Below are 72089 nucleotides of genomic sequence, written 5' to 3'. Positions count from 1 at the left end.
TGGACATATTTGGACTGACACAAGGGTGCACGCCGAACGCGGCCTGCCATGCACAACCTTTTGCACTCGCATACAAGGATACAAGGATACAAGGAAGTTTATTGTCACATGCATATAGTTACTGGAAGTAAGAAATGCAGTGAAATTATGTCTGGTGTCAGCCTATTTGTGCAAAGTGGGGGGGGGGGTAAAAAGTGCAGTAGAAGAGGGGTTTAGTAGATTAAGTGGCAAGGGCTGCATAAGAAAGGTGGGGGAGGATTGGAATTGGGGGGCACCAACAAGGAGCACCCAAGAGCATACACTTACACTGAAACAATGCAGACCCATTCACGACTGATTTGCCCTACATGATGAGGACCCTTCTTCAACGGAAGAGAAACGCAAGAAGGGGTGTATGCTGAACGCTGCAAGGATAGCGTGACATTTTTTTGTCACGCTATCCTTGCTCACGCACACACTTACATTGATTATGGACTGATTATGGACTGAGTATGGACTTTATAAAAAAAATGTAAAATTGTTCAAGAATGCTCATGTTTATGGAATCTTATGTTCCATAAACATGTTGGACTGAGTATGGACTTTATAAAAACAAATGTAAAATTGTTCAAGAATGCTCATGTTTATGGAATCTTATGTTAAAATTAAAGTCATTCAGACTTGAAAAGGGGGAATTGATAACAATAATTTTACGGTTAAAATGATTAATAATTTAATTTCTAGACTAGTTTCAGTTGGCCATGTGGCCCTTCTTGGTTTGGAACAAAGACACCCTCCCCTACCCCAGTGAAATGCTAATGTATGGTTCTAAGGGCTATCAGGTCCACAAGACAAAGGATGTTACCTTGATATAATGTATCCATGTGTCATGAAATGTAAATATATTCATGTTTGGTATCATTGTAATAGTCTCAGTACAAGGATTGTAATGATTTGATTGTGAGAATGTTTGGAACATTTTATAAGTGACATTTCTGATATATAAGATATCTCTCCTCATGCTATTCAGATAGGTGTGAAGTGGGTGTGAGTAGGTGTGTTTGATGCCAAGTGGAGAACCAACCAAGTGGGCTTGTTTTGGCGCCAAAATTCTTCCTTTGTTTAACCCATACAAAAGTAACTAAACTGCAATGTTTGTCAGACTAAGACTAAGATTAGAAGGATGGAGAACTGAGGAGAGGGAGAGGTTGGCTACAGGCCAACCTAGGCCCTACAGGCCTAGGCTACATAGACCATAGACCATTTTTTTGTACCCTCTCTGCTTGTAACAGAATAAACCTGATTCCTGAGTTTTCCTGAAGTTTGCCAGTCTAAGATTAATATTAAGTAATTATTCACCACAATTACTTTCAATTGCAAGATATGTTTTTTTTTGTGTGTACAGTATATCCAGAGAATATGTGGTCATTTTACTAAATTATGGTCTCATTTTACTAGACTGTGCGGCTCAATTTAGTTAATCCTGTGCACATTTTACTAAATAGTACACTCACTTGTACTAAATTGTGGGCTTGTTTTCTGAATTGTGCGCGCATATTACTAAATTGTGCCCTCATTTTACTAGATTGTGTGCTGAATTTAGTAAAAGGAACGCACTATTTACTGAAATGAGTGCACTGTTTACTAAAACCAGAGCACAATTCAGTAAAATGAGTGCACAATAGGCTCCTTCAATGTTGGTAAACATCCAGAGCCAAGGTTGGGTGCGCGCAGCATGGGCTCAGAAAAATGGAGCAGCTAATAGACCAGCATGTTGATCTATTAAGGTATGCGCTGTCATTATCAACCCAGGACCGCAAACTGTACCTTAACTAGATGTACCGCATAGCGGTACAAAATATGACCGCCGCTCAGTCCTGTACATCCATTCCGCGAAAATAAATCACACTTCAATTTGTCTCCATATTTTACTCCATCCCCCACTCTTGAAACTTTTGTGTATGCTTGTTTGGCATGCCTGAGTGTGTGTGTGCGGCTGCACAGAAAGTAGCCTACTGGTGCTGAAAAGGTGAATAGATTGTAGAATAGCCAAAGAAAATGTAGCATTGTTATAAAACCTTTAAAATCTCTAAACAATCACAAGTAGGGCAGTTCATCACAGTTCATCCATTGCAACTGGATTGATGAAAGGTCACTTACACCTGTAGGCTACATTGTATTTGGGAAAAGCAAAAGGTATCAGCATAATGTTATTTATTTATTTATTTATTTATTTTTATGTATAAACAAAAACATCTCTGTCAGTTCCATGCCGTTTTCAACAGCTATCAAAAACAAAGGTCATTTTTGGATGGATGGATTTTTTGTGAATGTTTCTTCTTCTACATAAGATTTTAGTCATCTTTAGTTCATGTAATACTTTATTGTCAATGCACAAATTAAGTAACAGTAGTCTGAAACGTTATTGTTAATGCACAAATTAAGTAACAGTAGTCTGAAACGAAATGCTGTTTTACATCTAACCAGTGGTGCAAATAACTGACATGTCCAAATGGGCCTTGATGAAATGCGTCGCTAGACTGTTCATACACATTTTAACGGGCCAAAGTTGAAGAGCTTCTGTCCGTTATTGTTCGTGCAAATATAGGCTGATTCATGTTCCCTTGCATTGTGTAACTGAGGTCCATGGCTAGTCTGGCTTTCATCAGACCAAGTTCAATCTTTTAAGAAATCAAAAAATAAATAGCGGGCAGATCAGGCTGGGTTCACCCAGCCTAGTCCATAGGCACCCGATATTGTTTAATTTTCAGATTGAGATACACACGCTCTGGCTATTCTAAATGCAAAAATGCATCAGGGAGTTATGACAAAACGGTAACTAACAAACTAGATCCTAATAGAAAGCTGTTAGCTTCCCTAAGCTACAGGTAGGATTATAAGGTAGGCCTATTTACAACATAAATTGTCAATAGGCTATGCTGGCGACACAAATAAAATCTCCTTTGGAAACCAATGGCTTACGCCTTACAGTATCAAGCGGACTTAAACTGTCATATCGTGGCGAAAAGTTGTAATAACATTCACGCAGCTCCATGAGTCAAGGAAAGCGCGAATGAAGTAGCCACTTCTAATTGGGACCCACTACACAGTAGCTTAAGGTGTTTTGCTAAAGCAGCCATAATGAAATGAAGGTGTCATTGTTTGGATACTTCACACACACGTGCTTTTTAAGTTCACAGACTACAACTACCAAGCTGTAATCAAAGCACATCGATTCCCCTCTCACACCCTGCACGCACTTAAAACAAAATAAACAGGCTTCTCAGTCTCACGCATGTATAGGCAAAACTGTATCAGACCGGTGTAACGTTGGTAAATCTTCCATTGCACAGAATGATTTTGTTGCACGTGCAATAAATGACAGTCGAAAGATACAAACAGTGCTGCTATACATTTGCTTGGTATAACCGCATTTATAGTTTTCTACAAATGCAATCAATCAAATGCCTCCATCACTCAACCAACGCTAACGGTAACATTACTTAGTTCCTTATTGATATTACAAGATTAACGTACCTGCAGTAAAAACCAAGCATGTCCGATAAACATCCTCAGATTTATTTCGGCTTCAAGAAGAAATGGGAATTACACTTCATGTGAACATCGTCCTATCCTTATTAGATGTTCGCTGCGTTAAATTACAGTCCTTGTATGAAGCGTCCATTGTTTTTTCCAACCCACTTTTAACTTCCAACAAAATTACGTCTCACTGCAACGATGCGCCATCTAGTGGACAAACGACTACTTCTCGCCAATACTGAAAATGCAGCCATGATGATGATGATGAATATTTATTTTGGCTTTCTTTTTAATCCTACTGATTTTCATTTTTTTTACCGGGGAATCACAAATGAGTGATTATGAGCCAGGTTGATGTGGGCCCTTGAGACCAACATACCATAAAAGATTCACAGAGAACTGTGTCTGCCCTACCCTCCTTTCGGGGGTCCAGTCCAGCGGGGGGGGCTGCAGATGAAAACTGAAAAAAATGACGGTTCCATGCTATCCATGTGGGGGTACATGCCCACCAAGTTTTGTGTACCCGGTCTTTCAGTGTCCGGGAATCCTTGTTGGTGTACGTCACTAAATGTACACATAAATTATTTTATTGTAAGGCCCCCCATGAACGAAAGTACACAAAACGTGGCATGCATTCAGAGGGTGTCATAATGATCCTACACTTTTAATTTCGTGCAGTTTTGACCTTGTCAGCCAGAGATATTGAGATGAAAACACCTAATTTTTTTGCTTTTTTAATTTTTAACTAGGTGGCGCTATACATGAAATAAGTGGTAATGGGATGGGTTGACATGCCCCTTAAGACCAACATAAAAAAAAGGTGGACCTCCTAGACCCTACGGTTCTCGAGATATTCACAGAAAACTGTCTCCGGCCACCTACAGGCCAGTTGGTGTATAGTAACATAAATTAATTTATTGTGTGGCCCCCATCAACGGAATTCCACGAAACTTGGCGTGCATTCAGCAGGGTTGTCATAATGATCCTACACATTTTTCTTTTTTGTGTTTAACTTTCGCTATACATGCAGTTTTGGAACTATGTTAGGTCACAAAAAAAAGATACGGTTTTCGAGATATTACAGAAAACACCTCATGGTTTTTACATTTTTGTGTTTAACTAGGTGTCATAATATACATGAAATGAGTGGTTATGGAATGGGGTTGACATGGCCCCTTGAGATCAACATACAAAAAAAATGGTCCTCCTGAAACCTTACGGTTCTCAAGATATTCACAATTAGAAAACTGTTCTCTCAATATACAAACAATCTTGTCTGCCCGGGTCATGCCACCCCCGGATTTTTTTTTTAGAAAAATAACCCCTTAAATGGTGACTTCTGGCGAGTTTTGTGGAAATGGATTTAAGGTATCTTGATGTGAAAAGATGCCAATTACAAAGCATGATTATCACGCATAGTGTGACACGTGTTATTTGACTGAGGGGCCCCATTCAGATATCAGGAGTGAATAACATCCCCTATAGTATATGATTCAGACAGACATATCACATAACATAACCTGTGTTATTTGAGTGAGGGGTCTTATTCAGATATCAGGGGTGGAGAACATAGTAGTGACTTCATGCAGAGGCTTGAGCTTCAGGGCCCCCTGAGCCCTTGGGCCCCTGGGCCTGGGCCCAGTAGGCCCGTTCAGTAATCCATCCCTGACTGGAAATAGACCCATTTTATTTTTTTAAAATATAAGCCCTTTATGTACTTATTTTTTATGGCCATTCCCTGATTTACACCACCAATAGGGAATACAACTTGAACATAAAACCAACAAAGGCTTGAGCTGGTCCAGTTCACGTAAGGAACACGCCGCAGGTATGTTGACTGCTCTCTGAGGCTCCTGCCATGCTGACACACACTCATACATTCACACATAGTTAGGACCTACCCCCAAGTTACAGTGCCTATAAAAAGCCTACAATTCACCATGAAGACAAAGGAAAACTCTAAACAACTGTCAGTGTCAATAAAACGTTATTGAAAAGCATAAGAGAGGGGATGGATACAGAAAAAATTTTAAAAGTCACTGAACATCCCCTGGACTTCAGTGAAATATGTCATTATAGGAGAATTCCGGTGTGAAATTGACCTAAAGTGTATTGAAACATGATACCGAGTGTGAACGTATGTCTCATAGCCCATCTCGGCTTGTCCCCTGCACTCCAAAATCTCTGCTTAGTTAGCCGATGCTACCAACAGCTTTTTCAATAGTGGTGCTTCGCATCGGGCTAGCCATGCAAATAAATCACTGTTTAGTTTCACTTTTAAGGAATGTAAGGAATATGGCAATGTGTAAAACTGCCTAGAGCAGACCGTCGAGAAGAATACTGTTGAGAGAGGCCACCAAGGCACCAATGACGACTCTAAATTGCCTTGGTTTCATCAGGTCCCGTTCCGAAGGTGTATAAACTCAAGCACCTGAATGCAGACTGCATGGTGCTTGATTAATACACCAGTGGAAATGGACCTGATGAAACCCATGAATTCCCAGGTACAATTTTACTCCCCCTTAGACTTGATCATTATGTTAATTTCATGCTATAATTTCAGTATAGTGCTTCTTGCGCCAATGATCTCATGTTTGCACTAAATATCAAGGGCTAAATATCAACTAGGCTATATCATGCATATCCATTAACCTCATTTACATTATGCTGTTCTATGCATCAATGGCCTATACATACATTTATTCATTTGGCATTTATTCAAGTGACTAATAAAATGAGAATTAACATTCAAAATATTTTGCAAACAAGACCTTAATGCAGTCTCTTTGGAACAATATAATATCAACAGTTTATTAACTGTTGATTCGAACAATTCAAAGATCAAAGCAGAGCAACCTACCCTTAATAGACATTTACACACAATTTCATACAGTGATTATTCTATACTAAATATGATCAAAAATACATGTTGGTTGAGCTGAAATATATCTTTATTCAGAGTGTCATTTAAGAGATCAGCAAAAAGCGGCACTCCATTATACGGTACTTCCTGTAGATGGTAACATCTTTTTTCAGAGCAGCTTTTTAGTAGCATTGAGGAAGGAACCATAACTCTATTAATATTAGTGATATGGAGGCTAGAATGAAAATGAAAATTAACCATGAAAACCATCTTTCATAGCTTTGCCGGTGGAATCAATGTGTAACAGCTACCTTTGAACGCCTCTCAAGACCTCAGAAGCTTGATTGGAGTACCTTTCAAGGGAGAATGCCTGAGCTCTTATGCAGGATCACATTACATTTGAATACTTGCAACACACCTACATTTGGAACAGCACAACCCCAGTGCTTAGCTGCAGACAACCACAGAGGTAAAGATAGACATCTATAAATGAATGTTCAGCATTACATTATCTCAAGCTTTAGATCGAAGTATAATAGTCTCAAGAAAACATAGAAACCAAGAGAACTCTCTGACAGCCTTTACCAGGCTGGTTATGGCTGTCATATGTAATTGAGTGAAGGTCATGCCATCTGTGTAGCTGATTTGAAGGACCAGACAAAGAAGTTTAAAGGCAATGATTAATTTCACAAAGTTCACACTGAAACAGAATACCATTAGATTTCAATAAGGTAGCAGTCATAACCCCTTATGACTTAAAACTTATACCAAATGGCCCATGCATTGTGTAAGACATCAGAAGCTAATGACATCTAATTTTTGACAGCAATGTGTAGAACATTAGGAGGTTTCACATGCGTTCTCTCACAGTCAAGTGGTGATGAAAAATATCCACTCTCTCTGTCTTCTGGAAGACTTCTTTCTTCCAGATGGAAAGTGACCCCTCTCTTGGGGTATTTGACAAACTGAAATATGTCATTAAAGGAGAATTCCGGTGTGAAATTGACCTAAAGTGTATTGAAACATGATACCGAGTGTGAACGTATGTCTCATAGCCCATCTCGGCTTGTCCCCTGCACTCCAAAATCTGGCGCTAGTTAGCCGATGCTACCAACAGCTTTTTCAATAGTGGTGCTTCGGCATCGGGCTAGCCATGCAAATAAATCACTGTTTAGTTTCACTTTAAGGAATGTAAGGAATATGGCAAATGTGGAAAACTGCCTAGAGCAGACCGTCGAGAAGAATACTGTTGAGAGAGGCCACCAAGGCACCAATGACGACTCTAAATTGCCTTGGTTTCATCAGGTCCCGTTCCGCAGGTGTATAAACTCAAGCACCTGAATGCAGACTGCATGGTGCTTGATTAATACACCAGTGGAAATGGACCTGATGAAACCCATGAATTCCCAGGTACAATTTTACTCCCCTTAGACTTGATCATTATGTTAATTTCATGCTATAATTTCAGTATAGTGCTTCTTGCGCCAATGATCTCATGTTTGCACTAAATATCAAGGGCTAAATATCAACTAGGCTATATCATGCATATCCATTAACCTCATTTACATTATGCTGTTCTATGCATCAATGGCCTATACATACATTTATTCATTTGGCATTTATTCAAGTGACTAATAAAATGAGAATTAACATTCAAAATATTTTGCAAACAAGACCTTAATGCAGTCTCTTTGGAACAATATAATATCAACAGTTTATTAACTGTTGATTCGAACAATTCAAAGATCAAAGCAGAGCAACCTACCCTTAATAGACATTTACACACAATTTCATACAGTGATTATTCTATACTAAATATGATCAAAAATACATGTTGGTTGAGCTGAAATATATCTTTATTCAGAGTGTCATTTAAGAGATCAGCAAAAAAAGGCACTCCATTATACGGTACTTCCTGTAGATGGTAACATCTTTTTTTTTCAGAGCAGCTTTTTAGTAGCATTGAGGAAGGAACCATAACTCTATTAATATTAGTGATATGGAGGCTAGAATGAAAATGAAAATTAACCATGAAAACCATCTTTCATAGCTTTGCCGGTGGAATCAATGTGTAACAGCTACCTTTGAACGCCTCTCAAGACCTCAGAAGCTTGATTGGAGTACCTTTCAAGGGAGAATGCCTGAGCTCTTATGCAGGATCACATTACATTTGAATACTTGCAACACACCTACATTTGGAACAGCACAACCCCAGTGCTTAGCTGCAGACAACCACAGAGGTAAAGATAGACATCTATAAATGAATGTTCAGCATTACATTATCTCAAGCTTTTAGATCGAAGTATAATAGTCTCAAGAAAACATAGAAACCAAGAGAACTCTCTGACAGCCTTTACCAGGCTGGTTATGGCTGTCATATGTAATTGAGTGAAGGTCATGCCATCTGTGTAGCTGATTTGAAGGACCAGACAAAGAAGTTTAAAGGCAATGATTAATTTCACAAAGTTCACACTGAAACAGAATACCATTAGATTTCAATAAGGTAGCAGTCATAACCCCTTATGACTTAAAACTTATACCAAATGGCCCATGCATTGTGTAAGACATCAGAAGCTAATGACATCTAATTTTTGACAGCAATGTGTAGAACATTAGGAGGTTTCACATGCGTTCTCTCACAGTCAAGTGGTGATGAAAAATATCCACTCTCTCTGTCTTCTGGAAGACTTCTTTCTTCCAGATGGAAAGTGACCCCTCTCTTGGGGTATTTGACAAACTGACACCCATTTATATCGAGTGTCCAACACAGCCTGTCAAATACACTAAGAGGAGGGCCTTCAGGGGAGCCTGCACGTGAGGTTAAACTAATAGAAAGGGGAAACCAGGAAGGAAGAAATAAAGAAAAATAAATAAATAAAATGAGACAGAGAAACATTCCCATGTTAAAGCATTTGTGAATTCCTGTAAATGCAACATCTGCCTTCACAATGTAATTATGTCAGATTTGTTATTAACTAATAATGGACACCAACCAAGTATAACAGAAGCACACTTGAATACAACCGTCCACCACATCACAGAGATAGATTTAGCTTATGACCTGCACCTAACATTTCTATCCATTTAAGATAATTATGAAAGTAATTATAGAAACACTAGGCCTACTATTAAAAGTATAGTATAGTATAATAATATAGTATAGCATACTATCACTCCAAACACTATATTTTACTATACTACACTGTACTGTAGTATGCTATAGTATTTAGAATAAAATATGTAGATTCAGGAAAAATATGAATATTTGAAACAATGCTGATCCTGTTCTTGTGAAAAGGTTCAGTTATCATCCATGCTGAGTCTTCATTTCCATTTCTGCTTATAAGTGTGACATTTCAACAGGAAGTTAAATTCAGCACTCAGGCAAAAAAATCTATTTTTTCTTACAGTGTGCTAATAATACAGGTTGAGTATTATTGATTCAACTTCAGTATAACCTGGTAGTTTGAATATGCATATCAAAGAATACAAGCCTGAGGTTCACACTATTTCTAACATTGTTGTCAGTTCTTCGAAAAACACTATCCTAAAAACTTGCTGAATTATAACTCTTGAGTCAGAGGCACGGAACATACAATACCTGAAGACGATCCCGAGGCAAACTTGTAGACAGTCTTTTTTTTTGTTGCACGGCTGTGCTCCCCCAAGCTGTCGGAGTCCCCCCACCCGAGCAAAGCCTCACTCTCACAGAGAAAGGCAGGAGACACTATGCCTCTGACTCGTCATCTGATGATTATTAAGAGACGAACGTCTGTAAAGAGGAAGCCAAAATGGGGAAGATAAGTGTTAGGCCAGCTAGCAGGAAATATCTGGAACCAAAGTGACAACATGTCATGGTTGTGAAATGCTGCAGAAGGCAGTTTGAATTCAGAGTTTCTGGGCACTGGCTGTTCCATTAGCTACAGTATTTTTTATGAGACGTGTAATAAAGTTGTCTGTCAGTAGCAAAAGTGTGCAACAGCTAAAAGAGAAAAGGATGAATTGAAAACATTTCTCACAAACCATTAAACATTTCTGGCATGTGTTAAAGTGATGCATGCTTTAATATAGATACCAGCTCTGTGCAATTGAGTACAGAGTACTCCTTTTTTCTACTTGTTTCAAATTCATTGCAGATACTTTCGCAAGAGGTTAGTGGAAAACCTTACAATAACTATGTCCCGTGAATACTGATAGAACAGATCAAACCATGTTAACTGTAACTGTGTTGAATGACATATCTAGTGTCTATACTAATGCAATGATGAATTATGTCCTAGAAGACTTTAGTAGAAACACACTTTGAATTGGGCTGCAGATGAAGATATACCTCAAACATTACTAGGGCCTCTTACTCATCGAGCCTATGCAGAGAAGCTGCAAGTGTTCTCTGGATTTAGAATGGTGTCAAAGCCTCAAAGAACGCCTCTGACCATAACCAACTGTCAAATAAGCAGGTTTCTACTTTCAGTTAATCTAATGTGTTCAATTACAATTAGTTCTTGCCGTACACAAGCGCAATCCCCTGCCACCCTTCTTTACAACTAAACAATTCTGTAAATTACCAGGGATTTTGAAGAACAGAAGTCTTGAATGTTAAAAAGTTAATTATGCACAATGAAAGGTCATCATTTCAACTTGTGTGTTTTTCCTTGCATCTTATCATATACATACAATGTTTGACTGACTCTGAATGCTAGGTTGATAATCCAGTAAACCATGCTAATTCAGTTTACTCTGAAAGAAGTGCTTAGGAACAGGTTCAAATGTTTGACATGTCCTGGAGATTGAACTCGTGTTTTGTTTACCTCTCTATGACCAACGTTTTTTGATTGTGTTTTATGTTAATTTAATGGATTTGTTTAGATCAGGGGTGTAGTGGTAAAATAAGAGGTGGGTAAACTATGAATTCTGTGATCACAGTAAGGTGGACTGCAATGTTTTAAAAAACATGTTTGATGATGGTGGAGGTTATAAGTCCAATGTTTAAACATTTAAACATGGTTTAAACACAAAAATGGTTCCTAGATTGTTGATGAGTGTACATACTGTGAATGTGGGTAATATATTGTGATATTTGAATGTTAAAAGTTGCAATTGGTGAATAAACTCTTTTGAGAGGTGGATAAACTCTATTAAGAGGTGCATAAATTCTATTTCTGAAATTTCAAAGGTGGATAAACTGCATTTACTTGCATTTAGCCTCCACTACAGCCCTGTTTAGAATGAAAGACACTAAAAAAGAGACACAAAGCTTCTATTAGAAACAACAATATGGATTACGCTATCGCTAGATATTACAAGGACAGAAATCATGGTTCAGCCACTACATTGAGATTCATTGGCATTGAGAGGGTTGAACCTAATGTAAGAGGTGGTGATTTGATAAAACAATTGCTTAAAAGGGAGGCTTACTGGATTCACAAATTGAATACAGTCGAACCATATGGCCTTTATGAAAAACAAGACTTGAGTGTTTTTTTGTGAACAGAATAACTGGCTTGTAAAAATGATTTTGTATATTCAAACTAATAAGGTACTGTCTTATGCACATCTTGATGTTGTGGAATTATTTAAATGTTAGAGGTGTTGATAAACTGATGAACTGTTGATGATGATGAACTGTTGAATTTATGAACAAAATTATTAGGTGGATTTTTTAAATTGATGAATTACTGATCACTGAATTATGTCTGGTGTCAGCCTATTTGTGCAAAGTTGGGGGGGTTTAAAAAGTGCAGTAGATTAAGTGACAAGGGCTGCATAAGAAAGGTGGGGGAGGATTGGAATTGGGGGCACCAACAAGGAGCACCCAAGAGCAACAGGGGGCAAGGAAAAACTCCCTTACCAAGGAAGAAACCTTGGGCAGATCCACGGCTCAAAGGGGCTAACCCAACTGCCAGGGGTCTTGGTGTGTGAGTTGGGGGGGGATGACAGGGAGATGGGATAGTGTGCTGTGTATGTGGGGAGAGGGCAGTGTGCAATATGTGTGTTGGAGAAGCTTCCTCATGAGACAATGTGCTGTGTATTGGGGGGGGTGGGGGGGGGGGGGGTGGGACAGTGTGCTGTAAGTAGGTTGGGGATATGTGTTGGAGAAGCTTAGGTATCTGGTTTGTTGGAATTAACGCATGCCGCAGTCCGGCCTGAAGCAGTTCAAAAGGGAGCAGCCACAAGTGAACTAAAAAGATAACATTGGCCACAAACTAGTAACACACATATATCAGCATATGGGTCGCAGAGTTTTTTCTGTGAGCCAAATCAAGAATATTTTGGCGTGATTGCAAAGATTTTTAAAAAAAATTATACTGTACACTTCCCTCTCTTGCAATTTTTCCCTTTTCTGCCGCTGGCTTTCTGCTCTGCATGATGTTAACAGGGGTCTTTTGTGATTGGTGTTTTTTTTTTTTTTTACTTCACCTTGCTGTTCATGCGTTGATTAGAAACTCCTTTAAATAGCCACCCTCTCAGTGAGTGTGACCTGCCCGACATTTCACGCTGTTAAGAAAGGTCAGCATGAAATGTGTGTTGATGGTCAATCCTACGTGTCTTCACGCTGTTAAGAAAGGCCAGCATGAAATGTGTGTTGATGGTCTTTCCTACGTGACTTCATGTCTGTTCAGACAGTTTAGGAATCAAATAGAGCATGGACTGACAGGTTGTAGTTCACTTCTTAATATTTATAAGAAGATAGTGCTGTGGATGTAAGTGTCAGTGTGGCTGTGAGCAGAGAACAAACAGGAAATGAGGACAGGCACATTTGCGGCCCTGCTGTGTCACTGTTCAGATGGCTATCAGCTATGTGCAATTAAGTTAGTCACGCATTTTCACACCATACATACACACACACACACACACACACCTACACATGCTTACATATACTGTTTACACATATTATATCACATGAATGATGGAGCCCTGTAACCATGGCTGGAATGTGCATTTGGAATGTACTTCTACATGTATATACCAAATATCCATGTTTATCTCCAGGGAGATTGGGAGAATTCTGTCAACTTCTTTCATCTTCAGAACGATCCATTTATCCATCCAAAACAACGTTTTCATCAGTCAGCTTTTCAAAAGACATGATGCCATGATGTGAGAAGCTTTTATGGTCTACAATTTCAGCTTTTTACACAAACAAAAACTTCACTCAGTCAGTGCTCTTGCTTTCCATTAGCTACATCTAATCTACTGTCTAAATTGATGGCTGTAGAGTTGAAATTAGACTTTGTGATCACAACGGGGAGTCTGCACAGTCAGAACCCTATGCAGTTGCTCTCCATTTTGGAACAAGACTGAGGGTATAGCAGTCAGAAGTGACAGTTGGAGAGTTGTATCAGATGTGGTGATCGCAATCAGGATTTCACCACACCAAGCCTCCCTGAGCACAGCGCAGCACAGGCAGCACTGCAACAGCAGCAGTGGATGATGCTGAGTGATACCTCAAGGGGAAGTAGCTGACCAAAACCGCTGAGAGCTGTTGCCACAGAGGGGACCGTTGATCGCCATCACTGCACCCATTTGAACCAAAACAGCCAACAGAGAAAAGAGAAGATAAGAGCACTTGAAGAGAATCAATTTCAATAGCCGATAATAATAATAATAATAATAATAATAATAATAATAATAATAATAATAATAACAATAATACATTTTATCTAAAGTGGCTTTCATGACACCCAAGGTCACTTCACAAACAAAAAAGGTTGTTAAAATCGATCATCAATCGTCATCTCATAAAAATAAAAGTCAGTCAGTCAGTCAGTCCATAAACCATCTTGAAGAGATTTGTTTTAAGTATGTTTTTAAAGTCAGTAATTGAGTCACAGTGTCTGTAGTCTGTCAGTGAATTCCACAGCTTGGGTTCGATGTAGCTGAAAGCCCTCTCTCCCAGGGTGCACTAGGGACATGCAGTAGGCCTGCTGAGGAGGATCTCATTGAACGGGCGGGGGTGTACATTTCCAGGAGATCAGTGAGGTAGATAATGTGATGTGGCACGTCCGGCATAAATTGAGGAGATTAGTTCACAGAAAAAAGCCATGAGCTTTGGATCACCGTGTTCTGAAGCATTATTATGTGGTTTCTTAAGCTTTGCATGAGTTTTGCATACATTTAGAGAGACTACAAAGTCTGTTTCAAATGTAGGTTAAATTACAGTAGGTTAAATTTTATCTATAGTGATAAATGACTTGGATAGATTCTGCTCCAAAATTAACTCTACCTTGTGCTTGAAATACAGCTTTAAAGCCAGAAAAACACAGATTTGATCTATATTCCTAATATTTATACTTTAATTTGCAAAATTAGAACTGATCTGGCCTGCACTGGTCTTCGGTAATTACACATTCATGGAGGAGGGGCCTTACCATTCTGCTAACCTCAAGAATATGCAATGACAGGCTGAGCAATTGAACACAAGCCAATATCCCTTTGCAGTCTATTTGGATTACCAAATCATGTTGGATTTCAGTCTTTACTTTCATGTATTTTTTTCATGTGATAGATAGATAGATAGATAGATAGATAGATAGATAGATACTTTATTGATCCCCAAGGGGAAATTCAAGGCTTGAGTCTCTTATTCATTGTGATGACTCAGTGTTGGAATTAGTTGGGCAGTATTTCAATTATATGTATTTAAAATACGTATTTAATTACTTTAGCGTATTTTGTAATTTGCATTTTGCAGGATTGGAAAAACTCAAATGTAGTTTGTAACAAAATACTTTGAGGGATTGTATTTGAGTATTTTTAACTACTTAAATACTTATCAAATAGGGCAAAATGTCATCACTCAATTTTATATACTACCCGCTATAACCATGACAATAGGCAATGCTTATCATAAAGCCAAAGGCCAGAATCTTGGTGAATCTGGTTTTAAGAATAGGCTGGGTGCCTGGAGATATCCTTTGGGCAATTCCCTATATTCAACTGTAAAGCTGACCTAAACATTTCATTACCTTTCTAGAAGAAATTCAAGAAAAGCATGAAATGTTTACCCATATTCCATTTTTCTTGCTGTGGTATGCCACATTGTGACCAACCTAAAAGTGTTAGATCCAACTTTACTCTATTACGATCCACTCTGAACATGTGTAAAGTTGAAAAAATTGAAAAGAAAAGTCAATTGTGGGAGCCAAAATGGTCAACCTTATCACCCTTCTGTAAGGACAACATGGGGTGTAAACCCAATTTGTTTGTTTATGTCAATTTTTGTCACCCTGTAGACAACCTTAAGCCCCTTAGAACCCCTTAGAACATGTCACGAAGTTGAAAGAAATTTAAAAAGTAACTAGGAGCTTGAATTGTCAGTTGTGTTAAGTGCTACAAGACTACAATTTGACAACGATACAGATAATATACTGAGGGAGAATATTAGGACCATGGCCACCCCATGACCTTGAGTACCTAATAGCTGATGTTCATTCTTACTATTAACCCTTAAAGGAGTACCGTCACACCGGTGTGACGGGAATGTTGGGAAATGAACGTTCTAAAGAATATCTGGGTTCATTGAATTCAACATAGAATTTTAGAACCTTCAATTGTTGCGGAACTTAGAACGTTCAAAAACCTACACCTTTAAGGGTTAAAACTTGGATTTGACATGAGGGTTTATGTAAAAGGAGTAACATCCACTGTGGTGTCCTGATATGCAGAAATAACGGAGGAGACTGAGACAAAGACCTCCCGGAGTGGAATTCTCTCCCAAGTTAATTCATTCTGTATATTGGGACACCTTATAGGTTGTTATTCTGTTTATCCCCAATGTTGCCAGTAGACATGCATTTATAGCACAACAAGGGAAATGTAGTTCAGTTTAAAAAGAGGCTGATCTGTTCAATTTGTTGTACTACTTTCATTGGTTACGGAAAATGATGATGGGTAGTTTGCTTTGTTACAGTTGATTCCACTGTTGCGAAGCCTGCTTGTCATTTAAATCATTGTTTACATTGATATGGGATGGTGATTACATTTTTTACCAGATCTACTTCATAGGTGCCCCAATGTACAGAATTAATAGCCCCCAGCCAATCAAAAATAGTATTTCTTGTCTCTTGGGGATACATTTTCAATAATGTGCCTTGTTGGTATACCATGATTATTGTGTGGGTATGGGCTTACGCTGGGTTGAAACTGTTGGGTCATTGTGTGGGGTTGTTTTTACTCATGTTGGGTTATTTTCTGTAACCCAGCTTGTTGGGTTGACAGTTTAGGACAGCGCCCCTCTTCCCCACCTGACGTGAGTACACTACCCAGCACCAGGGTAACTAACACAGCTGCATAGTTTTTTGAGAGTTCGGGGGAAATCGTTATTCTTTCAACCGTCCATGCATTCCAGCAGCTGTCAACATGCAATGGAAATCAGGTGATTTTGGAAGGTATGTGTCTGCTTTTAACTTTTTTTTTTATTCAGACGGATTTTAAAAGTCCACCCAGAGACCTTCGTACGGAGCCACTAAGGGGACATGAGCAAAAAAAAATGTAAAGTTTAGTTTCATGTGCTCACGTGAAACTTTCATGTGCTCACGTGAAACTTTCATGTGCGCACATGACAGTTTCACGTGAGCACATGAAAGTTTTGTGTGCACATGCAAAACCTTTTCACATAAAACTTTCATGTGCGCACATGAAACTTTCATGTGGGTTTTGGTATTACAGAAGCAGGTTTCCTAACTTAACTTAGGATGAGATCCTATCTTATCTTAAGATAGGAATTTAGCCATTACAGAATCATCCTAAGTTAGGAAATTCCTAACTTAAGATGCCTAAGTTAGGTTGCCATTCACCCTGTCCTAAATCAAAATAACTGTCACTAACTGAAAAAAATATGGCAGCTGCTTGTAGGTATCTTTGACAATGAAGATGAACACATTAACAGAAATGTAATGGCAGAAAGGCTACTTAGACCGCATAATGATGTGTTAAATTTTCCGGACCGTGTTTTAATTTAATTTTATCGTCTGCCAAGACATTTAATTTAATAATTTGGTGGAAGAACTACGTCCAGTTCTGGAGAGGCCTACAAGGAGACATGGAGCCTTGCCAGTGCTTGTGCAGGTAACAAATGCTCTGCGTTTTTTTGCCAAGGGTGACTTCCAGACTGAGGTTGCAAGCCTGTCTTCGGTGTCACAGCTGTGTATTTCACGCAACCTTGTGGAAGTCACCAAAGCCATCTGCAATCTAGCACCAAATTATATTCAATTTCCGCGTGGAGAAGAGCTTCTGCGGATAAAGGAGGAGTTTTTACAACAGAGTGGAATGCCAGGGGTAATTGGGCTTATTGATGGGTCACTTTTTCCAATCAAAGCTCCAAGTGGCCCAAGTGAGTTCAGAGTTGGGAAATGTTTGAGAGTGCTGAGGAGTGAATGTGTGCAAAGTCAGTATAGTGTGAGTTCAGAGTTCGGATGGCCTGGGGATAAAAACTTCTCCTGAGTCTCTCAGTTCTGGCTTTGTGACTACATAGGCGTCTTCTTGATTTCAGCGGTAGGAATAATCCATTGTTAGGATGAGAAGAGTCCTTCAGAATCTTTTGGGCTCTTAGGAGTACTCTTCTGGAATAGATATCTTGTAGAGCAGGGAGTTGAGTTCTTATAGTACGTTCAGCTGAAGCACTACTCTCTGCAGAGTACTACAATCTCTAACTGTGGAGTTCCCATACCAGGTGATGATGCTACCAGTTAGAACACTCTCAACCGCTGAAGTGTAGAAGGCCTTCATGATGGATGTAGAAACTTTGAATTTCCTTAGCTGACGAAGGAAGTAGAGTGGATTGTCTGGACTTCTTCAGAACATATTGAGTGTTAACAGTCCATGTTAGGTCTTCAGTAATGTGGACACCAAGGTATTTAAAACTTGTGACTCTCTCTACAGGTTGCCCGCTGATCATTAGTGGGGTGTAACTGTAGTTCTGCTGCTGCCTTCTGTAATCCACTACCATTTCCTTGGTTTTATTGATATTCAGTGTCAAGCTGTTAGATTGACACCACTGTGCCACCTCATCAACCTGATCCAAGTAGAGCTGTTCATTGTTGTTACTAATCAGGCCCAAGATCACTGTGTCATCTGCAAACTTGATGATGGAGGTATGACTACTGTTGGCTTTGCAGTCATGTGTGTAGATGTTGTGCAGCAGTGGACTCAAAACACAGCCTTGGGGAGCACCAGTGCTGATGGTTAATGAGTCAGATGTCAGACCCCCCACTCTAACCACTTGTGAACGGTTGGTGAGGAAGTCAAATATCCAGTGACACAGGGTGGTGTTCAGTCCTAAGGCCTTCATCTTTGTGACCAAGGTGAGAGGTACTATCGTGTTGAATGCTGAACTAAAGTCAATGAACAGCATCCTCACATAATTCCCATTCCCCTCCTCCAGGTGAGTTAAGGTGGTGTGCATGAGGTTTGAGATGGCATCCTCTGTAGACCTGTTGGCTCTGTAAGCAAATTGGAGGAGGTCGAAGGAGGCAAGGAGGGATGAGCAGATAATGTTTTTCACAAGCTTCTCAAAACACTTCATCACTGTAGACGTCAGGGCTACTGGGCGGTAGTCATTCAGACATGATGGACTTTTGTTTTTCGGTACTGGAACAATATCAGACTGCTTGAGGCAAGTAGGAACTTTAACTTAACTTTAACTTGGTAATCAGGCGAGGTTACCAAGGTTAGTTAGCAATGTAATTCTTAAATAAACCTTTACATTGTGGTGAGGTAAAATCGATTGTCATTTTCAAGGAGATGAACTCCATAGCCGTGTCCATTCTCATTATATCTTGAATAAATTATTGTGCCCTTTTGAAATTAGTTTGGCACAGATCCTGTGTTTTTATTTTACCGGTGTCATGGAAACTGGCACCCATGTTAACTGGGTTGGTGACGTTTCACGAGTGATGACGTTTCTTTGACAGATGTGGCCGCTTGCAGATTTGTCACTTTCTGATGGAAAATGGAGACGAACAAATACAAATATGCATGACATATTTAAATGTCAAAATTGTCTGTAGTACGCTACATGCACTGGACCATGAATATGCCACCAAAAAATAAATACAAATAGCCTAATAATAACTCTACGTGCATGGTGGACTGGACGGTTGGAAGAATAACAATGTTTTTTTCAAACTCTCAAATAACTATGCAGCTGTGTTAAATCGAACCTGCTTCCCAAATGAAACATCTTACATGATAACCATTCATCTACGTACTTGCGCCACGAACCAGCTGATAAGTAATAGTGAAATTTACTTTACTTTATACAATTACAAGAAGTCAGCTGATGATCGTAGCAAGTTAACATGGCTGATGGTCAAGTATCATGGTTACGTTTTCAAACATTTCACTGACTGCTGGTCAGGCTCTCGGTGGCCACCTAGTATCTGTAGCCTAAATTGAGGAAGCGTTGCTGGTCTAAAAATTAATAAATAAATAATAAAAAAAAAACGTGTGATGGGGAGGATTAAACCCATGTCGACTGCGTCAAAAAGCAATGTGAAGGCATTTACCTGTTGCGCCACAGGAGAAGCACGAACGCGTGAATTGGGAAATAAAATATATTTAAAAAAAAAAACATCAAACCCATATTTACATGTCAGCAACATTAACGTTAATAGCCTGAGTTTTTACTCTCCCTGTGCGCAAATTTTGTGTAAAATATGGACACGTTATAGACTTCTCCTGCCCATTGCAGTGTGCGTTTCAATGCCTGTGTTTCATGAACTGAATTCTTAAAAGAATAGGCTTTACAAAAGGATACACAATTAGGAAACACATTTTTATTTGATTTTTATCTGAAGTATCTGTAGAGCCACATGAACGTTCCATGATGGTCAGAAGAAGTGAAGGAGCAGAACCCCCCAATTATGGTGGGGTAATTCGCACTCTGTATGTTTTGGATGTCTAAGTTACCAAATATAGTTGGGAAAGAAAATTAATTGTGTGTGAATCACCTTCACAGCTATAAATGGCCAATTTTTTTTTTAAGCTGACTGTACATATCTGGTTGTGCTACTGGCTGAGGCTGACTGTTCAGACTGTACAGACCTGTGTCTGTAGTAGCCTAGGCTACTTGCCAAAGACATGTGTACTGGACTGGATTCTCTTCAATAATTTTTTCAAATGTAGACTAAAGCTATTTAAATATTTTAATAGGCCTATTTTATATACTTTACTATGTGCATCTATTGTGCCGTATGCAGCACAGCAGATCAAAGTTAATCCATTAGGCTAATTTACATTTTGCATACATTCTGTTGTATCTAAACCAACCAAAGCTTGACTGAAAAATTGTAAAACCATTGACTTGTTTTAAAAAAATTTATGGGAAAAGTGAAATCCCCTATTAATTAAGAGACAGGTCCTCCTCGCATATTATTTTTATTAGAATATTATTTCTGCTGAAAAAACTGCTATGTGGTTTTTCAAAGTACTGGGAAAGGCTGGCAAGCAAGCCTATTCACTTCCCTGTTGGGTAGGCTAGGCCAGCAACACACGCTGGAGAGATGCAAACAGATTAACTTTACGTGTATTTCCTCCTGATTGCGAAAACTTTCTTTTTCTGTCAGTCCGTGGTTCCTTCATAAATTGCGTAGCAAATTATCAGACAAATGAAAGAAGCACCGGGCATAATTTGACCAGCAGTCTCCACTTCCATGGTTTAAGAAACGGTATGTTGCTAAGGGATTTACATAATTATGACCGCCGCGCAGCGAAGCGGCGGTCATATAGGTTTAGTCAGATTTTTTTTTTTTTTTTCTTTCTTTTTCGCATGCCCAAATTTCCGTCAATGATTCCGGGACACTGAAAGACCGGGTACAAAACTTGGTGGGCATGGAACCCCACATGGATAGCATGGAACCATCGTTTTTCGTTTTGATCTGTAGCCCCCGCTGGACTGGACCCCGAAAGGAGGGGTAGGGCAGAACACAGTTTTCTGTGAATATCTCGAAAACCGTAGGGTTTAGGAGGACCATTTTTTGTATGTTGTTGATCTCAAGGGGCCATGTCAACCCATTTCATAACCACTCATTTAATGTATAGCGCCACCTAGTGAAACACAAAAAAGTAAAAATGAGGTGTTGTAATTGAAGGTATCTGTGACCTAACATAGTCCAAACTGCACGAAATTGGAAGTGTAGGATCATTATGACACCCTCTGTATGCACGCCAAGTTTTGTGGAATTCCGTCCGGGGCCACACAATAAATTCATTTATGTTACTATACACCAACTGGCCTGTAGGTGGCCGGAGACAGTTTTCTGTGAATATCTCGAGAACTGTAGGGCCTAGGAGGTCCACCTTTTTATGTATGTTGGTCTTAAGGGGGCATGTCAACCCATCCCATTACCACTTATTTCATGTATAGCGCCACCTAGTTAAAAATTAAAAAGCAAAAAATTAGGTGTTTTCATCACAATATCTCTGGCTGACAAGGTCAAAACTGCACGAAATTAAAAGTGTAGGATCATTATGACACCCTCCGAATGCATGCCAAGTTTTGTGTACTTTTGTTCATGGGGGGCCTTACAATAAAATAATTTATGTGTACATTTAGTGACGTACACCAACAAGGATTCCCGGGACACTGAAAAACCGGGGTACACAAAACTTGGTGGGCATGTACCCCCACATGGATAGCATGGAACCGTCATTTTTCGTTTTGATCTGTAGCCCCCCCGCTGGACTGGACCCCCCGAAAGGAGGGTAGGGCAGACACTGTAGGGTAGGGCAGTTCTCTGTGAATATCTTGAGAACTGTAGGGCCTAGGATGACCAATTTTTTCCGTATGTTTGCCTCCAGGGGTCATGTTAACCCATTCCATGTGCACACATGTGCATAAACAGATACACACGCACACACATACATTTACAGTAATCATACGTATGACACACACTCACACAGTAGACATATGTACGCATGCATGCACATGCACAAACACACATACGCAGGCAAACACACAAGCACGCACATACACACACACACACACACCCACACACATAAACATAAACTTGTACACACACACATGCACACAATTCAAGAATTTTTCCCGTCATCTACTTCCTGAATTTATGGTCATTGATACCCGGGACACCGAACCACCGACCACCCACATACTATCGGTATTAGAACGGCCGATACATAATTACAAATTCAGTAGGATTAAAAGAAAGCCAAAATATTCATCATCATCATCATGGCTGCATTTTCAGTATTGGCGATAAGTAGTCGTTTGTCCACTAGATGGCGCATCGTTGCAGTGAGACGTAATTTTGTTGGAAGTTAAAAGTGGGTTGGAAAAAACAATGGTCGCTTCCTACAAGGACTGTAATTTACCGCAGCGGACATCTAATAAGGATAGGACGATGTTCACATGAAGTGTAATTCCCATTTCTTCTTGAAGCCGAAATAAATCTGAGGATGTTTATCGGACATGCTTGGTTTTTACTGCAGGTACGTTAATCTTGTAATATCAATAAGGACCTAGGTAATGTTACTGTTAGCGTTGGTTGAGTGATGGAGGCCCATTTGATTGATTGCATTTGTAGAAAACTATAAATCTTGGTTATACCAAGCAAATTGATAGCAGCACTGTTTGTATCTTTCGACTGTCATTTATTGCACGTGCTACAAAATCATTCTGTGCAATGGAAGATTTACCAACGCGTTAACCGGTCTGATACAGTTTTGCCTATACATGCGTGAGACTGAGACGCCTGTTTATTTTGTTTTAAGTGCGTGCAGGGTGTGAGAGGGAATCGATGTGCTTTGATTCCAGCTTGGTAGTTGTAGTCTGTGAAATTAAAAAAGCACGCGTGTGTGTGAAGTATCCAAACAATGACACCTTCATTTCATTATGGCTGCTTTAGCAACACACCTTAAGCTACTGTGTAGTGGGTCCCATTTAGAAGTGGCTACTTCATTCAAGGCTTTCCTTGACTCATGGAGCTGCGTGAATGTTATTACAACTTTTCGCCACCTAAATGGCAGTTTAAGTCCGCTTGATACTGTAAAGTGAGCCATTGGTTTCCAAAGGAGATTTTATTTGTGTGCCAGCATAGCCTATTGACAATTTATGTTGTAAATAGGCCTACCTTATAATCCTACCTGTAGCTTAGGGAAGCTAACAGCTTTCTATTAGGATCTAGTTTGTTAGCTACCATTTTGTCATAACTCCCTGATGCATTTTTGCATTTAGAATAGCAAAAAAAAAAAAAAAAAGATCTGCCCGCTATTTATTTTTTGATTTCTTAAAAGATTGAGCTTGGTCTGATGAAAGCCAGACTAGCCATGGACCTCAGTTACACAATGCAAGGGAACATGAATCAGCCTATATTTTTACCGAACAATAACGGACAAAAGCTCTTCAACTTTGGCCCGTTAAAAATGTGTATGAACAGTCTAGCGGCGCATTTCATCAAGGCCCATTTGGACATGTCAGTTATTTGCACCACTGGTTAGATGTAAAACAGCATTTCGTTTCAGACTACTGTTACTTAATTTGTGCATTAACAATAACGTTTCAGACTACTGTTACTTAATTTGTGCATTGACAATAAAGTATTACATGAACTAAAGATGACTAAAATCTTATGTAGAAGAAGAAACATTCACAAAAATCCATCCATCCAAAATGACCTTTGTTTTTGATAGCTGTTGAAAACGGCATGGAACTGACAGAGATGTTTTTGTTTATAAATACATAAAAAATAAATAAATAAATGATACCTTTTGCTTTTCCCAAATACAATGTAGCCTACAGGTGTAAGTGACCTTTCATCAATCCAGTTGCAATGGATGAACTGTGATGAACTGCCCTACTTGTGATTGTTTAGAGATTTTAAAGGTTTTATAACAATGCTACATCTTCTTTGGCTATTCTACAATCTATTCACCTTTTCAGCACCAGTAGGCTACTTTCTGTGCAGCCGCACACACACACTCAGGCATGCCAAACAAGCATACACAAAAGTTTCAAGAGTGGGGGATGGAGTAAAATATGGAGACAAACTGAAGTGTGATTTATTTTCGCGGAACGGATGTACAGGACTGAGCGGCGGTCATATTTTGTACCGCTATGCGGTACATCTAGTTTTCATTAAAACAGTTGCAGTGCAGAGTGCATTACGCCTTTGGTCGGCAAGCCTGGGCTTGAGGATGCTTTGGTGTTGAAGATGTTGATTAGAAGTTGTTTCGTGGGGAAAAAACAATTGGCTTATGGGTGTGTGTGACTGACAATAATAAGCAGAGAATGACATTGACCATTTTCTCTATCTCCTGTTGCTATGTCACTTTTTAAGTCCAGGCCTTTCTGGAGAAATTATATTTCGCCCACTCAATTAGAGGCACTCAGCGGCAGCTCAACCTAAGCAGGGGGTGTAGTGGTAAAATAAGAGGTGGGTACACTATCAGTTCTGTGATCACAATAAGGTGGACTGCGCCATGCAGTAGTGGGTTTTTAAAAAAGGCATTCAGAACATGTTTGATGAAGGTGGAGGGCAGACGCACAATATTGTCCAGGTGCATTGTAGGCTAAGTGCCCTCCGCTGGCTGCAGATAATTGCAGATTAACAATAAACTGTAATGCTAATCTGAGGTACCTGTCTAGTTTTATTCCATAAATATATTGTTTTTATAGACGTTATTGGCATGCGCGATCAAGAGCTTCCATGTACGCTTGTGGCTGTTGACATGAAATAAACATGTTCTGAATGCCTTTTTTAAAAACCCACTACCGCAGTCCACCTTACCGTGATCACAGAATTACTATTAAGTCTAGACTCTGCTTAGGTTGGGCTGCTGCTGAGTGCCTCACATTGAGTGGGTGAAATCTGATTTCTGCTGAAAGGCCTGCACTTGAAAAGTGACATTGCAACAGGAGATTAAAAGAAATAGTCAATACCACTCTCTGCTTATTACTATCACAATCACACACCCCCATATCAACCAATAAGCCAATTATTTTCCCCCACTGCAGGGGCAAAAATAATAAACAACTTCCAATCAACATCTTCAACACCAAAGCTTCCTCAAGCCCAATCTTGTCGACCAGGTGTAATGCACTCTAAAATAACGGCTTTAATGAAAATGTCAATCCCTTAGGTTCAGGGATATAGTAGAGGCTAAATGCAAATAAACTCAGTTTGTCCACCTCTGAAATTTGGATAAGAGACAGGCATATTTTTTCTTGCCATTTTCACACCTTTAGTGATACACACGTTAAAAACACCTTCACTTTGCAACCACTACATGGAGACATTTCACTCGCTCGGCGGTCCCATACGAAAATTTAATACCTCCCTTTTAAAAAATTCAAGACATTCCAGACAATTTAAGACTTTTTTAGGCCTTAAAAACCAAAAGTTGTATTTAAGACTTTAAGACTTTTTAAGCATCCGCGGGGACCCTGGACCCGCATTAAATAAAACTGACACCCGACCCGTACCCGAGTTAAAATCAGTCTACCACCCGAGTTAAAGAGACAAGTTTAAGGAACTGTTTTTTACACAACCATTAACACTGCAGATCCAACTTTAGCTGAAGTTGACAGGCCTATCCTACATGATGAAAAGTAGCCTAGGCTACCACAATACAACACTCGAGTGATAACATTTTACCACTCCTCAAGCAGATGCGGCTACAAGGCTATCGCCACGCAAATGCCTAATTTAGGATTCAAACACCGCCTTGTACACACATCACTAAACTTATTAACAGCAGTAGTAGGCTAGCCTACATTAGTATAGTAGTATAGTATATATACTGTTTTGATCCTGTGAGGGAAATTTGGTCTCTGCATTTAACCCAATCCGTGAATTAGTGAAACACACACAGCGAACACACAGTGAGGTGAAGCGCACACACTAATCCCGGCGCAGTGAGCTGCCTGCTACAACAGAGGCGCTCGGGGAGCAGCGAGGGGTTTGGTGCCTTGCTCAAGGGCACTTCAGCCGTGGCCCAAAAAATTGGAAAGAAGCATTAACCCTTTGAGACCTTGAATTTGTCATTGTAATCTATACATCCTATATCTTGTTTTCAGGACAGTCAGGGATTTGTACCCATCTGGGAAATAATGCATAGCCTATGTCTCTTATGTCAGCCTTATGAAGGGAAACCATTTGTTTTTTTATGTCACCAGGAAGCATGTCAGTAGAAATTAATTTCCCCTTGAGGATCAATAAAGTATCTATCTATCTATCTATCTATCTATCTAAATAACTTTTCATATTTACAGTAGGTGGGATAGATTGGAATCTTGAAATATAATAATCGTGACGCTGGGATATTCTATGGCTCACCAATTTACGAGATGTATATACTGAGTGAGACAAATATTTTATTTATTAGGCTAATTGCTTTATTCACTTCAGTAGCCTATATTGTCACTGAACCATTGGACTAAGCATGTGTATGCCGAGACCATTTTTTTTATTTTTATAAGGACAGCAAGTTCATTATCTTGGGTTGCTATTACATTATGGTGGTTGGCAGGTTATTATCTGCAGCAGTCCTGTACATTTAGAAAAAAATGTATATGTAGCATACTCGCTGAAATTGATTGATAACACTCACTGATTTAGTGTTAATTTTGTCACCTATTTTTAATTTAGTCTTAGTCTTGTGACGAAATGTCCTTTTTAGTCTTTGTCTTATTTAGTCATTCAAATATCATTTTTGTTAGTCAAGTTTTAGTCGACTAAAAGTCTCGTCATTTTAGTCTAGTTTTAGTCAAAAGAAAACTAAAGGTATCTTAGTCTTAGTCAGTTTTAGTCAAAACATTTTAGTCTTTTTTTTATAACAAATTATTTCTGATTACCATTTGAGTCAAATAGTGTTTCACACATCTCAATTTTCCAACAATATTGTGCGTCCACCGGGCTACTCGTCTGTTATAATTACTCATTCTGATTTTTTGTCAGTCAGTATGTTTACATGCACAGGTAGTCGAGCTACAGTTATAGCTCGGCTGGGATTTGACCATAGACAGTAAAAGATTTGACTGGACCACTGTCATGATATTCGTAGACCAGTGTTTCTCAAAGTGTGGTCCGCAAGCTATCCCAAGTGGTCCGCGAGCAGACGTGGTAAAATATAATATGAATTAGTTGTTTGCTTATTGTGACAGAGGATTCATACTGTATGAAACATATCTTACATAGACAGTGTTGCAGAACTGTTTGGATTTACATAAGTTGGTTCAATATTGCAAAGTGCAAAGACAATAAGCAAGGTAGTTCAGTGAGTAGGCATATTGTGTAGACTAATATACTGTTGAAGTAGGTCTAATCTTTTTTTTTTTTTTTTTTTTTTTAGCTAGGGTTAGTTAAGTGGTCCTTCTTCTGAAAAGTTTGAGAAACACTGTCATAGACCCAAGTATTAATGTTTTTTTACTCCACGCTTAGATGGCGATATACCAAAGCAACACATTCCCCAAACAAACTCTCCATCTTAGCCATAGCTAACTGGCTAGCGAACTTTCCATATTAGCTTACTTGCTAGCAAACTTTGCATCATCAGTCTAACTAGTAAAATAGTTGACATTACATGATGAACATTTTCGTATGGACATTCTGGGGGATGTTAATTTGTTTGAGAGAAGCTTCAACTTCTGGGTAAGTAGCATTGTGTCATAAAGCTTAGGTAGTTAGCTTGCAGTGTTCTTGTTCCATGTAGTTTTGTATTGCAGCCACAGGGTTGCAGCAACAGCACGTAGACTAGCCTACAGGAAAGCTGTTGCGTATAAACTAATTCGGAATATGTTGAAAACGTAACAGCTAGATATTCTGTCTTCTCATTTTGTAGACGAAATTTTATCTTAGTTTTTATTTCATGCAAAACATTTTAGTCTTGTCTTTTTTCGTCAACAATAATGCATCTTAAGATAGTCTTAGTCAGTGTTTCAGGACATTACTGCCGTCTCGTCATGGTCTCCTCTTAGTCATGAAAAAAAAGGTCGTTGACGAACATATTTCCTCTCGTCTCGTCTGACGAAATTAACACTACTGATAATAAGCTAATTTTCATTCATTGTTGACATGGTCCATGGAGGCTCAGACGGGTGTCCCGGGACCTGATGAACCTTAAAAAAGCACAAACGAGTGCGAAAGTTGCAGTCGTGACGACAGGGAAAGTGCAGGCAGCCATGAGAGTGATTGGTTGTGTAAAATGAACGTTGCTGATGTCTGGGTTACACAAAGCTATAACGACACAATCATTATGTTTTCTTAATGACCGACAGTTTAGTTTAGTTTATAGATAAGAAATAATTTTGCCATAAAGTAGGCTAGGCCAAATGTTAGTGAAAAGGCTTGATTTACACACCCTAAAGTGCCATAAGTAGGCTGGTTTACCAAATGACAGACAGTTGAATTTCTGAGTAAAAAGGATGTTGGTGCAGTTTTGAAATATTAAATGTGTAACCCCACACAAGCATTACGTGGTTGTATGGAGGGGATGTGCTATTTTGGAATTTTACCCGGATATAACGAATAGCCTAGCCTACTATTTTTTGATTGGATGTCGGTGGCTATTTATTTTTTGATTTGGCTGGTGAGTGGTGCGCTAGTTCTGAACCCTGCGAGAAATCCTCTCGTATCCCTGCGCCTCCTCTACTAATTATGCAGATACCTTGACATCCCTAGTAGCCTAATATTTCTGCGTGAGAAATGCAAGGTGTGGCGTGTGAACTTGTTGAATTGCGTGTGAGACTTGAGAACCCTGAAGTTAAACAGCTCCATGAGGTGCTCATGGTTTCCAAGTGTGTTGTGCTAATATTTTGTCTCATGGGGGATTTTTAATGTTTGTCAACATCATTCACTGATAATGGTTTGTGAAAGTCTTGATACAAAGTTCTGTAAATAGCAGTGATTAATTCACTCTTTTTCTTTCTTTGATTGACAGGGCTGATCCCCAAATGGACCGTGGAATCTACCTGCCTTCATGGAAGTAACTTGCATGCTGCTTTTAGAGTAGGCTCCATTCAAAAATAAAGTAAACTGTCAAATAAATAATTATGTCGAACTGTTTTATTTCATTGCATGGCTATTGTTGCCCATTTTCTCTCAATGCAACCCAAATACTGGGTTTGGAAAACCCGACAACTGGTAATTTTAACTAGCAGTTCTGTTGATGTAACCCAGTGGTTTGGGTTGAATCTACTAGTTATAACCCAGCACATTGCATTGGTTACCTTTACCCAGTCTATTGTGCCAATTTAACTAACGTTGTGTTGATATAACCCAGTGTTTTGGGTTAGAATCATACCCAATCCCGGGACACTGAATGACCGGGGTGCCTGAAACTTGGTTGGCATGTAGCCCCACAAGAATAGCATGGAAGCATTGTTTTTCGGTTTGATCCGTCGCCCCGCCGGACTGGAACCCGGAAAGGAGGGTAGGGCGGACACAGTTTTTTGTGAATATCTCGAGAACCGTAGGGCCTAGGAGGACCACCTTTTTTTGTATGTTGGTATTAAGGGGCCATGTCAACCCATCCCATAACCACTCATTTCATGTATAGCGCCACCTAGTTAAAAATGAAAAAGCAAAAATGAGATGTTGCAATCGCAGGTATCTTTGACTTGACATGGTCAAACCTGCACGAAATTGGAAGTGTAGGGTCATTATGACACCCTCTGAATGCACGCCAAGTTTTTTGGAATTCTGTTCATGGGGGGGGGTCATTATTGGGAAAACTAGATGTACCGCAGAGCGGTACAAAATATGACCGCCACCCAGTCCATTTTTTCCATAAAAAGAAATCACGCTGAAAGGCCTATATGATTCTAACTGTCTCACTAAATTGCATTATCCACACTCAATTCTCACTGGTATCTGCTAGACAACAAGTACCAAAACATGATTAGTTCATAGATTTCACATGTAAAATTAATTTTATACAACCCCACCTCCATCTTGCCTGTTCATAATTCTGAGAAATTCTTTGATTGTTTGTGTTATGTTTATGTTATGTGTGTGGGTGTGTGTGTGTGTGTGAGTGTGTGTATTCGTGCTTGTGTGTGTGCCTGCGTATGTGCCTGTGCATGCAAGCGTACATATGTCTACTGTGTGTGTATGTGTCATACGTATGATTACTGTGAATGTATGTGTGTGTGTGTGTGTGTGTATCTGTTTGTGCACATGTGTGCATATGAAATGGGTTAACATGACCCCTGGAGGCAAACATCACGAAAAAAAAATGGTCATCCTAGGCCCTACAGTTCTCAAGATATTCACAGAGAACTGTGTCTGCCCTACCCTCCTTTCGGGGGTCCAGTCCAGCGGGGGCTACAGATCAAAACGAAAAATGACGGTTCCATGCTATCCATGTGGGGGTACATGCCCACCAAGTTTTGTGTACCCCGGTCTTTCAGTGTCCCGGGAATCCTTGTTGGTGTCCGTCACTAAATGTACACATAAATTATTTTATTGTAAGGCCCCCCATGAACGAAAGTACACAAAACTTGGCATGCATTCGGAGGGTGTCATAATGATCCTACACTTTTAATTTCGTGCAGTTTTGACCTTGTCAGCCAGAGATATTGTGATGAAAACACCTAATTTTTTTGCTTTTAATTTTTTAACTAGGTGGTGCTATACATGAAATAAGTGGTAATGGGATGGGTTGACATGCCCCTTAAGACCAACATACATAAAAAAGGTGGACCTCCTAGGCCCTCACGGTTCTCGAGATATTCACAGAAAACTGTCTCCGGCCACCTACAGGCCAGTTGGTGTATAGTAACATAAATTAATTTATTGTGTGGCCCCCCATGAACGGAATTCCACAAAACGCCGCTTCGCTGCGCGGCGGTCATAATAAGTCCCGAGAGGGCAAAACGGACCCTGACGCGCCAGTGGAGGGGTCTTGTTTCGACCTGAAGGGACTTATTTTCCCATAATGACCGGCGTTCTATACATTATCCCGCTTATTATACGGCTACTTGCCAAAATGAAATAATAAACTCCCCACGATATGACTTTAGCCTACATAGCCTAGCCTATTTGTTACCGTTTATTGTGGCATTTGCTGAGAAACAAATAGTTCACAACAACACACGCTGCAGAACTTGAATCAAACATTCTTTAGAACACAGCTGATCAACCGTCTGCTTTCACGTTTGAATGAAGTTCCAGTCCTTGCGTAGTGATATGAAAGACGTATCAGAAGCATAAAACCCGTTGCCATTGACAGCGGTAATTATATATTTGCAGCGGTAATTACTAGAATTTATTTCACCGTAGAACATTGGGAAATCCTATTCAAGTCAATGGAGCGTTCTACTAGCATTGTGAAGAGCCGTATAATAAGGAAGGGATAACGACCACCGAGGTGTCCTGTTATACGGAATTAATGGAGTCTATTCATTTCGCATAACTGGACACACCTCGAAGGCCGTTATCCCGCTTATCAAGACCGTAGTCATGATGTCAACATTGGGGGGGGGCGGCAAATCTGTGGTGGTGTCTGGGGGACCACCAAACAGAATTTCAATACATTCCCTGCCATGGACAAATATTATTTGATTAAAAATCACAAAAAAGTCATTAGTTAAGTCAGTCAATTAGGGTATTCCAAACTTTTGACGGACATGGGCATGGATGGATTATGAACCCCTGGGTACATTATGCAAAAAGGCCCCCCCAGCCAAGATAGGGGGGTCCGGGGGCATGCTCCCCCGTAAGATTTTTTTTAAAAAATGACCCTTTAAATGATGACTTCTGGTGATTTTTGTGGAAAGAGAAGAGAAGGGTGGAGAAGAAGCAACTTCACACAGAGGCTTGGGCTTCAGGGCGCCCTGAGCTCTTGGGCCCAGTAGGCCCATTCAGTAATCCATCCCTGGACTTAGACCACATGAATGGGCGTTCCCAACGTTCGAGCCTATGTTAAATCTATATAATCACCAGCAAAGTATATAATCACCGCTGTCAATGGCAACGGGTTGATTAACGTCTTTCATATCCCTCCACAAGACGTCCGTTCGCTTATTGCAATGGAATTTCATTGAAAGGGAAAGTAAGCTAGTAAGACGTTGCCACGCAACACCTGAAACTGTCAAGTTCTATCTGTGTGGCGAACTATTTTGTCAGCGGAAGACACAAAACGGTAGCAAAATCATTTTTAAAGATTCATTGTGTTAGGTTTCTTTTCTCGTTTTGACAAGTAGCCGTGTAATAAGCGGGATAATGTATTGTCCGCCGGTAATTATCAGAATAAGTCCCTTCAGGTCGAAGCAAAACCCCTCCGCTGCGCGTCGGGGTTCTGTTCCCTCATGGCCCCTTGAGACCAACATACGAAAAAAAGTTGGTCATCCTTGGCCCTACGGTTCTCGAGATATTCACAAAAAAACTGTGTCCGGCCTCCTTTCGGGGGGCCCGGTGCGACGGGTGGGCAACGGATCAAAGTGTCCCGAGTGTAAACCTATATGACTGCCAATTTGTTAGCGAGGCGCAGTGGCGCAAAAAGTGGGTATGCGCTATATGCGGCGCATAGGGGCGCAGCACCATGGGGGCGCCAAAGCGATGGTAAACAAAAATTGGTATATTCTATATGTAGCTACTGTAGTACATTTCTAAATCATTTCTGCATTTCCTCAATGTTCCATAACATTTTAGAGGACTAACAGGCTAGAGTAGGCGCCCTATCTCATAAGATTCCATCATAGAATTTTGTCATAGAAAAGGGAGTGGGGGCGCCGTGAGCGCTGAGTGAGCAGGGAGTAGTGAGTTGCCGTCTATGGAAAAAGATGGATGCAGCAAAAAAAGCTGTCGGGGGCTAAACATAGAAAAAGAAAGAGGGAAAATGAGATGGCATGTCAAGGGATGCGACAGTAGTTAAATAAGTGGATGGTGAAAAGCAACAGGTAGGATTTAAAGTGTGACGTCTGTGCTTGGAGGCACATGTTTCATGTTCATGTTATTCATGTTACCAGACTAACTAGCGTTTGCTAAGCATAAGCCGATTGAAACATAGCCTATTCCATTCAGATAGCTAGGTGGCTACCATGCTCCTACTGTAAACAGAAATGTCATGCTAGCAACAACTCATTACATGTTTCCATTTCCTAACAATCCTAAAATTAATAGCTTAATATTGTGCTGTCATTGTGGCTTAATATTGTGCTTAATATTGTGCTGTCATTGTGTCACTCACAAAGGCTAGAGTTGGATCAGCCATATATCTTTTGTGAGCAACATCTGGCAAAAAGAAGTTATGAGAACCGTTTAGACTCTCTTAAAGTGAAAATGCACCATTTAACAATAGCCTACTTCAAGTTCAAATTGGCAGAATTTCTTTAAAAAAAAATATATATTTAATACACACTGATAATGTAAATTATTGGGGCGCCAATTTGTTGTTGCATATGGCCATAGCAAACCCCCAGTGCCCTTCACCCTCTCTACTTAATGTCCATTAGTGCAATTATCGCTTATGGGGAGTTTCTGTTTTTAGACCACGATATTTTTAAAACTGTATGCGGCCCTGGTTGCCCCGATGACCAATAGGGTTTTTGATAATGGATTTATATATGAAAATGTTCAGAGCTCCAAACTGTACAAGTGTACCAAGTTTCATCCTTTTATGGAAACTGACCCTATATATAGTGTGAATATAGTGCTTAATAAGCCACTTTATAAAATAGTAATAATGCTTGGTATAATAATAATAATAATTTATAATAATAAGTTATTGTAATATAATTATTAATACATTCTATTGAAATAAAACTGCATATTTGTGAACATGTACATTATTGCAATGAAAAATAATGGGGGGAAATGTAATGATGATGCCATTGACCCCCAGAGGTCAGATACAAACTGGCTTCATGTCTAAACTTTAGAGTGTGTATTATATGTGGAAACTTTCATGCTTTAGTCATAAAATGCACAATTGTTATGCTTATCAGCCAACTACAGTACTTACTGTAGTATGCCTTACATGTTCAGAGATGGCAAGTTCGCCAATATTCGCTATTGAGTTTGTGTGTTTTGTGCTGAAATGACATGTCAAAATTACAAATATAACTGTCCATAATGTTTTACTTGACATTATTTTTAAACTGATATTTTGTTACAATTCTGGTATTCCCAGTGCTGAAGTCTTTGTGTGGTCTATAGGGCCAGATAACAAGAGCTTTTCAATTGCCTAACTTAACTTCAGTTGCTTAGTTCATGTGGTGGAAAAATGCCACTAACCCGTTACCACCAAATTAGCACTCTGAATAACATGACCCGTGGAGAAACGTCTGAAATGAAAAGAAGCCGATGATGGCCTTTATTCACAAAACCTCCATTGTACAGCTCTGACCAAGCAGAGACTAAGTTCAGCCAGGCAGGTGATGTGAATAGATCGATGTACTCTGCAGCGGAGAATCCAAGAACCAGGCCTTTGGTGAGAAATTCACAAATTCTTAAGTTTATCTCCTTGGGAGTGAGCTTTTATTCTCTAGAGCTTGAACACCACGTCTTTCCATACGTAACCTGGCCAATCACAGCCAGGTGTCTGTCCTTTATGTTAATGGAAGCCACCTTTTTAGCAATCAGCGCATACCCAATTAACTATATTGGTGGATCAGTTTACAGTATTGTCCACAAAAATAATGTGCACCATTCATTCGGTGGTGAGTCTATTAGATTACATACAGCAGGCCTGGTTCATGTACAGTAGGTATAAGTAAGTGTGTGTGTGTGTGTGTGTGTGGGGGGGGTTATTACATTGGCAGTAGGCAACAGTTATGTTGGTGGGAAATTATTACGTTGGCAGGATTATTATGTTTAAAAGGTGCAGATTTTTTAACAAAATTACCCCTGGAATAATTTTCTCTTGACTGATATGTTTGTTCTGGTAGGTATTATATGAAATATGTTGAGCTCTGTGAATGCAAATAAAGATGTTTCTATTGATTATTTATAAAGGGTATGAATAATTTTGGACATGCCATTTTTCATAAAAATATTAAAAAAGATGAAAACGCTTCTTTTTTTGATTCCATGTTTCTCCCACATTGTCTTGCAACCTTTTGGCATGTGACAGTGTTATTTTCAGTCAGAACAAACCTATTGGTCAAGAGAAAATCAACATTATATCAATATTTGCCAGGGGTATGAATAATTTTGTTCTTAACTGTATGTTGGTGGAAAGTTATTACGTTGGTGGGTGTTACAACCCTCTGTTAACATTATGGTTAAGGGGTTGGGTTTGATGAAGGTGTTCAATTGTGTAATTGCGCAACAGCAATTTTATATAGTATCCAAGTTAAGTGTTACCCCACTACTTACCTCCACACACCTACAGAGGGAGAGAGCGCGAACGCACAACATGACACACCGCTACCAGAAAGAAACGGTTCCCTGCAATCATGCCCTGCAGCTTCCCCAGTAACACAGGATTTTCAACGTTTACAAAAGCAAGAGCATTTATGGGCTGTTAGTTGGCCGTCAGCTTGACTGTTTAGTGGAGGAGTGAACTGCAGCAGACTGAATGCGCTGTGGAGGAATGGTGGAGAAGAGGTTGTAAGTGACCTGGGTGGGTGGGTGGTGGGGCCCTGGGTGCTTGCTGGAGGGAGTCTTTCTCTGTCCTTCTGTGCCCTTATTTGGTCACCACAAAGGAAACTGGGGAGAGGAGAAGGGAAGAGAGAGAGAGAGAGATAGAGAGAGAGAGAGAGAGAGAGAGAGAGAGAGAGAGAGAGAGAGAGAGAGAGGAGGAGAATGGGAGAGAAGTGGGAGGAAAATGGCCAGGGGAGTGAGGGGTGGGGTGGGCGAAGGACGGGGCAGAGGCTGCATACTGCTAGGAGACGGGACGGGTTGGACAGAGACGGGTAATGGGAGGGGAAGCAGGACCGGGAAAGAGGGAGAGAGAGATAGGGAGGAAATGGTTTCAGAGCGGGGTAAAGGGGATGTGCCAGTATCCTGTGTCCAGACGAGTTTGACTCCTGCCTGGGTGGGTGCGTGTGTGTGTGTGTGTGTGAGCTGAGCTGAGTGAAGCATCAGGGGCAGCAGGGCGATGGTGGTGTCAGGGCCGAACTGAAGATGACTCCTCAGCACAGGGCCAGTCCTCAGATCTCAAAACACCAGGGGGAGGAGGCCAGCACACATGAGAAGAAGGCAAGTGATAATTAATCTGTGTGTGTGTATGTGTATGTGTGCACGTGTGTGTATCTGTGTGTGTGTGTGTGTAACTGGATGTGTGCATGCATGTGTGGCCAACTAACTTAGCCTCAAAGAACACCAAACAGAATTATCCTGAAGGGCATTTCACCATGACAAAAACGTGAAATGTGAAATAAAATGTATTCATTCCACTTCAATTAAAAGATAAATCCACAAAGTATACCAAACATTTAGTTACAAAAAAGTTTGTGTGTCTGTGTGTGTGTGTGTGTGTGTGTGTGTGTGTGTATAGCTGTACTTGACTTGTTCTGGAGTCAACGTGAGGAGATTAAATCCGTGACAGGCTCAACATGAGGTCATGGAGTGTGGATGAGGAGGACAGGGAGAATGATGGACTGGTGGTGTGTGGCTAGCTTAACTGTTGCTGGGAAATTAGGTGCGGAGCTGTGACCTTCATATGTCTCCCTTGTCAAATCACCGGCATTATTCCACTGCGCTGTCCCCGGCCTGAGCTGAGCTATTTTTGATTGACACTTTTTTAACTAGGCTGGTTTCTGTCTCTAGACACCTTGCGTATAGCCCCTTGCCTTAGCTACTGGTGATTTGATGTGGAGTCTGAGGTGCCGTACCTCCCACTGACCAGAATACAATTACAGACCCATCGATCCAGGTCAAAAGCTTTGAAAAAATGTCTTATGCTTTTTCAGACTCAAAACAGGAAACAGGTGCTAGGGCAGAAGTTCAGTAATGCCTGTTTCCTGGTCCAGACGGGAGGCTTTCTGCTTGTTAGCTGCTGGAGGAAACAATGAGTGTCACCACACATTGTACCTGTGAATTAGAAAAGGAAATGATAATAGAATAATCCACACTGAAGTGATTTAAAATAACTATTTTAAACTTTGACACTATATGTAGTTATAGTTTAATATCAAACTAGAACTTAGAAATCAACTCGCTAATTTAGCTATAGCTAACATGAAGGGGAAAACACACACACACACACACACACACACACACACACACACACACACAGTGCCTTACTTACTTTTTATGTTACTGCTATGTTTCACTAGATAATCTTTTGGGCTCTTGTTTAAACAAGAGCTTTTTAAATAAATACTGTTACTTTTAGCCATGGTGTTGGTAATGTGAAGTCAGACTAGTCATGATACATCTCATAAGGGTATAGTCTGCAAGGCTAATTCAGGGCACTTCAACTGCAGAGCTATAGCATCTCTCCAAATTAGCCTTAGCTTGACAGGTATATGCTCCAAGGGGGAAAAACACCCCTGTCTCTGTGGCCTCCTCCAGTCAGTAATGAGGGGACAGAAAGAAAAAATGAGAGAAGCAAGAAAAGATTTATAGTAGGTGGGAAAGAAAGATATAAAATGGATGGTGGAAATTGCTGGAGCGGTTCGGTTGGATTGTAAATTGTGCCACTGTAGATCTATGTTCATTTCCTTTTGCCAGGAGAACCTTGAGACAATAAGTTCTGCAAAACCTCAGACTGAAACGACAAGATTATTTATGACTAGAAGTGTATGTTAGATGGTATAGCCAAGAATATTTCCTGGTGTGGGCTTTGGTGTCTGAATAATGCTCTAAGTGATATGTATTTATTCAGTATGACCAAAGAGCTTTCATATGTTTTCAACAACAAATAAGACTTGAGAAACCTGTTTGTGTTGGTTAGGAATTTATAGCAAGGGGAGGATAGCCAATGTTCTTACAAGATATACACCAATAAACAAATGGCCAAGTGGTTACCATGCTGCTTAGGCAATTCAGAATTAACATCCACGCTTTGTTATTTGAAAAACAAGAGTAGAGATAGAGTTACAGCATAGACTAAGAAATTCCAAGGACCAGTTCCCCATACATGGATTAAGCCTAGTAGAGCCTAGAGCTTTTAGTCTAGGACTTAGCCCTATGAATCTCATTTTGCATTCTATCTCCATTGTGAAAATCAGTCTGGGAAAAGCTGGAGTGGACTTTGACAGTGCAACTCTTCGACAATTCACCAGGCCCCATATTGTACCTCGAGCCTTGCTTTAAAACAGAAATGAATTCTTAGCTTCCACACGCAGCAAGTTTGCCACTTCCTATATATTTTAAACCAATGACTATTTTGATTTCAAAAGCGCACCGTCCATATCCTTTGAAAATGTCTTGACCTCATACAGACTGTAATTAAAGTATGTGGGAGGAAATAACTGTTTCTATTCATGTGTGATACAGAAAAAGATTCAGGCGAGGTGAATGTGACAAGAATGTGATCCATGACCTGATAGCAATCAACTAACCTCTGTTAGGCAAAGATCTTGATTAGATATGACTACTATTTTTTATTACATTTCTAAAGAAATATCCATCTTAATTTCAGATTGAACTCTGAATAGATATTCATAATTTATTATGATTATTTATTAAAGGCCATTCAAACCAGGAAAGAAAACTATAGTTATAATGATGAGCGTATAACTAACCAACAATAAGGTAAGTCTCTCCTTATGTTGATGACTAGGATGTTTGAAATTTGATGGATTCTGATTGGCTGTTTGATTTTTATCGTTCTCAAAATTGTTCTGAAAGTGATCCCCAATGATATCTTTTTTCATGTCGTTATCATTATAGTATATGTGTGGACGTTGTCATTCATATTAGCTTGACGAATACTTCTTTGCCATTATTGTTATAGTTATCGCTCTTGGTGTGAACAGCCCCTTTAGATCAGGTTTCTGTGGTAAGGCAGAAGGTCTTCCTGGACTAGGTCTGAAGTGATATATTGCAGATCCAAACAATAAAGCAGCAAGCAAGTCAGGTTGCTATGAACACAAACCAGTTGGAGCCGATTCAATAGTGTTTTGTTGACATTTTGCTTGTGGAAATCCACACTCATTATGTAACTTAGAAGGGGTGTTCAACATTACTTTACATAAGAACAAACAGAGAAGGATACAGTACAACCTCAGAAGGTTGTATTGGGTCAGAGGGGGCAGATATGGACGAATTCCAAAGGTCTCTAGAGAGATGAAGCCCATGTTCAGTATTTGTTAGAATAAATCATCTGAGTTTAGTCAGCAAGTGCATGGAGTATAGCCTAGAAATCTAGACGCACCCTAGCGGCAGCAAATTACATTTGCTGCCAGGGCTAGTCTAGCAACTCTCCGTTGGCTTGTGAGCTCGAAAAATGAAACTTCTATCAGGCCAATCAAATCGTGTATAGAGTTGTTAGGCGGGCTTAACATAATGATTGATGGCAGAGTTGCAACGGTTTGGCTTGAATTCCCTGCTACTTGAAAAAAACTAATATGGATGTTGCTGTTGGCGAACAGTGTGACACGAGTTAAGCTTTTATTAAGTTGGTGAAAGTTTACTAGCCAAGTAAAGTATTCAAGTAAACTAGCCAACTAGCTCCGCTGGTGGGAAACGCATGGAACTCATAGCGCTGTCCTATTGCGTGCAGAGGGAATTTGAAAGACAACCGATTATCCTGCCCCTCTGACTGAGCACTGTGAACGGTGAGTGCCCAGACCCTACATTTTAATGTGGGTCTGGCTCTTCAGGCTACATGGAGTACTTATCTCTCTTGAAATTAATGTGATTCATTGAGCTTTTTGTTTTTTGTTTGCAGAAGATGAAGACGATGCTTCAGAGGCGAAGGACGGCTCAGTCTGTCATAAGCAGAGCTCTCAGCAAGCCCAGAACACAAACCAGGTCATTACATAAGTACCATCTACAATACACACACACACACACACACACACACACACACAAACACACACACACACACACACACACAAACGTCTTTAAGTTTGTCCATGTATGTGAGTAAGAGAACGCATGAAAAGAGACATTCATCTTAAAATTTCTCTCCCTTTAATTTGGCCTATTCCCATTCTCCATGATTTGCCTGGTTTAGTCACTTTCACACGACTCCTCTGATATACTGTTTGAAGTTGTTGCTCAGTTCTTAGTCTGTTGTTTATTGTGTTGTGGATGAGAAATGAAAATGGCGAGACATGGCTCTGTCTCCATTAAAACATGACTGTTTTATCATATTGGCTTTAAACAAACAAAATCAATATATTTCATAATATTTCACTCTATTTTTTAATTATCCTTCATATTTGTTTTATTTTCTCAATCTCATCACACATCATGTTCAAATGGCAAAAAAGCTGATAAGCCTGAATACATGAGATAGAAGGAACATGAAACCAAAGCTGAATGAATGAAATAAAGAGATGAGAAGGGGGAAGCCTCTCCTGTGTGACTGTAGACAGGTACAAATACATACTCTGAAGAGGGCATCATCATCATTCATTCTGTCCACCATAATCAGACTACAGATCAAATTGATGTAAGGATCAATTCTAGACGGAATTTCAACATTCATATACTGTACGCTTTTAGTCTCACGGCTATCTACAGGTCTGTACGAGCTGCTGTTCAGCAGGAAGATCGCCCATCATGACTTCAGACTGTTGTTCTTCCGGTGCTCTGCTCTCCAGACTGCCAGTAGTGCTAAATCTTTGTTGGTCTTGCATTGGCAGTTTCACGCGGGTCATCATTGCCCTTGGACTTTTTCAGCCAGACTAATTTTAACATGATTATTATTATTTTATTTATTTATTTTCAATTTTCTGTGTTGTCTGTCTTGCAGGTCTCTTTTACGGAGGAAACCCATGCTAAAATAAAACTCTGTAGTCACGAATTTGATCGTGTTGGTATGAATATATGTTGTAGTATGTGATTCATACAGTGTAAAAAAGTATACTAACGTCTTAGAAACGTTGTAAAATTATTGAAATAGATTAAGAAAGCCACCGCTATGGCGATTTCAATGGTTAGATTGATTTGTTTAGATTCAGTGAAATTGCTGCCTTGGCAACGCTACTTCATGGCTTCGGGACTCTATCTGTGCCCAGGTGACTGGGTGCAGATGTGAGAATGGGCTTCTCCTATTTCCAATCAGAGGCAAGGGGAGATCTTCTGCTAAACTAATTACCACTTCTCTAAGGTAATTGCTGAAAACAGTGGAAACTCTAGGGTGTTGTTCTCTACCATTGATAGGCTATTGCATCAAACACCTTTTGATACACTCAGTCAGGCATCCTCTCTAAGATGCTAAGAATTTGCAGACTTCTTCAAAAAACAAAGTCATTTCTATAAGGGAGGCTATTGGTAACACAAGTAATATGTTTGATAGTACACCCAAAAAACAGCCCCCCAAAATTAAGGTCCTTTTAGCACTATTACTCAATCTGAGCTTGGTAAAATTATAACTCAAACCGGCTCCTCAACATGTGTTTTAGATCCAATCCCTACTAGATTCCTCAAAAAAGTATATGATAGCTTAGCTCCCTTTATTCTCAAGGTAATAAATACCTCATTAGAAACAGGTATATTTCCAACTGCTTTTAAAACCGCTGTTGTGAAACCTTTACTTAAAAAGTCAAATCTTGATCATACCAATCTGAGCAACTACAGGCCTATATCAAATCTACCGTTCCAGAGCAAAATATTTGAAAAAGTTGTTTGTAATCAGTTAAATACCTTCCTCACCGAAAACAGTATCCTTGAAAAATTCCAATCAGGTTTTAGATCAAATCACAGCACAGAAACGGCTCTAGTAAAAATAGTCAATGATCTCAGACTGGCTACTGACTCAAACAAAGTCTCAATCCTTATTCTTCTGGATTTGAGTGCGGCATTTGACACCATTGATCATAGCATCCTAATTCACCGCCTTGCAAAGTGGGTGGGTCTCTCTGATAATGCTCTAAACTGGTTTCAAACCTACATTACTGGCAGAGATTTTTATATCAGTCTAGGAGATCATGTATCTGAAAAACATGACTTGTCTTTTGGTGTGGCCCAGGGGAGCTGCCTTGGTCCCCTGCTATTTTCCCTATATATGCTTCCATTGGGAAACGTCATAAGTCATTATAATGTACTGTAAACTTCCACAGCTACGCAGATGATACCCAATTGTATATTTCTGTGGAGCCAACTAACCCAGATGGCCTTTGCTCCCTCACTGCATGCCTAACCTCCATTAATCAGTGGATGAGCAAAAATCTTTTGAAACTAAATGATGACAAAACAGAGGTACTTTTGGTTGGACCAAAACTAAAGCGAGATACTGTTCTTAGTAGTCTGGGGAACTTGGCGCACCAGGTCAAACCAAAAGTAACAAGCCTCGGTGTCATCTTAGATGCAGAGTTAAGTTTTTAAGCCCCATATCAGTAAAGTTACTCAGACAGCCTATTTCCACTTGAGAAACATTGCCAAAGTGCGGCCCTTTTTAACTCAACAAGATGCAGAAAAACGAATTCACGCCTTTATCACTAGCAGGTTAGACTACTGCAATGCACTTTTCACTGGTCTTCCCAAAAAACATCTAAAGAAATTGGCACTCATACAGAACTCTGCGGCTAGACTTTTAACTAAGACTAAGAAGAGAGAACACATCACCCCTGTGTTGGCTGAACTGCACTGGCTCCCTATTTCCTATAGAATTGATTTTAAGGTTATGTTAATTACTTACAAAGCTCTGAATGGCATAGCACCTTCATATATCTCTGAGCTTTTAATATCTTATCAACCACAAAGGAAACTTAGATCATCCAATTCTAATCTTTTAATCGTATTCCAAAGTGCTCCACAAAACAAAGTGGAGAAGCTGCTTTTATCCATTATGCCCCCAAACTATGGAACACCCTGCCTCTGTACATCAAGCAGGAGAGTTCAGTCAATATTTTTAAAAAAGATCTGAAAACATACCTGTACAGGAAAGCTTTTAGTTAACTCATCTTATCCTGTAGACTACTTTTTCAGATTATTCTACATCTGCTGCTATTGGGGCTTAGCCAGCCAGAAGCAGATGGGCTCCCCTATTAAGTCAGGTTCTGCTCAAGGTTTCTTCCTGGAATATGGGAGTTTTTCCTTGCCACAGTTGCCATATGGCGTGCTTGTGGGGGGTAAGAGGGTTAAGGCTGCCAGTCTTATGACATGTCATTTTCTATATTTTTGATATGTTGCTGATAAACGGCCCCTAGCAATGAAGAAAAGTGATTGATAATGACTGACTGACTATTATTGTGTTACATGCTTCAAATGTAAAGCACTTTGAGCTGCATTCTGTGTATGAAAAGTGCTATACAAATAAAGCTTATTATCATTATTATTATTATTATTATTATTATTATTATTATTATTATTATTAAGTGGCTGCAGGACCCCACGCTAAAGAATCAGAAATCTCTATATCCATTTTTAGTTTTGTAAAGCCTTACATTGTTTCTCATCACAGTGTGAAATTTGCTGTATGCTTCTCTGAAAAATTCATACAGTAGGCTACATTATTCTTTTTCCAAGCGTCCCCCCTACCCACTCATTCAGATAAGACAATCAAATTAGCAGCTTCACTTTCTCTGGAGCATTTCACCAGTCCTTTTGTTTGGTGTCTTTGTTAACTGGAGAGCAATTTGAGAGAAGAAATGATGCAATCTGAATCCCTTCCTGTAGTCTCACTATGCCCTGCAGTCTCCCTGCAACTCATTCAATTGGCCTTTCCCACATGCCACTGAAGTGTGTGTGTCCTCTCTTCTCTTCAGCGACTCCATACTCTCCCACAAAAACCGAGAGTCTACTTCTTCATCTGTCCATCTCACTGTCTTCTAATTTTCTTCACACCTGGTCATACACGCATGCATGTGCATCACTTTCACAAGCATGGTCTCTCTTTTCAACAGTCTCCAAATCATTTAGGTAAATTTAGCCAGCCGCAGCCAGTCTTTCTCTTTCTTCCTCTCACACACTCACTCTATCACTCCCTCTCTCCCTCTATGCCGTAACTTGTGCAAATGACGCATGTGAAGGTTCGGTGTGTGGGGGTTTGTAAGTCGCTCGTTTCCTTGGCATTCCTGCCTTTATTTGGCGTCCGAGTGCCTCTTGTGCGCTAGCTGTGTCTAAAAGGCTAACATAAACAGCCGAAAGAAAAACAGCAGGGTGGGTTAGGCTGTCACACCGTCCTCAAATCAACCAGCACGAGCCTCTTCGGCGTGTCCAAACTCAATTTATCTCCCGCTCCTAAGCCGTTCTTACGCAGGAGAAATATCTCAGATGAGCTGATTCAGGGGAAGCGGTCTTTTCAGTGTCTTTGTTTGTCAAAGACAATAACGTTACCCTCTATCTGGATCATCTGGGTTCACACTGTCCTTCATAGCAGTGTGGCTGTCATCAACACAGGTCTTTACTTTATTCATAGATTGTGGCTCAGTTCTTTGCAGTTCCTGGCCGAAATGCCATCCTCCGCACCCATCTGTAAACACATTGCTCTTGCTGCTTGGCATATTTATATCCAAGACAATAACACAGTTTGAGAAAGAGTAGCAAAGACTGAGAGATCAAACTAAAAATAACTAAGTAAATTAATATGTTTAAATTGCCAATAATTTCACATGGTGTGGATGTTATGTTATTGCTAATTCCTTTGAACTGAAATGAATCAGAAAAATAAAAATAATCATCCCTTAAGGGAAGCAAATTCATTTTGAGAAGAAAACATCATAATGTTTAACATTTTTTAACAAAAACCCATGCACCACAATTATTGGCACCCCTGAATTTAAAGGAGAATTCCGGTGTGATATTGACCTAAAGTGTGTTGAAACATGATACCGAGTGTGAACGTATGTCTCATAGCCCATCTCGGCTTGTCCCCTGCACTCCAAAATCTGGCTTCCAAAAATAATTCAGTGGAAATGCATGGATTCCAGTTTCTTCCAGTATCAACAACTGGAATCCATGCATTTCCATGGAATTATTTTTGGAATCTGATCCCTTATCATACCTGTTCATTCTTACTCGCCATTTCGACTTATCGTGACTAAATTCAAGATGGCTGCAAACGCTAAACCATTGAAGATACTGTCTGCATAAATCGTCTTGTAAGTAAACTACCAGTGCTTTTTCAAAGTTCTCAATGTCTCGTTTTAAATGTCAGGGCCCTCGGAAGTCTACCAATGAAGTGTGGAGATACATTGAGCCTCGTAAATGGTGTAAAACAGTGATTTATTTGCACGGCTAGCCCGATGCCGAAGCACCACTATTGAAAAAGCTTTTGGTAGCATCTGCTAACTAGCGCCAGATTTTGGAGTGCAGGGGACAAGCCGAGATGGGCTATGAGACATACGTTCACACTCGGTATCATGTTTCAACACACTTTAGGTCAATATCACACTGGAATTCTCCTTTAAGTCTTTGTGAAGAATCTTTAAACTCTTACTCTTTAAGAATATCCCCGATTGTTCACTCTCTTAACAAACAAAGGTCTTGTCTCTGAGTTTTCTTGTTCCTGAGCTCTCTTTTTCTGAAAGGAATCAGCCATATAGAGCTAACTTCTTCTGTTTGAATTCAGTGAGAAGACCTTGAACAATATACATTTGTCTTTCAGAAAATTACTTGCACACTGCAATGGCCTATTGTTCACAATTTGCCTATGCTGTTCACATGCTATTTTAGTTAGCCTTGCTCAATTCAGTGCTATGCTATTCTGGACATCCCACCCTGCAAAAACTCATTTCAGGAAGGTAGCAGGATTGGCCGAAGTGTTCTCTCCGTTGTTCTCTTTCGCTCATTCGATTGTTGTCATTTGTTGTTATATATTATAGTATATATATATAATTTTCTGGCATCAGGCAACCGCTATCAATGCGTTGGAGACTCCCGGAGCATTTGGGAGATGGTGGTTAAGACTAGGCCAAGCGACTCTAAAGATGACTATGGTGCCATTAAGTGCAACACCATAGTCATCTTTTCCCATCAGAACAAATGAGGAAACAAGAAAGGACAATGTATACATTTTATTACATTTCCTGGTCCAAATGAACTTCTCCTGTGGACATGTGACAAGCATGTGACAGTAGGCCCACAATATGCCCACACTTCCATGAAGCAGAGTAGCTGATCAAAAGTCCACATTGAAGGGATTGAAAGGATTACAGTATCATCAGCCTGGGAGTTAGGATCCTTACACCATCCACTTCACTGCTCTGTATTGCACACCTCTGTCGTACATGGCGTCTTGTGATCTCGCCTTCTCTGTACTAAACTCCCACAGGGCTGGCATCTCTGTGGAGCGCTGCCCCTGGCATGTGAATCAGCCCGATGTAGCGTTCACACATGGCTCCTTCTTCGTCATGGAGGACCATGTTTACCTCACCAACGGACTGCAGACTAAGGAGAGACACCTCTTCCTTTTCACAGACGTCCTCATCATTGCCAAGTCCAAGTGAGGGAAACAATCTTTCTGTCTCGTTGAAGTAAACTCAATGTTTTCAATATAATTTCTTTCCCGGGATGTATTTCCTTCTCTGCAGCTAAGCATTGGTTATCCTCCCAATTTAACATTTCAGGATGTCTTCCAAAGTTAAGCTCATCATATTATCTGACATCATGATAATCTGATTAGCTTCAATGATAGGAGAATAACCCTTTCTTTTTTCTGCATTAATAGAACAAATATGCAAATAAGCAAATATACTTTGGCACAATTTGTTAATTATATCAGAGCCTTAAATGGTCTTCTCTCACCAGGAAAGATCTTTTGGTATGAACTATGCTATATCATAGTTAAGCATTCAATATCCTCTCTACAAATATGGATATAGGATCATCTTTTGGGCCCATACGGTTTCATTTCATGTTCATGTGACAACCAAACAACCAAAATGCACCGTCTGCAATTTCTAGGGTTGTGCTTGTGATATTCCAATTAGCATTGACAAGGGGGCATTGCACAGACTTCCACACACTGTTGAATGATTTGAGGTATAATTGAAATAGATTTTGCTGACTTTGAACTGTGAGAAGGCTGAGGCTTTATCAAGGTCTCTAGTCCCCCCCCCCCCACTCACACACACACACATCTATATTGCTACAGTTTTACTTGGAACATACAGGGCATTTATGCATTTTCAATAAGGTAACTTAATGCATTTTCAACCTTTTGATCTTCGGTAGAACAAGAGGTGTTATTATCATGCCTGCAAATCAAATCTCTTTTTTAACACAAAGGTCAATGCCTACAGGGCTATACCACCATTTGAAAGTGCATCAACTGACGCTATTGAAAATGCAAGTTACTCAGGGCATTACTTCTGCAGCAGTATGGTCATTTAACTTGTTTGTACTGTATAATCAGTTCTTTCACCAATGGGGTTCTTTTCATGAGAGAGGACACGTGTGCAGGAGTGTATAGTTCCTGAGATGAGAGTCTGAGTGTGTGTACCGCTGTGTGTCCCCTGTGCCAAGGTCCTCAGCCAGTCTTAAGGTGAAGGCGCAGGTGAGGCTTAGCGAGATGTGGCTCGCCTCCTGTGTGGAGCAGGTCACAGAGCGCAAACTCAGCTCCAAAAACTCCTTCGTTATCGGCTGGCCCACAACCAATTATGTTGTTACCCTCAGGTATGCCAAGTTTGTTTCTTTCTTTCCTATTTGTTCTTTGCACCACTTAGATTTTTAGAACATTTCACTTTTCACAATTTGATATCTTTTTTCTCCCCATGATGTTTGTCAAAGACATGTATTATGATTTTATATAGATTCACTTCAGTGCCTGAAACTGAAACCTGTCATTAATCATTATTCTGTGACCTTTCTGTCATTATGGTTACTGGCTCTAACTGCGGCAAGAGTAACACAAACGCTCAGACCATAATAAGATCTGTCTGTCACGTTCCTAAGTAACACAAACGGTTTTACAGATTCCGTTCCGCAACAATTCAAGGCTCTAAAATTCTATGTTGAATTCAATGAACCCAGATATTCTTTAGAATATCATTTTCCAACATTTCGTACGACTTTAAGGGTTAACGACAGAAAATAACAATAATTACCACTGCTACCAGAATCATAATTATAGCTTTCTGTTGCAGTTTACCAGTTTAATGTTCAATGTTGTTTCTGAATAGCTCCACAGAGACTAAGGAGAAATGGCTGTCAACTCTGAAATGGTAAGTAGTATAGTCGCAGCTGCATACATATTGATGATACACCATCTAAATAGTTCAAAAATAATTAAAATTCCTGTTAATAATAATAAATACAATTCCTATTTTGTTTAACAATCGATCATTATAATTGCTCAATATGTTTTCACAATTTCAGGTACATTGTTAAGTCCAAGCAGGATGAGCTCCCATCTAAAATTGCCATGGGACTCCTAGTGCTGCTGGATGATCGGGTCTTTGTAAGAGAGCATGGACGGTTCATAATTCATGAAAGGTGTTTTTACCCCAAAACAAAAGGCTCCAAACCTCATAACATCTTATTTTCTGTTCCTTCAGACTGCAGCACTTCAACTGGATAGCAGTGCCACGGCTGATGATATCATCCAGACAGTTGCACTTCAATATGAATTAAGAGTAAGTCGACAGTCTGAGTTCCCGGCAGGAGCATCAATGGGGTTGATGTCTCATTCCTGGCTGATACTGCTCAGTGGGTGAACAGGGACTACAGGAGGGAGCTTACTGTATACACAGCCCAGTGGTGCACCTGCTTTATCGGTCACGTTGGGGTGGTATTTTCAACATAAATTAAGATTAAACCAAAAGTAGTTTGAAAAAGGTTCAAATTGTGGCATAGTGTTGCTTTAAGTTACTGTGATTGCTTTTTAAGTATGCTCAAATGGGAACAAGCTCCTGCAAGGTTGATTATTACATTGGTGGGCCACCAACCTCTTTTAGTTAACATAAAGCAGTCATCACGCGGCCCATGATAAACACACACACACATACACACACACACACACGCATGCGCACACACACACACACACACACACACACACACACACACACACACACACACACACACACACACACATAATATCTCATGAATCATCAGGAATTGACATGAGTCCATCATTGGTGAACTCATACATGAACAACGCATCAACTGAAACATTAGGTACGGTGGGCAGGGCACATCAATTGATTTATTAAGCATGATTATTTATTTTTCTGTCAAAAATGTGGTCATCACTGCTCAAATTCTGATTTGAACACAAATTCTGATTTGAACACAACAACTGTAGTTCTCTAAATACATCATTCATTACTTTAGTTGAGGGGCCACTGATATGATGAATTCATGAGCAGTTAATCTTAAATGCAAGTAATCATGATGATCATGATTAAAAATGCATAAATCATAATGATGTACCCACCGTATCTAATGCTTTAGTTGATGTGTTGTTCATGCATGAGGTCATTAATGCGAGACCATAAACGCATGTCAATTCCTGATGATGCATAAAATATAAATGAAGCAATGCATAAACCATGAATTAATTCATACACCCTTTACACAAAGTGTTACCATGAGTTAACAGTACCAAAGTTAAGGATGTTCTTTGTGTTGAATGCAATCTTTGAATTGTACAATCTGAATGCCCTAGTTACTGAACTCATACATGTTGTTGAGTTTATTTAGCTTGCATGAGTTTTATATATGGTGGCATACATAGAGAAAGTGCAGTGCCTCCTTTTCAAAGCAGAGCTGAAGCAAACATGTTTTGAGTGAATGAATCAATATCAATTGACGTCTTACGTTGGATGATGATTGATTTGTGCACCATAAGTATTCACTCTAGTAGTCAGAGCTTTATTGGAGAAGAATTACATGATTTAGTCCATTTCTCATCTTCAGTACCTAAAGTAGCCAATCAGTATTTCAATAGTGTGGAGAGAGCAGTCTCAGCTCATCTGCTCCTCCTGCCCTTATCACAGACGCACCAATCAAATCCAAAGTGTCCCCTGAAGGTTTATGACTAAAGTGTTCCGGTTTTGATGTTTATTTTTTCTCTCTCTTGGGTAATACTAGTGTTGCAAAAGATAGAAATGGCAAAAGATAGCTAGAGCTAGAAAGCTAGAAATGCTGGGGCTGATTATGTTATTGCTGAAGGTGAAACTTTATTTTTGATAAATATTTGATTGCTTTGATTGATTGTTTCCTCACAAGTGAAAACTAGCAATACATCACATCTTGACACATATACACATATAAGTACATGATTGCCTTTATTCAGATAGGACAAAGAAGAGTGGCAGGAAGTGAGTGGGAGAGAAATAGGGTTTGATTGGGAAAGGATGTCAGGTCAGATTCTAACCTGGCTCCCCATTGGCACATTAAGTGGCATAGACACAGCAGCCGCTTGCCCCACAACTGCACTCTAAAGGGCAGTTAGCTACTTATTAAAGGCCTACCCTTTCACCCCTCTAAAGGGCAGTTAGCTACTTATTAAAGGCCTACCCTTTCACCCCTCTAAAGGGCAGTTAGCTACTTATTAAAGGCCTACCCTTTCACCCCACCCCCCTGCTCCCTAGCGCTCGATTTGTTTCTGTCTTGCTCTCTCTTATCTCGCCATGGCACACCATCCCAGAGACCAGTTTGATTGACAGGCTCGTTGTTCTTCATGTTTTCTGAAGGCATTTCCTGACCTGTTTTTTTTCTACTCAGGCGCTTCCTGCTGTGGCCATTTCCTGTCCCAGTCCCCTAACTAGCTTTGCCCGTTTCCCTCCCCCGCAGGGACCACCGGCGGAGTGTCAGCTCTGGGTGGAGTCGGCGGCGGAGGAAGCTCCGTGTGTCCTCATCGGTACGCAACACGGAACACACACACACACAAACATATCGCCACTTGAGGATATCTGTTGAGAGTCCCCAATCTTTGGAACGCTCTCCCATCAGAGATCCACAATGCTCCTTCTCTGGGCATCTTTCAGAACTGTGCTGCTCACTGAAACCTGTAGTCTTTAACACTAGCTCTCCACTGTGTAGAGCAGGGATCTCCAACCTTTTTTGGGAATGAGGGCTACCTGAAGACCCGAAATCATATGGAGGGCTACTCATTTGAAACAAACAGACCCTCACCCCTTTTTTGCGAGGGTAGTCCTTCTAAATAAAAGGCATATGTGATTTTTACTTTTAAATTATCAATATTTTGTAGGCCTATAAGTCTTTATATATTAAGCAACTGTATTTTCATCTGATTCTTCAATACTTTAATATCAATATGCAACACTACCAACATTTTTGTTCAGTTTGTTCATTTCAAACTTTGCATGGGGAATCTAATCTATTTTTTTGTGCAATTAATCATTTGGGTTACAATTTTTACCCAATTTATACCCACCATTATAAATTCAGGGGTTGTTTAAGTTCTGATTTCAGTGAACAATTCAGTTTTAACATTTCAATAGTAATCGCCCACACCACCCTAATATATGAAGACGCCTTTTAAAGTTATTGCACACCTGAAATCTCTCCATGATCTGACAAAAAAGGTAATGCACAGTCCTGCTCAGTCATGCATGCCACAAAACTGCGCTATTATACGGCAGAAGCCTATGGAGGGGGAAAAAAGGCCTGTGAGCTAAAGCAATTGTTTTTCAGTCCTTGAACATGCAAGAACCGTATTTTACGAACATGGAATGGCCACAGAACTTTTGCAAAGATATGCTTCCATTGGCTACACCAGACGAGCAAGTTTTTTCCCCCTTTACTGTCTATGCGTGCGAGCAGCGTGTATGGGCTCCGCTTCCGTTGTTGTTTAAAGATTGAATGGGAAACGGATTAGGAGCCAAAGGCAAAAATTTAACGCAGCTACAATGTGTAAGGTATCACCGATATCAATTTTATGTTAGATGTATGGCTACATACATTCTTTAAATGGTTCTGGTCTAGACTTAAATATATTGAAAACTTCACAATGGAGCGTGTTTTTAGAGCGTGATCTGCAGGCAACCTGTTGGGTATTTTTAGAAGGTGCGCTGGGGGCGCCTCATAGCCGTCCCGCGGGCTATCTGGTCCCCGCGGGCACCATGTTGGAGACCATTGGTGTAGAGCCTCCAGGGTAACGTGAAAGGGACTATGGAAATAGTTGTTTTTTGGGGGGGCCTAGCAGCGAAGCTGCGAAGGCACCAACTGAGTTACTAGCTTTTCCTATTATTATACTTCCGCCATTGGAGTCTATGGCAGCCCATAGAACGCCTGGCTAAAAAGTGCTGAAATTTGGCAGAAAGTTTCGGGACACTTCACTGACCACTCCCGCTAATTTACGGATCTCTAAACCCAGCCGTCTAGCGCCACCAACGGTTCAAAATTTGGTCGAAAATTGAACCGCTGGGTAGAAAGTTATGAAATTCAGCGCACTGATTCAGGACCGTCCCATGATCACTCTCACCAATTTACAGAACTCTATGCCCAACACTCTAGCACCACCAATAGGTCAAAACTGGGTTGCATTCACGCATGTGACCATTGAACGGTGCATCCGATTTTCACAAATCAGGCACTGTTGGAGTCCCTAGACCGACCTGAGTTCAATGACTCCTATTACGTCACTTTCCGCCATATTGGACTTCCGCCATATTGGATTTAGTCCAAACTCTACGAAAAGTTTCAGCGTTCACAAATTTCATCCGATTTTCACGGAACTTGGCGGAGATGATCTTCTGCCCGAGCCGCACAAACGATACTTGTCAGATTTTTCAATTTCATTTTTGTTTGCCCGTGACAGCCAATCAAAAATGGTGATGAACCCGCCAAACAGGAAGTGGACTAACGTCTCTGTGACGCTTTGAGTTAACATAACAAAACTCGATACCATTAGTCAGGACACTGTCCCAATCACTCACAGCAATTTTTATGCATATACATTGAACACTCTAGCGCCACCACCAGTTCAATGCTGGACATGCGTTCATGCGCGTGATCCTTGACTCTTTTGTCTGATTTTCACAATTGAGGTAGTGTCTGAATCCTTGGACCATACAGAGTTCATCGACCCCTATCCTATCACTTTCCGCCATATTGGAACTCCGCCATATTGGATTTAGTCCAAACTCTATGAAAAGTTTCAGCGGTTACAAATTTTATCCGATTTTCACAGAACTTGTCGGAGATGATCTTCAGACCGAGCCGCACAAACGATACTTGTCAGATTTTTTAATTTCATTTTTGTTTGCCTGTGACAGCCAATCAAATATGGCGATGAAGCCACCAAACAGGAAGTGGGCTAACATCTCGGATATGCTTTAATGTATGAAGTCCAAACTTGGTACAGGGACTTGGTATCTGATTGTGAGGACGCACTAGGAAATTGGCATCATGTGGCCTCTATAGGGGGCGCTGTAATACAGGAAGTGAGCTTGTATCTCAGCAACGCTTTGGTGTACAAAGTCCAAACTTGGTATAAGGACCTGTTACCTGATTATGATGACACACTAGGAATTTGGAATCATTTGGCCTCTATAGGGGGCGCTGCAATACAGGAAGTGAGCTCCTATCTTAGCAGCGCTTTCATGTATGAAGTCCAAATTTCGTACAGGGACTTGGTACCTGATTGTGAGGACACAGTAGGAAATTGGCATCATTTGGCCTCTATAGGGGGCGCTGTAATACAGGAAGCTGGCTCATATCTCAGCAACGCTTCATTGTATGAAGTCCAAACTTGATACATGGACATATTAGATGATTGTGAGGACATGCAAGGAAAGTGGTCTCATTTGGCCTCTAGGGGTGCTGTAATAAAGAAAGTGAGCTCACATCTCAGCAACACTTTGGTGTATGAAGTCCAAACTTGGTAGAGGGACATGGTAGCTGATTGTGAGAATGCACAAGGACATTGGTGTAATTTTTGGTCTTGAATTTCCCCTGGGGATCAATAAAGTATCTATCTATCTATCTATCTATCTATTTTGCCTCTTGCTGTGAGTGCTTGCTCATGCCATGGCAACGCCATTCCTGCTATAGCGCACTGCTAGGCCCCCGCATTGCTGCTTGCAGCTATATTTGGGGGCCAAGCAGCGAAGCTGCGAAGGCACCCATTGTGTTTCTACGTTTTCTTATTATTGGGGGCCAAGCAGCGAAGCTGCGAAGGCACCCATTGTGTTTCTACGTTTTCTTATTATTATTATTACGCTTCCGTCATTGAAGTCAATGGCAGCCCATAGAACCGTCTGGTGAAAAGTTATGAAATTTGGCACACTGATTGGGGACAGTCTCATGATTAATTTCACCATGTTTCATACCGGCACCTTGAGCGCTCTAGCGCCACCAATAGGCCAAAGTTGGACGTGTGTTCACGCGCGTAACTTTTGACTAGATGACCCGATTGTCAAAAATGATGAATTGTTAGAATCCTTGGACCAAGCCGAGTTCAACGCATCCTATGACGTCATTTTCCGCCATGATGGATTTTCCGCCATTTTGGATTTTATCAAAAACACTAAAAAGTTTTCACAGGTCACAAATTTTGTCCAATCGACACCAAACCTGACACACATGATCTTCAGACCAAGCCTCACAAAAGATACTCCTTTTCGTCTTCGGAACTAAAACCGTTCACCCGTAACAGCCAATCAAAATTTGCGGTGAAGACGCCATACAGGAAGTGAGCACATATCTCAGCAACCCATTGATCTATCATAACCAAACCTTGTACATGGACTCAGGACCCAATCAGGGGGACGCTCAAGAAATCTGGTGACCTTTGACCTCTAGGGTGCGCTGTAATTTAAAAACATGCTTTTTGGCCTGTAGCTGCTGTTGTGCTTAGAATTAAAACGCACTAGTGGTGTCGGGTAATACTGTTGGAGGTCCTTAGGCCGACCCAAGCCAACTTGTGATATCATCGTTATTGATTCGGCCGCCATATTGGATTAAATCAAAAACACGTACAAGTTTTCGCAGATCACAAATTTCAGCGGATCCTCACCAAAATTGGCAGAGACCATCTTTAGACCATGCCTTATCAGTGTATTTTTTTCTGGAACAATTGATAGAAGCGTTTGCCTGTAACAGCCAATCGAAATTTGCGGCAAAGCCGCCAAACAGGAAGTAAGCTCATATCTCAGCAACGCTTTCATGTATCAAAACCAAACTTAGTACATGGTCCTCAGGACCCATCAGGAGGACGCTCAATAAATTTGGTGACCTTTGAGCTCTAGGGGGCTCTGGAATTGGCAAAAATGTATTTTGGCCTGTAGTTGCTGCATTATTCTGCAATGGAGGTCAATGGCAGCCCATAAAACCGTCTGGTTCATCCTGATGATGCACAAATAATTTGTTGACCTTTGACCTCTATGGGGGCATTGAAATCACAGCAAGCATGCTCATATCTCAATCGATCTTTTATTTTTGATGTGAAACTGATGACAGCAAGTTCCATCCAGTTCATTCTAATGCGTGCGTGCAAGGGTGGGACGGGGTGGGATGGGCAGGGGCGGTTGCGGCGGTGGGCTGGCTGGGGGAGGGGGCGGCGACACTCAGCCCTGGTTCAGCCTCACAAAATCAGTTATGTTTTGATGTGAAACTTGACCTTGTAACTCAGCCAATCTTGGGTTGTTTGGCATGGAACTTGCTGTGACTGCTTAATGCTATATGCCTGATGCCACAGCATTGAGTTGCATGGCAAATCTGGACTGCTGAACTGCCTGCTTGGCCCCCACATTGCTGCTTGAAGCTATATTTATCATTGTTATATTCAAGGCTGTTAGTGAATAGTGTGCTGCACGCTTTTCAGTTCTATTCATACATTCATTCTTATTCATACATCAAATGGGGCTCATGGACTGAAATTACAGAGAGAGAGAGAGAGAGAGAACTGGATTTTCTGTGATTGTTTGATGCATGCTCTATTGGTGGTTTGATCCCCAGCTCTAAGGGTAACCACGCACTGGGCTGAAGCCCGCTGAGATCACACTGCCAAACAGCTCTTTTCCCTCTCACACTCGGCCTCGACTCTGGGTTGTGTCTAATTATTTGGTTTTATGTGGGTGAAGCTCATCTATGAGTCATTCTTTCTCACCCACACACACTGGCATGCACAAACACACACGTGTATAAGATTTTTTTTTTTTTATAAAAATAATTGAGTATTAAGAATAAATTCCTTATATGTAATGCAGCACAAAGCCTGCACTGCAAAAACTGATATCTAACCAAGTGTTATTATCTTATATTAAGATAAAAAAAACAAGACATGAAACAAGTAGATTCTCCAAGAGACAGTGTTGAAAAGTTTGATAGATGTCAGAATATAATTTCAAATGTGCCAGTCAGATTTTAATGAGTGTCAGATAACTTCCGTGCCATCCATTAGATCGACCAGGAAACACCTCCACTCACACCATGATACATAATAGGCTCCATTCTTCACCATTCACATTTTCACTTCATTTTTTGTCCTCCTCCACATCCATCTAAGGGCACGAGTGTCCGTACAGCATCATCCTCCATCACCTGCGGGTGTCCGAGTGCCTGCCAATGGTGCGGAGCAGCCTGCTGACGGCCGAGGGCACCCTGCACCTGGAGCTCCTGCCCAGAGAGGTGCCCGTGCCCCTCTTCACGTTCAGGGCCCGCAGTGTCAGGCACCACCCCACCCAGACCGGTACGTCTCGTCTGTTGCTCCCCCAAAACAGGAGCGCCTCTCAGGTAGAAGTAGGCGACAGTCATGTGTTAAGCCTGAGTTCTGTGACAAAATGAGTGTGTACGCGGTGTGCCGCCTATGTGCTGCCACCTGGGCTTTCTTTAAATTAATTTTGGAGTCTTTTTGTTGTTGTGTACAAAACTCAAGTTAGTTTAGATATTTTATACTTTTATAAAAGTACCTGTTATAAGTGAATTAAATTTGGTTTCTTGCAGGTTGAAATGAAAAGTAACAAGAAAGGGCGTTCAGTCAGATGAGATGAGAGATAATTCGGTAACACTTTATTTTAATGTGTCGCTGTTACAGTGTACCTACCTAATTAGGTACAGTGGTACAACCTGTGTAACAACATGTACTATCAGGTACTATCATTGTACTTGCATTATGTATTTGTGGGTACCTACATATAGTTGTTACATTGTAATACTCAGTGGTTTTACAAAACTTTGCCAATTTGTCTAAATTTTCATCAGAGGCAAAGAGCTGACCTGAGACCTGCTGGATGGGGTAAATCTGGTCATGATAGATTTGATATACAAACCATTCTTAGCTCCAACCTGTGCTGCTACAACCTTGTTACTCTTTGATACAGTGGAATAAACCTATTAAGTGTACCAGTGATTTACTTACATGTACATATGACATGTATGTTGTGTTGTGTCTTCGATGTCTTGGAACAGGTCTACTAATTCACTACATAGCACATAGGCTATATCAACTGTGTTGGTACACACTTATTGCTCTTTGATACAGTGGCACAAACCCATTAAAATGAAGTGTACCAGTTAAGTACTTACAATTACATATTACATGTATGTTGTGTCATTGGTGTCTTGGAACATGTCTGCCATTACCCTACATACTGTAGTACATGTATCAACTGTGTTGGTACACATTTATTACTCTTTTGATACAGTGGAATAAACCCATTAAAATAAAGTGTACCAGTTAAGTACTTACAAGGACATATTATATACATCCTGTCAATGATGTCATGCATCCTGTAATTGATGTGTTGAAACGTGTCTGCTGTTACACCACACAGTACATGTGAATTAGTAGACCTGTTCCAAGACATCGAAGACATAACATACATGTCAAATGTACATGTAAGTAATTAACTGGTACACTTAATAGGTTTATTCCACTGTATCAAAGAGTACCAAGGTTGTAGCAGCACAGCTGTTACATGTACACTGAAGACAATGAGGCCTTGACTGGAGCTAAGAATGATTTGTATATCAAATCTATCCTGACCAGATTTACCCCATCCAGCAGGTCTCAGGTCAGCTCTTTGCCTCTGATGAAAATTTAGACAAATTGGCAAAGTTTTGTAAAAGCACTCAGTATTACAATGTAACAACTATATGTAGGTACCCACAAATACACAATGCAAGTTCAATGATAGTACCTGATAGTACATGTTGTTACACAGGTTGTACCACTGTACCTAATCAGGTAGGTACACTGTAACAGCGACACATTAAAATAAAGTGTTACCGATAATACTATTGTTTGTCAAATGGTATTGTACATCGTCTCATTTTAAATGAGAAATGATTGATCCACAAATGAGAGAAATATAGCATCAAATCAGAGAGAATACACAGAATAGAAAACAATAATAAAACAATAATAGAAACAAGTTATATATTTGACGTTTCTATATAGCACAAACACATAACTATAAGCCGTGTACATTGCCAGACACATACCTCCCTCTTCCGTTCTGTAAAGTTTATTTATTTATTTATTTATTTATTAATTCTCTTTTTCTTTTCACTTTGGCTTTTGCCCCTACAGCTACCATTTTACGCAGACACATAGGCACACACTATAACATGTTTTAAAACCCCTTTCAACACCCTAACCGTGACCAGCTAATGCGAATCACAGATCATTCTACCCAATCATTAATAATATGTCCTTGTGTTTGTCAACTGTATTGTCCAGTCCTGTCCTGTCTCACTTCCCTCTGTTGTCTGTCTGTCACCTTTTATATGTGTTACGTGTTACACTCGGGGCAGCCGTGGCCTACTGGTTAGCACTTCGGACTTGTAACCGGAGGGTTGCCGGTTCGAACCCCAACCAATAGGCACGGCTGAAGTGCCTTTGAGCAAGGCACTTAACCCCTCACTGCTCCTCGAGCGCTGCTGTTGTAGCAGGCAGCTCACTGCACCGGGATTAGTGTGTGCTTCACCTCACTGTGTGCTGAGTGTGTTTTACTGATTCACGGATTGGGATAAATGCCCCCCCCCCCCCCCCCCCACACACACACACACACACACACACACACTATACACACACACACTCTGGGTTTGTTTAGTGTAAACATGTTGATGAAAGGGTGATATCTGAGTCCACAGGACTCATTATCATTCTCCATTTCCATGGGGATACAGCCCAAGTTATTTCTCAGAAAAAAAAGTAATTCATCTAAAAGAATAGCACAGGAGAATACATGTAGTGATCTCCGCATCTCCCACTGACAGACCCAGAGGCACGTCTACAAGGCCAACCTTTTCTCCCGTCGCTGGTTGTGAAACCGAAAACCTGTTGAAAACCTGTTGAAAACTCCACTAAGTTACCAACTGATATGGCTTATCAGAAAGGGCTTATTTCTAGATTGTCCAAGCACAAAAGAGTGCTCCATTTTCCACTGACAGGTGCTGTGCTCTTCTGCTACAGTTTTTGCAATCATTAACTGGTCAGTGGGGACTGTAGCTGTGTTATGGCTCAGACATGGCTCGTCATGTCATGCCTCTGCCAAGGCCAGGTACCAATTTGACACCAATTAAGTCTTGTCAAGTACACATGCACAGTAGCTTGGCCTACCAGCCTGTAACTGCTTATTTTATTTCACTGAGATACCAATCTGGCTACTCTCAATACACTTACGTTTCCCTTAGCAACCAGGATGGTGGGTCAATCAGTGACCAGAGAGGATGACATTAGTTTCATGCCAAATGGCAGAGGCAGTGATGAGCTGAAGTAGCAACACTGGCAAATATCAAAGAACTGCAGTCAGAAGAATATAAAAATGTATGGACCCTTTCAAGAGAGTTCCATTATCAGCATCATAGTGGACCCTTTCAAGAGAGTTCCATTATCAGCATCATAGTTGGCCCCACAAGACTTCCATTTTAACATTCCATATGTTATCTTAATGCAGAGGAAGTAGATTGGGGCCCAAATAGAACGTTCAAGCATTGTTTTTGTTTACCTTGTTGAAAGGGTCCATAGGTTTGTTGTCAGTGTGCAAAGCTTAGTGATGTCAAAGTTTCAATTGCAAAGTCTCCCTTACAAATAATAACTGCACTTATGGGACAAAAACGATGCATTTATACAGTACTGTCATTTTTATTAAACACAATGCAGTACAATGATATTTTCATGTCCAGAATGCATTTCTCTAGTAAAATACAGAACTATGTAGTACAATGCAGTTTTTTCATGTCCAACATATTGCATTTCCTGCATGTACTGTACAGTGAGTACACCCCTCACATTTTTGTAAATATTTTATTATATCTTTTCATGGGACAACACTGAAGAAATTACACTTTGCTACAATTTAAAGTAGTCAGTGTGCAGCTTGTATAGAAAATGTACCTCAAAATAACTCAACACACAGCCATTAATGTCTAAACCACTGGCAACAAGACACTCAAAACAGGCCTCACCTTTGTAGACCAACGAAGTTGAGTGCACATGCTCAGCGTCATATCCAAAGGTTGTCTTTTGAAAATAGACGTATGAGTGCTGCCAGCATTGCTGCAGAGGTTGAAGGGTTGGGTTGTCAGCTTGTCAGTGCTCAAACTATACGCCGCACACTGCATCAAATTGGTCTGCATGGCTGTCATCCCAGAAGGAGGCCTCTTCTAAAGATGATGCACAAGAAAGCCTGCAAACAATTTGCTGAAGACAAGCAGACTAAGGACATTGATTACTGGAACCATGTCCTATGGTTATTTGGTTCAGATGGTGTCAAGCATGTATGGTGGCAACCAGGTGAGGAGTACAAAGACAAGTGTGTCTTGCCTACAATCAAGCATGGTGGTGGGAGTGTCATGGTGTGGGGCTGCATGAGTGCTGCACTGGGGAGCTACAGTTCATTGAGAGAACCATGAATGCCAACATGTACTGACAACATACTGAAGCAGAGCATGATCCCCTCTCTTCGGAAACTGGGCCGCAGGGCAGTATTCCAACATGATAACAACCCCAAACACACATCTAAGACTACCACTGCCTTGCTAAAGAAGCTGAGGGTAAAGTCGATGGACTGGCCAAGCATGTGTCCAGACCTAGACCCTATTGAGCATCTTTGGGGCATCCTCAAACAGAAGGTGCAGGAGTACAAGGTCTCTAACATCTACCAGCTCTGTGATGTCGTCGGGTTAAGGCAGTGCTGGAAAATAATGGTGACCATACAAAACATTGACACTTTGGGCGCAATTTGGACATTTTCACTTAGGGGTGTACTAACTTTTGTTGCCAGCAGTTTAGACATTAATGGCTGCTTGTTGAGTTATTTTGAGGGTACAGCAAATTTACACTGTTATACAAGCTGTACACTCACTACTTTACATTGTATCAAAGTGTCATTTCTTCAGTGTTGTCCCATGAAAAGATATGGTTATGGTTATGGTTATGGATTTAGCAGACGCCTTTGTCCAAAGCGACACATAAATACAAAACAACATAATAATATTTAAAATTGAACAGGGAACAGATTAAAATGTAGGTCAAATATAGTAAGGAGAATAGTTGTAGTACACAATAATATCAATTCAAGCAATAGCCTAATAAAAAGCAATGTAAAAAAAGGAAAGGCAATAATAAAACAATAATGTCAATTCAATCAATAATATAAAAACAATGACATGCTAAGACTAGATTAAGGAGAATATCAATAATAAACAATAATGTCAAATTAATTAACAGCCCAATTAAAATAAAACAACATTATATAAACCATAACACATAAGCGTTTAAACAACTAAGTATATGTTGAATAGGAATGTCTTTAGACCCCTCTTAAACTTAATCCCAAAACTACCACAGGAACGAGAGCAGTGGGCAGTTCATTCCACCAACATGGAACCACTGAAGAAAAAAAGAGTCTGGAATTAGACCCAGTTTTCATGACTGGTCGACACAACATACGCTCACCAGAATATAATAAAATATTTGCAGAAACCTGAGGGGTGTACTCACTTTTGTGAGATACTGTATATGAATTGTAAAAATTCCTCCAAAACAGCTGTTTTGATTCTCATAAAACTGCAGTTATGACACTTGAAGTAGTGCAGTTCATTTTTCTAAGGGCTATTACAACATAGGCTGTTTCTGAAGGCAGCACATTGTCTTCACTTTGTGTTCCGGTAGCAGAAAATCAGTGGGTGCGTTCGACTTCTTTCAGCGTTGTGCAGATCTGTCTGAATGTGATGCATGTTTGTATTGTAAGATTCAGCCAGTTCAACAAAAACTCATTTTAGGGAGATGCAATGAACAATAAACAATGACCTTCACCTGTACACTCGCACCTTTGCTCAAAAGGCCATACTGAGCTATTGAAGAAACAGTAGAAAATGCAATCACTGCCAGTTCAACAAAAACTCATTTTAGGGAGATGCAATGAACAATAAACAATGACCTTCACCTGTACACTCGCACCTTTGCTCAAAAGGCCATACTGAGCTATTGAAGAAACAGTAGAAAATGCAATCACTGCCCCCTTATTTCAGATTTAATTGGTTGCAGAAGTTTCCTGTCATTTACAGCAATTATACCTTGGTTTTAAATAGCCGAACCATAGTAAGTGGAAATGTGTGGCGTAGATTTCTCTCAGAAGCAAAGGCGGAAGAGATCGCTCATAGACTGGGCACTGCGACGAGGGACCAGCAACCAATCAAGCTGCCCCCCAGACTCCCCCTGCAGTGCTCTGTTTGGCCAGCCGCTGTCCACTATCTGCCCCCATGGAAGTCCACCTCAGCCCATCATGGTATGGTGACCAACAGCATGTGTTATACTTCTGTGTATAATTTAATTAACTATGTCATTATATCTGCTGTGCATGTGCCCATACCTCTTTGTGTGTGTGTGTGTGTGTGTGTGATAAGCTAACTTATCTTAGTGGGTTATGATTGGCAGTCCTAAGAGACAATCCAAACAGCTCTAATGTAAAACCAAAATTCTTCTCCATATCAGCTGTGATAGACAGCTTTGTTGTGTGGTGCAGGTCATGTTTTCTGTACCCATGAGTGTCAAGCCTGTTTACCTCTGGAAATATTTGAATCCCTTTTGTGTGTGTGTGTGTGTCTGTGCAGGACATGCTCTACACACTATACCGGGAAGGACCGTCCACCCAGGGGATTTTTCGGCGCTCAGCCAATGCGAAGAGCTGCAGAGAGCTCAAAGAGAAGCTGAATGGTGGCATGGAGTACTTACCGGAGGGAGAGTCTGTGCTTGTCATCGCGGCTGTCTTTACTGTAAGCCCCACAGTGCACACACAGACACACATACACACACATACACACACACACACACACACACACACACACACACACAATGAAGTTCCACTAATTACAGCAAACTGTTTTTCTTTGTTCTTTTTAAATAAAGCAAATCTCTTAGTTGAGAATGCTAATTGCTTGTTTTGGGGATTTGCATAGGTTATGCTTGCCTTGTTAGTGATGGAGAGATTGTTTGAATTGTGATGACAACAGTGCTCAAATTATCTTTTTGTCTGTAAGGGGTCTCTCTATCTCATAAAAAAGTTGGCACACCCCGCACATAGCCTAACAAGGCTATACAATTAAATAGCCTAGGCATGAGTGGTGCTTTTGCACATGGTAGGCCTAGGCTATAACTTGACACACGCAGACAGAGAGATTTTTTTACAGAAATGGATTCCTTTTAATTCAATTCAACGCAATACAAAGAAATAGACTAAATGATTTAGTCTCATTCTCAATTTCACAATGAAATAAAATGTAACTCATTTCAACCAGACCACCATCTCAGATATTCTCAGTGTCAAACACAATAGTGCATGTAGTCTTTTTATATACAGGGAAAGTGTAGCTACTAATTGGCAGAAATTAACAAAGCCATTGCACAGCCAAACTATAGTCTTACACGTAGTGATAACAACATCTGGGTATTCAGTCGTCTTGTGTTGAACCGTGGAAATAAATAGACGAACAATTTTGGAATTTGTACTGAGATGTTGTCGGGTAGCCTATTCACTGAATATTCCGCCATCAAAGATTGATTGATTGATATGAGAGACCCCCTCAGATTTTTGACTTTTGACTGTTGCTTTCATGGGAGCCAGTCCTCACTCTATGGGAGCTCGGCATCCTCTGGCTCCCACGTAATTCGAGCACTGGATGACGAGCTTGTTTGATTTGCGATGAAGAACTTGTTTGGTTTGTGATGAAGAGTTTGTTTTGTCTGTGATGACGAGCTTGTTGTGTTTGTGTCGTTGTGCACTCCAGGACTTCCTGCGGAGTCTACCAGGCAGCGTCCTGGGCTCCCATTTGTGCGAGCGGTGGATGGAGGTGACTGATGTGGAAGAGGAGGAGGAGTGGAGAGCAGTCATCGCAAGGTGAAAGGGCTTGTCACTTCCTCAGTAGGGAGATGACTAACACACGCACAGTCAAGGCAGACAGTGCCATCTGTTCAGACATCACACCCACACACACACACACATACACAAACACACACACACACACACTCATACACACACACACAGGCACGCACGCACGCACGCGTGCACACATACACACATCCAATCCTACGTTACAATTGGTCCTTCAGTTAAGGCCCATCTAATGACGCGGATAGAATGTTGACAAGATGATGCATCAAATTACATGTTCTCAGCGTCATAGACAGATAATAAACAAAGAGCCTTGCTGAAAAAAATAGCCTTTTGTTGTTCTCGTCTTTCTCTCTCTTTCACAAACACACACACACACACACACACACACTCACAGACTTGAAACATTTTTATTCTCACTACAGTATATGCTGAGAATCAATCAGAAATCTGACATCATGGAAAGCCATGATACAAATGCAAAGCAATACATTAACCACCCCCCCCACACTCCATGTGTTCATGTGCAGCTTGGTGGCTGAGCTCCCTGAGGAAAATAGCACCCTGCTGCGCTACATGTTCTGGGTGTTGCACCGAATCCACCAGCACTCGGAGGACAACCAGATGACCGCCTCAAACCTGGCTCTCTGCATTGCCCCCAGCATGCTGACACTGCCCTCACCGTCCAGCGCCGAAGAGGAGACCAAAGCCATGAAAAAGGTCCTTTCTCACAAACATTCCTTTTTCTGGTTGTGGTAATACTGTACTGTATCAATTCAACCCCTTCCCATGTAGAGATTATTCTAGAAATGCATCTGTGTTGTATACAGTTGTCAGTTACGTGGAGGGAGATTGGTGTCATTCCAGCGGACAGTTATTGCTATTAAGAAATCAATGAACAGGATAACAGAATATTAACATGTATTCGTCTCTGTTTTATGTCTACGTTTATCAAATAGTCTGTGGACATCTAGAAACATGGCTTGTCTTTCTGTTCAAGAAATGCACCCTAATATTTACCATTACATTACAAAAGTTTTGATTTTACACTCTTAGATGTCTATGCCTTTCATAGTCCATGCTCTGAGAATAAGGCATTTCTTGTGCGCAAGCTTCATCAAGGACACTGCCAACAGCTTTGAGCTGCTGCTTAAAAGGCCTCTACTTTTTTTTTACTGAAGGCTACTTATTTTCCCTTCGTGAACACTGTAGAAAGTAAACTTCATTCTCTCTGTGCCTCCTGTCCTCTGTGATCAGCTGTCAGACGTTTGAAAGCAGGATCAACTCAAGACATCTTTTTTTCCCCTCATGAAACCTTTAAGCTTTGGCAAAATTACTTTTTTGGCCTCCATTTGAAAACGGAGAACACGTGTTACCTTAAGGGTAACAAAACTGTCCAGAACGTACTGTCATGTTTGAGGACTGCTTCTCATGGGAGCTGGCGCGGTCAGGAGCTGGAGTGGGCAGTGGGGGCGAAAAGTTTCCATGGCTGTGTTGGCGTCTGCAGTCCACTGCATACACACACAGACGCGGTTGTCAACAACACATAAAGGCAGAAGCAAACATTTCATCAAACATGCCATGTGCCCCGGCGCAGCCAAGGCACTCACTGTCATTCCATCTCAGTAAAGGATTTCAATAAGAAGGATTTATGTGCTGTTTAGTCCACAGCTAGACAAATCATCGTTTGTTTAGCCTAAAAGCAGACACTGTCATTATTGTCCAGTTTCTCTTGTTCACCTGCCAGTTTTTCTGTCTTTCTCTCTCTCTCCCTCTATTTCTCTCTTTCTTTCTCTCTCTATTTCACTCTCTCCCTTTCTCTCTCTCTCTCTCTCTCACCCACTCATCCCTTAGGTTGCTGAACTCATTCAGCTGCTCATTGAGAACACTCCCTCCATTTTTGGTGAGGATGTAGGAAGACTTCTGCTTCAGTGGAGGAACATGAGGGATGAGCAAGTGGTCTGTGGTAAGTGTCTTCAATTGGTGCTCTTACTGTAGAGCCACCCACAATTTAAAATCTCCTTGAGAATCTCGAGAAACAAAAGCAAAACAAACTTTTGACATTTGCATTTCACTCATAAGCTGTTTTCACGGGTGAGTCAATTGTGGTCTGTGACTTTCAAATCGTGGGTGTGCATGCATATGCAGTGAGTTTGTGTATTAGTGTGTTTGTGTATCTGTTGCTGCGCATACATTTTTATGTCTGTGTGTGTGTGTGTGTGTGTGTGTGTGTGTGTGTGTGTGTGTGTGTGTGTATGTGCATGGGTATGTTCATGGTTGTTTATAATGACTTCCCATTGCTTCTCAACAGAGGAGACTGGCCTGCCTGCCAAACAGATGGGTCAAAAGGCGGCCTCCTCCGTCTCTCTCCTCTCCCCCCCTGACCACTTCCTCGTGCCCCTGGCCGCTCTCGCCCTCCGGGAGGACGTGGGGTTTGCTACACCGTCTGTGTCCAGCGTCTCCGTTTGCTCCATCCCCGCCGGGCTGGGTCACCTGCGCTCGTCTCGCTGCGCCTCCGAACCGACTGTTTGCCCCGCTCAGCCGACCGGCCACGTCCCTGTGGCCCGCCAGTCCAGCTGTGACGCAGCCGTGATGGGCGGCTCGTCCGGCCAATCGCAAAGCCCCAGCACGCAGGCGCGTCACTTCCAGGCCAAGCAGAAGCAGGCGTGGCGGGGCGACGGCAGCCCGAGGACGGGGAAGGGCCGCTACTCGCTGTGGAGGTCACCGCAGATCGCCCCGCGCCTCCACCACACAGCCGGCCACCAGCCCAGCCTCTCCAGCCTGTCCTCCACGGCCACCTCCTCCGTCAGCTCGCTGGACAGCGCCCTGGACAGCGCCCTGTCGCTCACGTCGTCTGAGACGCTCTCCAGCCCCAACGACACTGCGTCCCGCCCTTTCCTCTTTGGCGCCACCGCCAGGCTCCGCCCACTGACGCCGGACGTGCCGCGAAAATTCCCGCCGGACTGGAGTATGGCCTTCCCTCATGAGGAGGTGGACGGTGAGGGTGAGGAAGAGGAGGGTGAGGAAGAGGAGGAGGAGGAGGAGGTGGATGAGGAGGCCAAGAGACGGAGCGAGCGAGGAACCTGGGCTGGAGTGACAGATGAAGAGCAGGTGGAGGCGGCCGAGGGTGAGGGCGAAAGAAGCAGCTCCCGTTGGAGGGGCCGGCCTGACGTGACGATGACCGTCTGCCCTGCTTCTGTTGGGGATGGGGAGCAGGTGCTGTGGACCAGTGAGAGCTGGGGTGAGCAGAGTGTCACAGGACCCCACAGGGGTCAGGGTAAGGCCAGAGAGACCTCGGTCACACACATCAAGCTGAGTAGCTCTTCTGTCCAGCTGCCCACACGTTCCAACTTGCCTGAAGTGGAAAAGGTGCAAAGGACTAAAATTACATTCTATGCCTCATCCGCAACTCTGACCGTCAAAGAACCTGCCGCGCGCCTGGCGACAGATCCGAGGGAGGATTCACCAATCCCAGCAGGAACTGCCAGTCCCCAGAACCACACAGTGCGTGTGCACATCCCGCAGACTGTGTTCTACGGTCAGAACGCGCCTCTGGTGCTCCGCTCGGTCTCCACGCGAGCGCCGGCCGCCCCTGACATCACAGATGGTGTGGACTCACCGGCACACACTGGCTGTCCACGCACCCGAATCACAGTGTCAGGGGGCATCAGTCTGTCCAATAATGCCTGGCATGGAGCTCCAACTGCCAATGGGGCTGAGGGCACAGTGGCGGTGCAGGTGACAGGTGCCAGCCAGGATGTGATAGCCAGTGGCGGTGGCAGGGGCTCCCCTGGGCCCACCGTCCCCCCGAGCTCGCCCAAGCCACACAGTAGGGCCTCTGCAGCTATCCGCCACACCATCCGCATCAAGCTGCCCGCCATGGTGCGCAACACCGTCCGAGAGTACTTTAGCCACAGAGAGGGTGACGGCCCCAGCACGAATGCCCGGTCGGCGGCCATGGAGAAGGAGCTGGTCATCAACAGACTGCAGTGGCAGAGGAGAGACCCCCATTGCTCCCTGCCTGAGGGCTGTCCAGCCTCCGCGTATTCAGACAAAGAGGATCCTTATATCTAGCCACGTACACATTTCAGATGAGGGAATTGCACTTTTGACTGTTTTGCATGTATTTACTGTAGGGCACGGAAGACATACAACCCCAAAACAAAAAAAGTTGGGATGTTGTGTAAAATGCAAATAAAAACAGCTTATGATAATATACAAGTCTCGTAAACCCATATTTAGCAGCAAAAAGGACATAGACAACATATCACATGTTGAAAATGAAAATTTGGACTATTTCATGGAAAATATATGTTAATTTTGAATTTGATGCCAGCAACATGTTTCAAAAGTTGGGAATGTTTACCACTGTGCTGCTTCACCTCTTCATTTAACAAAATTCTGTAAATGTTTAGAAACTGAGGAGACCATTTGCTACAGTTTTGAGAATAAAATGTTGTCCCATTACTCCCCGATACAGGATTTCAGTTCCTCAACAGTATGGGGTATTCATTCCATTATGCACCTAATTTGACAAATCTGGACTGCAGACAGGCCATTTTAGCACCTGGACTCAAGGGCGTAGGTTTGGTCTCAGCTTTGGTGGGGACACATCTGTTATCTGACTGTTGTCACGATACCAACATTATTGTTTCAATACCAATAACAAGTGAAGAATCTCGATTTCGATACTTTTGCAATTTTTTAAAATTTGATTTGGTTTGTGTGATTTGTAATTTGTGATCATTCACATCAGTGGCAATCATAAAATTTGATTGACCCTCCACACACACACACACACACACACACACACACATAGAAAGTGATGGTTGTTATAGGTTTCTTTTTCATATTTTGGAATTCATGTAAACTATAAACTTATATTGTTAATTATTTATAGTATTTTGTGATCTGCATAATTACTAATAGCTAAACATATTTAGTAATTTGAATACATCATATTGATATTTAAATTACTTGGCTACACTTGTCTTTAATATCATCACATTTGTGGTGTGTAAATCTAATTTAGTGCCTGTCACGTAAGAGGAACGTGAATGCAATTGGCGTGAAACATAGTTTCTCAAGTGCAAGGATATGTGGATGCAATTTATCATGTTTGCTATGTTATTAGATTAAAAAAAAACTAACAAGTCAAAGAAAATCTTTTTGGGATGAGATCATAGAAGAGATTAGTGTCTCGCAATGTTCATTTCTATGAGTATGGAAATGCACCAGTTTATCTTTTATTTCTTTGCATTGTGCAGGCCACATTCACAAATACATTAGCCTACATAAACAGAATATAGAACAGGAAAATGTCTCGATCCATTGTTTATTGCGACTGCAAAGATTGGTAGCCCAATTAGCCTAACAGTCAGTGATGGTGACTTCTACTGTAGGCCTATCTGTGCTATAGCCTATGCGACTGTCCATGCGGCACACCCTTATTCAACATGACTCCTAACTTTGGTTGAAAGATTACAGAAGCTAGGTTAAGCTGTGACAATATCCTGGCTAATATCCTAACAGCTAATGCTATTTTACACAGTAAAATCCGAATTTGAAAGCCTGGTCACCAGTTACCAGTTTGTATGGCGTTATTTTGCCTAGACTGCATAATGAAAAAGCTTCGTATTTTATAGCTGATCTACAAACCACAAAAAGGGGCAAACATGTACATGCTGAAGGGCAAAGGGAATATCACAATGTTTTACTCTGGCCTTTTATGGGGTAGTAGGCCTATACAGACAGCCCTAACTTACCGTTGTCGTTGACACTGCTCGCTTGACTGCCAGTGCAAAGTAGCCTGTGCTTTGACACTCTCCGTGCGTGTGGCCTTTGTGTCAGCTGATTTTCAGCAAATCATATGACGACGTTTCTTGTACTGTCGTGCTGGCTGTCGGAATGATCAGCAGCACAAAGCTCGCTAAAATATTGGTGGGGACAATTTGTCATCTTAAAATATTGATTAGGACTAGTCCTTAGCGTCCCACCCTAAATCTACGCCCATGCCTGGACTCTTCCTCTATGGAAAAATACCAATTAAATATGTGCAGAATTCATTTTGGCATTGTTTTCCTGAAATATTCAAGGTCTTCTCTGGAATATAGATTGCCTAGATGGCAGTATGCTCAAAACCTGTATACATCATTCAGAATTGATTGTGCTTTGCCAAATGTGCAAGATGCCCATGATGTAGGCACTAATGCACCTCCAAAAGACCATTGCCATCCAATGTGTTTGCAAAGATTTCTCTGGATTCTCTGAATGTTTTAATAATAGTATGTATGTCCTGTAGATGATGAATTCCCCAAATACTTCACAATTCCATGTTAAAAAGCATTATAATAACATTGTTTCATCATTTGTGCACACAGGTTTACACAGAGTGATGAATATCTCTACACCTTTACTTCTAAGAGACCCTGCCTCTCTGGGATGCTCTTTTTCATACCCAATCATGTTGCCAGTTACCCTAAATAGTTCCCCCTTTTGTTTTCTTTATTATTACACAACTTTTCCAGCATTTTGTTATCCCCATCCCCACTTTTTTTGAAACATGATGTTGGTATCAAATTCAAAATTAACATATACATATTTTCCATGAAATAGTCAAATTTGTAATTTTCAACATTTGATTTGTTGTCTGTGTCCTTTTTGCAACTAAATATGAGTTTACAGATTATTACATTTTGTTTTTATTCACATTTTACACAACGTCCGAACTTTTTCTGTTTTGGGGTTGTACATTTTTTTTTACAGTTTTTCTACTAAAATATAATGAACATCCTCTAAAAGTTGAAGAAACTATAGTGGACTTTTATATGAGGTATGTGCTGTAGAATTCCTATACACCTTGAACTGATGAGTGAAAATTATGTTTGGGGTGTGTGAGACATTATGCACACAGCAGGCTCTCTATGTAGCCTTCTCTCTGCTTTTAGTAGTGCATCAAAACCCAGAGGAGTCATCTGCACAGCCAAGTGGAAACAGGAGAACATTACTAGCATCTGAAGATTTACATTGTGCAGCAGTAACCATGAGAATATCACATTTTATGCAACAGTTCGGTCCGGTCAAACTATTTATTAAAGCTGAAGTTGGCAAGATTTTTTTGATCATATTCACTGAAACTGACACTATGGTCCAAAAAAACCTCCTCCTACCTCCACCTAGAGCCTGTTATTTGTTTTGCAAAAATCCACAGCTCCCGGTTCTTCAGGTCCAATCAGCGCATGGTTGTGTGAGATCTGACTGTCAATCACAGTTCTTACACAGACCACAGATCCCTAGCCTAGAAATCTAGACGCACCCCAATTACATTTGCTGCCAGGGCTAGTCTAGCAACTCTCCATTGGCTTGTGAGCTATAAAAATTAAACTTCTATCAGGCCATTTAAATCGTATAGAGACGTTAGGCGGGCTTAACATAATGATTGATGGCAGAGTTGCCACGGTTTGGCTTGAATTCCCTGCTACTTGAAAACAAAGAAGA

General features: G+C 40.9%; 1 protein-coding gene across 3 annotated transcripts; it reads left to right on the top strand.

The window, feature by feature from the left end:
• The first annotated feature begins 36153 nt into the window (after nucleotides 1-36153).
• arhgap20b (Rho GTPase activating protein 20b) lies at nucleotides 36154-68811 on the top strand. 3 transcript variants are annotated; one of them, XM_048266344.1, is made up of 15 exons: nucleotides 36154-36483; nucleotides 40124-40206; nucleotides 46619-46789; nucleotides 47812-47961; nucleotides 48468-48509; nucleotides 48664-48745; nucleotides 48843-48920; nucleotides 51082-51148; nucleotides 56762-56944; nucleotides 62827-62990; nucleotides 63316-63477; nucleotides 64489-64598; nucleotides 65123-65312; nucleotides 66447-66558; nucleotides 66904-68811. In XM_048266344.1, exons 1-15 carry the CDS (start codon nucleotides 36409-36411, stop codon nucleotides 68664-68666), a joined length of 3432 nt encoding a protein of 1143 aa, XP_048122301.1. In that variant the 5' UTR covers nucleotides 36154-36408; the 3' UTR covers nucleotides 68667-68811. The 3 variants fall into 3 exon arrangements, with proteins under 3 accessions (XP_048122301.1, XP_048122316.1, XP_048122306.1); XM_048266359.1 differs by lacking the exon at nucleotides 36154-36483 and adding an exon at nucleotides 38897-38985; XM_048266349.1 differs by lacking the exon at nucleotides 36154-36483 and adding an exon at nucleotides 39974-40010.
• The last annotated feature ends 3278 nt before the right edge of the window (nucleotides 68812-72089 follow it).

Source organism: Alosa alosa, chromosome 2 (assembly GCF_017589495.1).
Source record: "Alosa alosa isolate M-15738 ecotype Scorff River chromosome 2, AALO_Geno_1.1, whole genome shotgun sequence".
NCBI classification, from domain to species: Eukaryota; Metazoa; Chordata; class Actinopteri; order Clupeiformes; family Clupeidae; genus Alosa; species Alosa alosa.
Note: the sequence above shows the minus strand (reverse complement) of the source record. Positions and strands in the feature narration are given on the sequence as shown.

Excerpts from the sequence above, each read along its gene's own strand:
- arhgap20b (XM_048266344.1), top strand. The coding sequence starts at position 36,409 with ATGACTCCTCAGCACAGGGCCAGTCCTCAGATCTCAAAACACCAGGGG. Across the intron at positions 63,478-64,488 it reads TCATCGCGGCTGTCTTTACT|GACTTCCTGCGGAGTCTACC; the intron begins GTAAGCCCCACA and ends TGTGCACTCCAG. Across the intron at positions 64,599-65,122 it reads TGGAGAGCAGTCATCGCAAG|CTTGGTGGCTGAGCTCCCTG; the intron begins GTGAAAGGGCTT and ends GTTCATGTGCAG.